General features: G+C 28.2%; 2 protein-coding genes and 1 non-coding gene across 3 annotated transcripts; 2 read left to right on the top strand and 1 right to left on the bottom strand.

Moving 5' to 3' along the window:
- Window positions 1-21,455: 21,455 nt before the first annotated feature.
- trnaw-cca (transfer RNA tryptophan (anticodon CCA)) lies at window positions 21,456-21,527 on the bottom strand. The gene has a single exon. It is a non-coding gene; the product is annotated as a tRNA-Trp (tRNA).
- A 16,766-nt stretch (window positions 21,528-38,293) lies between these two features.
- LOC105843391 (protein-cysteine N-palmitoyltransferase HHAT) lies at window positions 38,294-40,096 on the top strand. Its single transcript, XM_065807076.1, has one exon. It carries the CDS (start codon window positions 38,551-38,553, stop codon window positions 40,039-40,041), a length of 1,491 nt encoding a protein of 496 aa, XP_065663148.1. The 5' UTR covers window positions 38,294-38,550; the 3' UTR covers window positions 40,042-40,096.
- A 1,453-nt stretch (window positions 40,097-41,549) lies between these two features.
- On the top strand, window positions 41,550-69,104 carry LOC100203792 (probable cadmium-transporting ATPase). The gene is made up of 8 exons (XM_065807075.1): window positions 41,550-42,260; window positions 42,344-42,591; window positions 54,397-54,582; window positions 55,834-55,987; window positions 66,655-66,772; window positions 66,908-67,229; window positions 67,585-67,791; window positions 68,536-69,104. The coding sequence occupies exons 1-8, from the start codon at window positions 41,606-41,608 to the stop codon at window positions 68,935-68,937; spliced, it is 2,292 nt and encodes a 763-aa protein (XP_065663147.1). The 5' UTR covers window positions 41,550-41,605; the 3' UTR covers window positions 68,938-69,104.
- The last annotated feature ends 2,985 nt before the right edge of the window (window positions 69,105-72,089 follow it).

The raw sequence follows: 72,089 nt of genomic DNA, 5'->3' as shown, positions 1-72,089 counted from the left end.
TTTCAACTCGCTTAAGAGATCTATCTCCGATGACCGCGTGCATTTTGCGAACGCGTTCTTTCAAAGCATAACTAATAAACGACATTAAACATTAAACGTTTCTGTAGTATTAATATTAAGATTCATGTAAAATGTATCAATATAATTTACCTTTATCTAAACCATTTAAAATTTTTTCTAAAATTATTAGGCTGGGCATGCCAATGCCGTATCCAGTAATTTATATAACTATGGTTTCTTTTGTTAAATCAATTTTGTCGAGTATTGTAGATGCAGTTATTTGTAGTAAAGGTATAAATTGTTTGCTTATTTAATTAATGTTATTGCAACTAATTAATACAGTAATTTTTGTTGTAATGCTTTTAACATATTATTTTACATTCATAAAGGGTTCTTTAAAAATGTATAGCTAATTTAATTTAGGAAATGCTATACAAGACAATTTTGAAGATCAAGTTTGTCTTGAAGACGTAATTAATGAAAACGAGATGGAAATGTCCTCTCCAACTACAAGTATGTTAATCCAAGTATCCTCCATTAATACAGAAGATAATAGCAGGTATCACTTAAAATATTTAAACAATTTAATTTTTAAAGTTATGATTTTTTTTTATCAAACAGTATATTTTAAAAACATACTAGTAACTTTTCAGCTAAAACATCTCTAGATAACATATATTTGTCAAGTCAATTTGAGGTGTAAATTGATATCATCAAAGATCAGAAACTGAATCAGTTGAGGGTAAATTAATACACGAGTAACATTTATATATATATATATATATATATATATATATATATATATATATATATATATATATATATATATATATATATATATATATATATACAGACACACACACACACACACACACGCACGCACGCACGCACGCAAGTTAATAATATATACTCAAATATATGTTTATTATATATTTGTTTACAGAAAAAATATCAGTTAGTATAAGCATTTATTACACTTATTTATTTGATATTTAAAAACTAAAAAACTCTACTTTAGTAGGAGGAAAAGAAGAAGATTTAAAAAGCGAATATTTAGGTTTAATTTTTTAAAGCTTGCAATTAATTAAGTAATTGTGAGATTAACATATAAATTTATATTCATACATTTGATATATGTTTATCTTTTATTTTAAGAGGTTAAAAGTCCAACAGTTATGGGAAAGATTACTAGATATAAAAAAAACAGTTATTCAGATAATGAGTCAAAGTGCGAGTAGATGATTGATAAAAATGCGAATACATGATTGATAAAAATGTGGATAGATGGTTAGGAAAATTAGTGTCAAAATTGTTATTACTACTCAGTAGTATTAACGATTTAGATACTATTGAGAATAAGAAACTTTTTCTTGGTATATTTTGTTAAATTTTAAGTACGATTAAGGTTGATTTTAAAACTATATTCTATTTTTTAAATTTAATAAATTACAATGGGGATTTTTATTTTATATATAACGAAGATAAAACATGTAAAGTTGACTAGTATCTAGCCAAGCGATTGATTATTGACACCATTTCGATAACGTCTAAAGAATGAAGGCTATTTTTAATCGAACATGGAGAAAAGATTAAAGTTATTAGTTTGGTCGAAAAGATGATTTGGGACGAGAAACGGACTGTGTTAAAGACATACAGGCAAAATACAAAAAGAAGGGTTGTCACAAAAGCTTCAAGAGCCATTTATTGAGAAAACCAGGCAAAAGTACTGTTGGCTCAAAAGTAATATCCTTTTTAATTTTTAATATGTAATGCTGGTAGGGTAAAAAAGAAGGCTGTGAATTTTTATTTATAAATGTTTGTAGTTCTTGAGTTATGGTCAGTTAAACTTTTTAACACTTGGAAAATCTTTTAACACTTGGAAAGTCATTATTGAGGTTTTGTGATTTTTAAACTAAAGTTAAAGGCAATGAAACAACTGTATCGTAAGTTTCCTTTTTAAATTAAGTGGAACTTTCAAAAAAAAAACAGAGGAAAACTCTTTCTTAATTTAAAAATCACAAGCTGAAATCATACATTTTTTAATTTTTGGGCCTACTTTAAGTACATTCAAATTCTCAAAACATAATAGGTTCTCGCAGGGTATCTTATCGTATTTGAAAAGGGTATCTCATAATTTGAATGGTTTAAAAAAATTGGGGTATATAACTTACAAAAGTATTTATGAGTCATCAAACTGTCAAAAAATGTTTTAAGTAGCGTTCAAAAATTAGCCATTATGAGAAATGAGTCTCAAGAATAAATGTAGAGATTTTATATTACTTCATAATAGCATTACGCAAACTCCAAACTTAAAGTGCTACCCAGTTAAAATTGGCCAAAAAAAAATTATTTTATTTTTTTTCTTTTTTAAATCCTAACTGTTTAAATATCCTAAATCATAAAAAATACTTGACTTTTCTTCAAAAAATAATAGAAAGTCTCAAAATTTGTATTCAAAGGCAACAAGGCTGTTTCCGTTAGCAACGGTCTTAGCAACCATGTCTGTTTTTGTTTTTACCCTTTTTTTTAAAAAAGTTTTCATTGATATTGTAGTAAGGTTATTTTGACTGAGAGCAAGAGATTAAAGGTGGTCAATCATTTAATTGTTAATCAATTTAATTGTTAAGTATGGCAGTTACCATTAAGAAATATGTTTAGGGAAAGAAATTTAAGAAAGACATAGAGCTACAAATAAAACAACAAGAAGAAAACGTTTGAACAATGGAACGGTGGAACAATGAAACTCATTAGTGCAAATGCAAAGATAACGAGTGACAGACAACAAAGAGCAGAATTAAATATTATCGACAGTATGGAAAAAATTAAAAGACTCGAAAAGGATGTATTTGATATAAAAGCTCAACTTTTCACGAAGAACTCATTGAAAAAAGATTTATAATAATATTGAATCTATCGAGAAAAAAAAAGTTTCAAAAAATGTAGCACCTAAAAATAGAGCTTACCGACCTTAAAAAAAAACTAAGATAAATTGAAGATCGGTCACGAAGAAATAATCTGGAATGAAAACGAAAATGAAACAACGGTGATCAAACTATTTGAAAATTCGAAACACTAGAAAGCGAAAACACTAAAAAAACTTGGGATGTAATCAAAGAAGTAATTGGCAAGAATAACTATGCGAGAACCACTCTGGCAAAAAAAATAACAATTGATAAAAAAAATATTTATGATAAATCAATTATTGCTGAAAAAATAATGGTCCAAATTTGGCATCAAAAATTCCTCTGAACTCAAAAAAAATGTTCCACTGAACATGCAGTGGTTGAAACAGTCAGCCAAATAACAAACGCGTTATGTACTAACTACTTTACATTAGGAGTTTTCATTGATCTGTCAAAGGCTTTTGATACTGTAAACCATAACATACTAATAAAAAAAACTTGAATCAATAAAAAGCAATTCATCCAATATGAGCAAAAACAAACAATTCCATATGCTGTAACTTGTGGTGTCCCCCAGGGCTCTATTTTAGGAACCTTATTATTCCTAGTATATATAAATAATTTAAATTTAGCAACAGACTTCTTAAATTGTACTCCAATCTTTTTTATTCCCACAGAAATATTACGGTTTTTCTAAATTAAGTACTCTTTAATTTTTGATCGTTCTTTATTAAAATATTACTTTATTACAATTTGTTATATATTTTAATTTCATATTTTTCAATAAATACTTTGTATTATACGCATTTATAGCGTGAGCCTCGTAAGGACTCCTTTAATTCCTTCTACATTAAAAGAACGTTTCGACTCTTAGCCATCTTCATTTCTTTTTATATACAACCTAAAATTTTTGAAGTTAAATTATGACATGAAACCGTTAACTGCAATTTAGGAATGTTTTCTCTATTTCTACTTGTATTATGCAGGATAACTGTAATTTACAATTGCTTTCTTTATTTATTCTTATAGAATTAGAATGTAGAATATTTATATGTACAGAAACAAAAACATAATTTAAAAGTTGGAGAGACCACGAAAAAATAAATTTTAATTTCGGAATTTGCTGGAAAAATTTCCAGAATTCGAAACTATATTATAAAAATGAATTTTCGAATTTCGAGGTATATTACCCAGACCACATGATAATATGAGCGCTTTAAATTAGCTCCAAAAATGACATTAATTAAGTAAAAAAATGTTTATTCTCATTAAAATATGTTTATTATTTTCTACTAATACTATTATGAATGATATGAAAATATCATTCATAATAGTATTAGTAGAAAAGAGAAAAATATTAACCATTTTTTTGTTAGAAGGAGTTTAGTTTGAATTCTTCAGTAGGCTGTCAAATTTTTTTTTTTTTTTTTTTGCTGAGATTGATTTGAATAAACAGATAAACTTTTTTTTCTGCTTTGATTTTTATCAAACAACACTCAAAGAATTTTATTTATCAAACATGACATTAGTTAATTTTAACTTTTACTTTCAACTTTTTCTTTAATTATAACATTGCTATTATTATTATTCTTATTATTATTATTATTATTATTATTATTATTATTATTGTTATTATTATTATTGTTATTATTATTATTATTATTATTATTGTTATTATTATTATAACAAAATAGAAAATAATAATAATAAAAATAGTAATATAAACAATAATAATTAAAATTTAATTAATAAGAAACTCTGTAATTAATTTATTTGTTTTTTGTTTTTCTTTTTACCTTTTTTTCAGTTTTTCTTGTTTACTTGATTATTACTCTCAACGTGAATATTGTTTTTGAAGTATTTCTTAACCTAATTGTTATTTATTCTTACATTTATAATTTTCAATAAAGAATTTGTAAAGTATAAATATATTATACGGTTATTGTAAATACGTACGATTGGGGCTCGGTAATAAGACAAAATGATGTCTTCTACTTGCCTCGCCAGTGTTTTTATTTATAAAATTTTAAATTGTAAAAGTTATTAAACGGCAAAACAAATAAACAAGCAAAAAAAAATCATATTGTTCTGGCCAGTTTTGACGTTTTTAATAAAAGATTTTTTAAGTCTATGATATTTTTTATTGAATAATGTTTTTCGAATATTTTTAAACTAGAATATTAGTGCCTCAGAAACTATTTACTCTTTTTATTTGAAATTTTTACAGTTTGTTTATTGATATCGTAAAAAGGGCTGCTCGGTGTAGTTAAGGCAATTTTAAAATATTATAGCGTCTGTATGATATTTTGTTGACTATGACATGTTTCCGATATATGATCAGGTCTGTGAAATACAACGCCGTTAATGTAAGTTCTTAAACTTTTTTGTCATGTTTATTCTCGGTGATAACAAACATACTTTTTTTCCGGTCTGCAACATATGTTTAAATATTGTTTAAAACAACATATCTTTTGCGATGTGGTAAAAAAATATGTTGTAAAGAAACGCAATATTTTGTTGAATATATATATATTTTTTGTTAAACTTTATTAAATTATTAGAAGTAATATATTTTTGTATATCATGAATAAAAATTCATTTTTGATAACAATAATAAATCTTAATATAATATAATAATCCTAATACAATATAATATTAATAATGTTATTAAATAATGCTATATATCATATATACATATGTATATACTATATATCATAACATATACATAATAATACTATATATATATATATATATATATATATATATATATATATATATATATATATATATATATATATATATATATATGTATATATATATATATATATATATATATATATATATATATATATATATATATATATATATATATATATATATATATATATATATATATGTAAATTATGTTAGTGTATTTTACAAATAGAGTGCTCAATGTTCTTAAAGAACAGAGCAATAATTAATTAGTAAACAGAGTATAATTAATTAGTACTCTTCCTGATGATCCAGCAATGGTGAAACTCCAAGTCGAAGATAAAAGTTAGATAAGTGTTTTTTACTAATTATATATATATATATATATATATATATGTATATATATGTATATATATGTATATATACGTATATATATATATATATATATATATATATATATATATATATATATATATATATATATATATATATACAAATATTATATGTGTAGTTATAACTACAAATATTATATATGTAGTTATAACAACTTAATATGTAGTGTTACAACTATTTAATATGTAGTATATATATATATATATATATATATATATATATATATATATATATATATATATATATATATGTAGTTATAATTATATATGCACATAATCATCATGTAGTGCATAACCATTGAATGTACAGTTAAGTACACAATCATTAAGCCATAATTTTTGCAGTATGCATACCATATTTTGCATAATAACCTTGTTATATATATAAATATATATATATATATATATATATATATATATATATATATATATATATATATATATATATATATATAATAACGTTATTATACATAATATGGTATGCATACTGCTAAAATTATGGCACAATTATTGTGTACTTGACTGTACGTACAATGGTTATGTACTACATAATGATAATGTTGTAAACACATTATAAACATATTTTTTATAATAATTAAGTTCTTTTATAATAAAATAATAATAACATTAGATGTTGTCATTAAGAATAATTGTATTATTTATATAACTGTTTTTAATACTAATTTGAAAAACTTTGATATTATTAAATCAAAACTATATCTAGTGGTATAATACTATTTCTAGATATATTTTCAGTGTTAAAAATTTGAAAATATTGAAGCGTGTCTAAATAAAACACATTTGCATTAACTGTGATTTTATAAGCAGGAATTTTGTGTTTGTTTTCCAAACAATGTTTCCAGCATTTTTCTAAGTACTCTGACTGTTGTTGCATTGAGGAGGAACGAAAATGGGAAAATATTTTTTTCGAATTATTGGGGTAGTTTATATCAAAGAATACTACTCCATCTTCAACTTCTTTCCACCATACATTAATGCCTTCTACTAAATAGTCATGCTATTCTTTTCAATCCAAGTAAATTGTATTTTTGTGTCATTAAATAGACTATGTAATGGTTGGTAGAATTTGTGAAGTATTGAAACGCCATCACATAACTTTTTTCCTTCATTTAAATATTTTTTTGCTTGGTTGCAGATTATTGCATTAAAAATAACATTATCTGAATGATGATTAGAAGATGTTTTTGTAGACAGTTTCAAATTTTGAAACATTGCTTCTTCTTTTTCCACATTAGATGTACGACCTGCAAACAATCTATACTGTAGTGGGGCAAGGGATGTAATTGAGTGATAGTATGCACCAAAGAATTTTCGCTTGCTATTTTTTAAATTTGCTTCTAAATCTTCTTTTATAATTATTGCATGTACAAATGTGGTAATTATTAAACGAAGAATACTGTGTGTTGATCTAGATTCTTCTGGCATATAAAGGATGTTTTGTATTTCGCACAGAGTTAGTAAAAATTTAAAAACAAAGTGACCAACCTTGTAATGTTCTAGGAACCAGTTAGTAACTATTAATAAACTTTACTACCAAGTATGTATAAATAAGGCTTTTCGACCTTTGATTGAACATTTATATCCTCTCCATACTTTTGTTTATATTCAAAGCTACTTAAAAATATGGCTGTATCATAGATTACGCTAACAGTAACAAGAAAGTGAGTGTGATTAGATATACTGGAGCAATCATGCCAAAACATTAAATTCCTTGTTCTTTCATAAGTTTTAAGTATATTTATCAGCTTTTTTTTAGTTAAGGTGCCATATTCATCTTTATATTCCTTAATATTATCAAGAGCATCAACAATTTGCCTTTGAGAAAGTGCTTCTAGTTCATTATCGTTTCGAACTTTCATAAAAATCTCATGGTCATATGAACATATTTCGTCTTATATCTTTCAAGGAAATTTTTCTGACTTCAATATGAACTTTTTTTTTTGTAACTATTTGATTTTCAGATGATATAAATACTTTTTCATATCTTTGGGGTACAATCTTTTCCCCTGAATTATATGTTCCATCGTCTATTTTTTTTTTGAGTTGCTGCTTTATTTTTTTATTAGTTGGCTCGCATGGCAAAGATATATTTCTGATGTATGGCATGTTTAACCTATAAATGAGTTTAAACATGAATGATTAATAAAATTTGAAAAGTTTAACTTATTAATGATTAGTGAAGGAAAGGTAATAAATACCTCCGTTTTTTTTTTTCTATACTGTATATTATTAATATTATTGCCATCAAAGTATGTATTATCTGACATTTTTCTTTTTAGACTTAGTCTTTTTAGATCACAGTTCATAGATTCTTAAAGTCTTTTCAGGACTTGGCCTCCATTTGCGGGTGTAATACCTAAAAATTATTTTGTTTAAAATTCTTGTTTTTTATTGGTACTTATTACTGTTAAAATGGTAAAACTAATTTATTAGCATAATACATTTATTATTAGTTTATTATTTTTGTAAATATACTAAACCGCAGACATTTAAAACTATTACCTTTTTTTTTTGTCACAGAAAAGTTTATTTTAAAACCATTAGGGTAGGATGAAATTTCATCCAAACACTCAACTTGTTTCCAAGAATATTTCTCAATAGAACCAACAGGGTTTTTTGCTTTTTTCTCTCCCTAAATTAGTGGTAGAAAAAAAAAACTTTGTGTAAGCCTCACTATATGCACCTTTCAATCCTTAATCCTTCTCTGTAGTATGCTAGAAGGTATATAACATAACTACATAAGGAGTGGCTAGTACTTCTCTGTACTTAGAACACATTTGTCATATGGATTGTTAAACGAGCCCTGTGAGTGTTTCCACATCTCGTAGGTTCCTTCTAGATGTGAATAGAGTTTTAAAGTAAGTGTGTATGAATATATATATATATATATATATATATATATATATATATATATATATATATATATATATATATATATATATATATATGTATATATTTATATATATAATTATATATATATGTATTGAAATATACAACTTGAAATTATAATACCTAGGCTATCTGTTGTAATTAATTAGTGTATATTGTCCAAATAATAAAAAATGCATACATCATTTATAATTTATGATCCTTTGAGCTGGTAAGAACAAAAAGTGTAAGTTAAATTTTCCTCTATTTGATATTTATTAGGTTTTATTAGATTCTTTATTTGGTTTATGTACAAAAATCCCTACATACTACTTCACCCAGGGGTCACTGGATGAACTAATGACTTATGCCAGTTCTAAATTTAACATAATGACACATTGTAATTATAAATATTGACTTAACTCAAATCTGTTTTGAAGATATACTATTCTTATTTTAACCAACTCATTTGTTTGTACTTGACTTACATTTATTATAGCTGATAGTTCAAATATCCTTCTTTTTTTCGCATTTTTTTGTGTTTCAAAACTATGGGTTAGGCGGAGCTTATCTCTATTGCTTAATGATACAGGAACACCAAATGCCCTAAAAAAGTTAATTTTTTATTATACTTTGTGTTATATACATATATTATATATGTAAAACAAAGTGAGAGAGAGAGTACATTCTCTTTCTCTCTCTCTCTCTCTCTCTCTCTCTCTCTCTCTCTCTCTCTCTCTCTCTCTCTCTCTCTCTGGCGCAGCAAGCACACGCACACTTGTGTAGTATATACAGTATGTACAAACAATATTTAGTATGTATAGATCTAAATACTCAGGTGTTTATGAATACTTATCTGCTGAGCTTTCGTATATAAATACCTATCTGTTGAGGTTTCTTTCCATTGATTTTCAATATCATTTTTTTTTTTATTTGCATCATATCTGAGTTTCTTTTTTTTATTTTGTGGATTAGGTATATTGATTTTCATAGAATGTGGTGGAAAATGTTTTATTAAAATCCTGATCTAGTTTGTTCAGTGCATTTATGAGTTGCAATTGAAAGTTTCTTCTGCCTATACATTCCTCTTTTTTCTGCTTTATATTTGAACCTTTTACATTTGACAGGAAATTTTTTTAACACTAATTTTAATCTTTTGTTAGCTATGCATCCTTGACAGTTAAAAAGGCTATGAAGCATTTTTGAGCTTCCTAAATTATTAAATCTTTCTTTGGAAAGGTAAGCAAAATATCTTTCAAAGACAATTTTGACCTGGTCTTCCCTAAGTTTTTTAAATGTTTAACAATAACCGGGCCTTTTTTTATTATTTGTTCATAACTAAAGTGAAATGTAGGATTTTTTTCAATATAAATTTTGTATTGATGATTTAGCACTCTTGATCTAAAAACTTTATAATTTTCATTTACTAAATGTTTGATTCTATGTTTTACAGTTAAAGCTATATATACTGCAACTTTAGAGAAACCGCAAGTTAAAGGATCAGCAATAGACAGCTCTGACATAACAAAAAATTAAGTTAATTTTATTATAAATCTGTTGTTTACTGGTACTGTGGTTTATCCTCCTCCGGCTAATTGCCATATAGAGGCCACATTACCAAGGACCGCAAAGACAAGTTCGGCTCCAAAAAAAGCGTCATAACCCGCTCTACGGACCAAGAGTAAAGTGATTTTAGGAAGAACGAAGATATGTTAGAGTGAAAGATAGAAGTAGTCAATTTAGAAAGATAGCATAAAGACAGCGGACAGGATTGCACGCGATGTTAGAAGATGCAATTAAACTTAGTTCTCGAATTAATTTTTAATTAATACGGAACCTAAATCTGTTGTTTACTTGTATTCTAAATTTGGTTAATTAAATTTATATTCTGCCCGCTATTTTACATGTTTACATTAATCTATGGTAATTTAAAGACCGGAATTTTAGTAAAATAGTTTTATGGCATTATAAAATAGGGGTGGTTCATATCACAGTAATGTTTAAATTTTGAGCTTAGACTTTTAAATAAACATTAATAGGTTCAACTTTAAAAGTCTAACTGGTCGTATGTCAATTTGTGTGTTCTTCACACTCAAATTAATAAAAACTTTCATATAAAATGGAAAAAACAGATTTTAAACTTGAAATAACTAATTTTTTTCGACCTTTAATATATTGGCAGACATATGACTGGTTAGAAATTAAACATATAACTTAAAACTTGTTTGAAAAAGTTGTTTTCTAAATTTAATGTTTTATCTTCATTGAGAGCAGCACCATTTTATACCAAAATATGGTTCATCAACTATAAAGCAAAATTTTATATCTAAACTTTAGTAATTTAAAAAAAAGTTAACTTTGTTTGATTTTAGACAAATGCAGTCAAACATAACCTTTTTATAAAAACGCAAAATTCGTGTATTTTCCAGAACATGCATTAACGGCGTTGAGTATGCAAAGACGAGAAAAATTAAAATGATAAATTTTGTGGTATCATAGAATATTAACGTTTGTAGCGAAAAAACCCAGGTTGAAGGTTCATTTTTTAAAAATAATTTTTTCTTAAAATCACAATCGCTTGTCCAAATTAGAATAAGTTTTTAAATAAATACGTTACTTAGGTGAAATGAACATCATAGTCTAATAATATGATCTGTTCTGATCATTTAATGGCAGTTTTTCTAAAATATAAGCTCTTTCTTGGTCGGAATTCTAGTATTTGTTGTGAAAAACAAATACTAGAATACTAGTTAATTTCAAATAACAAATACTAGAATACTAGTTAATTTCAAATAAAAGAATCCGAATAGTTTGTAAACTGCCTTAACTACACCGAGTGGTAGAAGGATAAATAAATTTTTTTTTTCTATGACTAGAATTTAAAATTTTATCTACCCCGTGGACCATTTTTTATGATTATTACTGGTTAGTATTTGTCATTTTACTTTGGCTCAGTTTTTTTGAAAAACTCTAATAGGGCCCTCCACCAACCGATTAGCTATTTGTTTGTAAAATTTAAAGTTTTTATCTCAAATATTACTCAAGTTATTGTAACTGCATTTCTTTCTGCTTTTTTTTTAATGTACGAAAATATAGAAAAATTATTTTAATGGCTAGAGGAAGAAGAAGACATATATTAGCCTTATTACAGAGTTAGAAACGCTTAGAGCCTGGAAACAAAAATACATCTAAACGATCATTTAAGATGTGAGGGCATTAAGTTAATTAAACACTTTTCTTTTATCTTATGCTAAATTTGAATTCATCGATATATTCATCGACAAGTTTTAAATTTCATTTAATAATCTTTTAGTGTTCGGAAGTTATAACCATGTAACGTTTCCATTCTTCCCAAAATGGTTGGTTTTAAATATTACATGGTCATAACTTTCGAACACTAAATGGTTATCAGATGAATCTTTGAAATAAATCAAAACTCTTTAGTAATTAATGATAGCAATCTTCGAAAATTGCTTCGCTCTCAAGTTAGCGCTGGGGACAATATTTTAAAAAACCATTTAAATAACTGTAATTTTAAAGCAACATACATAAGTAAAAGTACTCAAAATGAAATAATTGAACTATGCGCTCAACAAATTCAGGACTCGGTTAAAACAAGAACTTTTAAAGGAAAATTTTGTAGCGTTATATTTGATGAAACAACGTATACCAGTTATAGTTCTCAAATGACAGTCGTATTAAGATATATTGATGTTAATAACAGTGAAATCCGTGAAAATTTTATTGGTTTTGTTAACGCCCCACTGAAAATTATTCTGATTTTACTTATGAGCCTGTATTAACTAGAGAATTGCTAGCAAATACAGTTGCAAACACAAAATTTGGCTTCAATTTAAAGGATTGTGTTAATAAAGGTACTGATAGATGTAACCTTAAGTTAGGTAAAAACAACGGAGCAGTGACAAAATTACAGAAGATCCTACCAAACGCAATAAAAAGTCCATGTTACAACCATTCTTTAAACTTATCGATTTCCGAATGTTCGTCTGTGCGAGCTGCAAGAAATACAATTAGCTCAATGAAAGAAGTAATATTATTTTTTAAAGATTTGCCATTTAAATAAGGGAATGCTTATAAGCTTATTTGAAACGAGATGGATTGAACGGCATGATTCTGTGTTAAGTTTTAAATGTTGTTTCATAAATATAGTAGAAACACTTGATTTGATATCTCAGTGGAATGAACGGGATTCTTCAACAAAAGCCGCATTACTAAAAAATGCATTATCTGAGCCCTTATTTGTAATAACACTTTGTTCATTAGCCAATGTGTTAAATACCACAGTCTTTTTAAATAAGGCTCTTCAAAAAAAATTATTGGATAAGGAATATGCCAAAACTATTCTTAAACATACCATAAAGAAATTAAATAAAAGACGACAGATTGAAGAAAACTTTAATGCTATATTTATGACTGCGTCAAAGTTACTCGAAGACTTAGGTTTAAAAATTAAGATTTCACAAACTGCAGGAAAACAAACTAATCGCGCAAACCTCAATACCATTGATCTTCTAACTTACTCTAGAGTCAATGTTTATTTACCGTTACTTGATAGCATACTTCTAGATTTACAGTTCAGATTTTCTGATTATAATTCTTTTCAATTAAATGTAGCAATACCTAGAAATTTATTAAATAAAACAAAGAGAGAGTTAACAGCATCCATAACTAATATACTAAGTTTTATGAAAGGGCTGCCCAACATAAATACTGTTGATAAAAATGTCCAATTAACGAAAGCTTTTTCAAAATTTTGGAGCTAAAATGGAAAGACGCAATCAAAAAGCATTAAGACCTATCTGAATGTGCGCTGGAAGCATACAAACAATGTGATAATAATGTCTTCCCTTTAATTAAATTTATTTTGCAATTGCTTTGCACCCTTCCTGTTAGCGTTGCTTTGAGAGAACGGAGTTTCTTGGTTTTAAAAAGCCTTAAAACTTGGTTAAGATCTAATATAGGACAAGAACAATTAAATGGCTTAGCTATGATGCATATCCATAGAGATTGCATCATAAATGTTGAAAAGATTATTGATAGTTTTGCATCTTAAAAAATGACAAAGCTCAATTTAATATTGTAGTTTGTTAAATTTATAGAAGTTATTATTATTACGAATTTGTAAGGATTAAAGAACAAAAAAATTAAATAAAAAAAATAATAAAAAAAAAAAATAAAAAAACTATTTAATAAATAATGAAAACAAACATTAATTTTATTCCTTTGTCAAACAAAAGAAACACGAAAGGTGTGAAAACCTACTTTAAAAGTTTTATACTAGAAAATGATAGAAAAAAAAGAATATACTAAAGATATTATTTTGTTTTTTATTGCCCATTACAGACAAGGCTAGATTTACCTATAAGCAGACAAGACTGCAGCCTATGAACCAGGATTTTTAAATGAGGTATCGTGGGAAAAAAATTTTAGTATTAAGAAGTGTTTAGGGCCCCCAAAATCTTGTTTAACTAGGGCCCTCGAGTATATAAATCCGTCCCTTATTACAGACTAAATATTTATTTTTAACGTTTGATTATTTCTAGATATTTATTAGGGATGGCTCTTTTACTTACTTTTTTTTACTTACACTTATCAAAAAGTTTTTTATCAAAAAGTAAATTACATAAGTAATTTTAAACGTTTTATGTAAGAGATCGTTCAAAAAGTACGTACGCTTTTTTTTCGTTTACCCTCCCCCCCCCCCTCCCTCTCCGCATTTTGCAATACGTTTTTTTTGAGTACACTCCACCTCCCTAAAAGTACCTACGCCTTTAACCTATTTATTTAACCTTTTATGATATTTTTTTAATTTAGAGTTTCCTTTTATATATAATCAACCCACTGCCCTCCCATCTCATTTACACCATCTGCAGACCCCCCCCCCTTCCCCTCCGAGCGTACGTATTTTATGAACGATCCTTAAATTTACATTTCCGTAAATAATTAAGTAAATAACTTTTTAGAAACGACTTTTACTTTATAATGTAAGTTTTTTTACTTTCAAAAGTAAATTATGTAAATGAAGATTACATCAAAAAGTAATTTACTTTAAAAGTAAGTCACATGAAAAAGCAGTTTTCCTTTACATTCAAAAGTTAATAACTTTTGAAAATTACATTACATAATATAAAAGTTCCTCAAACTGTAATTTACATTTACCTATATAAGTAACTAATTAAAAAAAACTATATTAAAAAGTAACTTGAATACGAAAGTAAATTGCATAAAAGTAATAAGCTACCAAATGTAAATTAAATTTACAAATAAAATAATATTTTTAAGTAGGAATTTTTTATTTTATAAGTAATAACAAATCTATATTAAAAATAAATTATATAAAATAAATTTAAACTACATAAGCTTACATTTTATATAATTTGTAAAGTAAACAAAAAGTAGTTTAGATAAAGTAAGTAAATAAATTTACTTATATTTTACAAAAGCTTTGACAGGATCTTGTACAAAAGTAATGCAAAATAGTAAAACTTAGTAAAGTAATGCACTAACATTTAGTTTGCCGTGACATTTGATTTGTGCGGTTTTGGGTATTTTTTTCTCTGTAATGTTTGAAAATATCAATAATAGGTTTCTGCCCATGGTTAAAAACCTCTCTAGTTCTGGTCTATGGTTAAGCTATAATAACCATTCTCGGAATAAAACCGTCTCAAAAATATTCACTCTCTGGCCAGCCATTTGAAAGGACAGGAATTTAGACAAAGCTGAAACAGGGCAGTTAGCAGAAGGCGCATACACCCATGGGAGACTCAGAAAGGGCAGTTTATTTGAAAGGGAGATAATTGGCATAATGGCTAGTTCTTTTTAACAAGTTTTTTGGGTAAATGTATTTATTATTTAAAAACTAAGGAGAGAAAGTTTAAACCTGTCCTGAATTATGGGGACTATAACACTATGCCTTGAAGATAAAGAGCCCATAACTTTTTAAGAGGACGGAAATTTTACTTTTATGCCATTGGCGAATCTTTTTGACAAAAAAAAAATAATAATAATAATAATAAGTAAATAAATTGATTGATTTTGGTTTAAGTTTTTTAGAACAAGTCGACATGCTAAAATTTTTATCTATTTTATCATTTGCCATAACGTTAAATACTTATTTTTAATAATTGGATATTGTAAAAGTTGTTGAAAAGATATCTGCTAATTTTTATTAAAAATTTGCGACCACTCTGTATTACGCTAATAGTTTTGGCAAATTACAACAACAACAACAACAAAAATTATAAATTTTAAAACACTGCCAGTTATTCCATAGCATTTTAATTTGTTAACAAGAATTTCATCATCAATTGTATTAAAAGCTTTTGCTAAATCTATGAAAACTCCTAAAGTGAATTGAAATTCTTAAAGGATTTAGTAATACTTCTTGTAAACTGAATAACTGCATGTTCAGTAGAGTCATTTTTTTTTTAACCCCTATTGGTGGTTATATATTTGATTATTTTTAGTTAGATGACTATAGGTTCTGTTATAAATAATTCTTTCTGAAATTTTTGAAAATACAGAGAGAATGAATATGGGACGATAATTACTTACATTAGTTAAATCTCCTTGCTTATATATTGGTATAATCTTTGATATTTTTAGTTGATTGGGAAAAACGCCTTGTTTGATCGAACAAGAAAATATCTTAAAAAGTATGTGTTTTAGGATATTATATGAGTTGATGACAATCCAATCACTTTGTTTAGTTTTAGCATTTTAAAGGCACAATTGAATTCTTCAAAAGTTCAAAAAAATTAAGATGAGAAGTGAGAGGGAAGATCTTTTTTTAAATTGTTGGCTGAAGGAACTTTTTTGGTTAGATTAGGGCCAACTGACACAAAATATATCTTCTTGATTAAATAAATGCTAATGATTTATTTTAATGGTATTAGGTAGAGTTTTTAATTTTATGTTGCTGGTAATTTCTCTAATGATTTCCCAAGTGGATTCAAAAGTTTAGAATTCAAGTTTTTCGAGTAAGTTATTTTATACTTATTTTTGAGATTTTTTTTTTTTTTTTGTCGTTCAAAAGTTTAAACGTAATTTTTACTTTCCCTTGATTTTGATTTTAAATATTTGGTATGTAACTTCTGTTTGATTTTCGAAGATTTTTGAAGATTCCGAGTAATTCATAGTGATTTATTGCTTTTTTCATTGATAATAATTTTAACTTTTGGGAAATTTGTGTCATATTTCAAAGAAAGTTTTAAAAAAGATGTTGTAAACTAAATTTGCATTGTTTGAATTATCAATATGACTCCAATAATCTTGTATAAGAACTCACTTAATTAAAAAACTACTTTTATACTAAAGTCACTTCGATCCTAACCAGTACAAACGGGTAAGGATCCCTGAGATGTCTGGGGGCGAAATGATATAAACTTCTTTTAAGGACAAATATACAAATATATAAATAAAAATATAAATTCAAACATATTGCACCATTTAATTCATAATAAAAAATGCTATCAGATTGATATATAAAAAAAATAAATTTGGAATTCGGACATAAACGGAAGAAACCTCAATTTTTTGTTTGTTTTTTTATTAAAAATTTACAAATATGCGTTCGTAAATACAAACTGATTTATTTATAATGTATAAAATAAAATATCGTACATATAAGAATTTATTTTAGTACAAATAATAAGCTTAGCACAAAGAAAAAATATAAAAAAGTAGAAAAATATATAAAAGCTGTTAAAAGAACGCGGGAAACTTGCAGAAGACCATGTGGTCTTGTAATCAAAAAACCTTACTTTAGTTGCGATATTTTTGTATGCCTAATTTATCAAAATATTTCAGTTTAGCTAAGTTTCATGTTGGTATTAGACACTCATATAAAAAACCATTCGATAATCAAAAACAGATAAGAACTGTATTTGATACAGATAAATATATAATTACATGGTTTGTTTTACTTAGTACATTGACAGACATGTACAAAATATAAATAAAATCTAATATTTACTTTGCTTTGAAGTTAATTTTTAGGATTTTTTTGGTTGTTTGCATTAATATACGTTCGTAAAGGTTGTTTATGTTTAGAACAAGTTTTTTTAATAGCATTTTCAGAGAATTCGGGTTATGTAATTTTATAATTGTAGTATTTTTTGGAGATTAGTTTGTTGTAGAGGTAAGGGCCGCGATATGAAATAGAGAAGTGCGATAGTTTCTTTTTTTTTATAGTACATTAAAATTTCCTATTTCTCGAAATAGCTATTTCTATTAAATTTCAAAACTCTTTTGAAAAATGTGGTGGGACAAGTCCAAGTTTATATTCAAGTATGAACAACAAATTTTGATAGACGTTAAGTGCAATAAAAAGTTTTAGCAAAGGTTCAGCATGAGTAAATTTATCTTTATTAAATACTATTCTTGCGGAATATTTTTGATTTCAATAGAGTGCGACTAGGTTGGATTTATGGGTACTTGCCCATGCTATATTACCATACGCATAATAAGTTTGTATGAAAGAGAAATAAAGATGATTTAAATTTTGGGGGTTAACATCGGTCTAGCTTCGTAAAGCATACAAATATTGTTTCTAATTTTAGTATTTTAAAAAACTATGTGGGCTTTCCTTAAAATATTCTTACCGATAAGTATCCTTGAAAATTTTGTTGTTTCAGTTCATTTGATAATTTTATTTTCTATTTTTAGAAACGGTAATATAATTTGTATAGATTATTTTTTTCGAGTTGAATGGAATAGAATGTAGTTGGTTTTTTCTGTATTCAATGATAATTTGTTATATTTAAACCAAGTATTAAGTTTTTCAAGTTCAATACTTGCAGTTTTCAAAGAGTTCTATGATAGAAATAGGTGAATAAAATAAACTAGCATCACCCGCAAACATATGGCACCGAGTTTGTTTGAAACTTTTGGAATATCATTGATGTATAACAAGAAGAGTAAGGGAACTAAATTAGAACATTAGGAACCTCCGCATTTAATTTTGATTAATTCTGAAAGGATATTTTCATCCGTAATAACAGATCACTGTCTGTTTATAAAAAAAGCTCTCAAAACAGTGTAAGGCAACGTTTTTAATGCCATACTTTTTCATTTTTTTAAGTAGTATAGCATGATCAACAGTATCGAATGTTTTTGATTGGTCAATTATGATTCCAAGAACAAATTTATTATTATCAAAACACTCATTTATTTTATTTACGAGATCTATTATCGCTTGTTCGGTTGAATGTTGCTTATGAAATCCGAATTGTTTTTTATTCAAAAGTATTTATTAGTTTAGGTATTTATATAGTTTATTGTTAACTATTCGTTCAAGAAGTTTAGAAAAGACAGGAAGGATTGAGATGGTTGTGCAGTTATTAAGTGAAAATGGCATTCCGGTTTTAAATATTGGTACGACTTTTGCAAATTTGAATTTGTCTGGAACAGTTCCTGTTGTAATTAAAGATTTAAAAATTTCAAATATTGGTTTGCGTATCACCGAGAAGAGTCTTACTACATTCCTACAAATCTCATCGATTCCTGGTTAGAGAGTTTTTTGTAACTTCGAGCTCATGATAACTTATTCCATTTAACTTTAGTTCGCTATGTAGATCTCTAAGGTAGGTTTCAAAATAGGTATTTGGGCATTGTATTTTGGACGCCATGTTAGGGCCGATATTTGCAAAGAATCTGTTGCAATGTTCGACAATAGAACTTTTATCGTTGTATTCAGTTTCATCCACAACAATTTTATCAGGTAAGGTATTTGTTTTGGTCCCAATTATTTCTTTCATGATGTTCCATGTTTTTTTAATATGACCACTGGTAATTTGAAGTAGTTTTAAATAGCATATTTTTTCAAGAGTTTTTTCTTATTTTTTTTAAAAGATTTTTGTATTGCTTGTAAATAATATGTTGTCATTTATGTTTTTAAAATACTTTATGTAGAGTCTTTGTTTTAAACAGTTCAAATATTTTTTTTAACTGTTATTTTTCTGATCGGGAAACGATTATTGTAATGTTTTAGGAATATTATTATAAATATATTATATGCGGAGCTTCTGTCCTCGAGGTATAAATGTTGGTTTTAAAATAGTTATTTATTCTTGTATCTTGATTTATTGAAAAGTAAATTGGGAAGTGATCCGAAATATCGGTTTTAACTAAACCTGTTTTTAAAGTAGAATCTAGAAATGCGTTTGTCAAGATGTTATTTATAGCGAAAATTGAATATGGTGCTTTTCGCATAAGCTTGTTGACAATCTTGACAAACGCATTTCAGGTTGTTTAAACTACAAAAAGAATGCCACTTTATGATTGTATTACAGTGTTGAAACAAAGTGGTCACATTCTTTAAACAATCTATGTTTAAATCACCTATGCAAAATAGTTTTTTTTTGTTGTTGTTTCTATTAATATAATAATAATTAATTGTTTCCTATTAGGAAAAATATCTTACAAATAGCTTCATCAACTTCAGGCGGTATATAACAAGTGGAAACTAAACTTTTCAATTTTGGTGTTGATAATTTCTATTGTACCAGAAATCAAAATATCTTTTCTCACTTTTTATTTCTTGATCATTCAGAATATAAGTTGCAATCCCTCCGCCTCGAACCCCCTTCCTTCCCGATCTCTCCCCTCCCTTCCCCCCTCATCCCACCTTTTGTCTGCTTTTCTTTCAGAAGATAATGATTCATAGTTTTGAATTAGAAAGTTTTTTTGAATCAATTCAAAATCAAAATCAAAAAAAAGTTTTTTTTGAATTGATTCGTCAGAGCACATAGTTTCTGTCAGGCAAATCATACTGAAAGAGTAATTGCAATCGATTAAGAAATCTTTTAGCTTATCAAAATTTCTATTTATACTTCTTATAATTATTTGTATTGCCATAAAACTATTAAGCATTTGTTAATTTGCTATGTTAGAATTATATTATTCTATCGCCATTTTTTTTTTAAATTTAGTTATAAATAGTACTTCAGAATAATGTTTTCCTACTGTATTGAAACCTAAGTTAAAAGTAAAAATGTTACGAAGAAAATATAAGTTATAAAAATGTTTTATATGCCGTTTCCTAAAGTTTTTAAGTCGTTATTTTTTAAATTGTTTTATCTTGAAATCGATAAAACCACGTCAACAATAACGACGTTAGAACCTTGTTATAACTTCACATCAACAATAGCGAGGTTAAAATTATTTTGTTCAATTTTCAATCAACAACATCGCGCGATACATTAGTTGCAGGCATAACTAGGAAAACCTTGGTCAAAATAACTTGGAGCATCCTTCAACCAGTTTTAGAAAAATGAAAACTAATTCGTTTTGCAATTATTACTGGATTCGTGCAGAACCTTAGATTTTGCAATTGAGCAATCATATCGTCTTATGTAAAATCATTTTCAAATACTTTAAAAACGACATCCGGTTTAATTACGGTCATGAAATGTTATTATATGCGGAAACTTAATTAATAAAAAATCTTTTAAATTAAACTTTATTTTCCTTGAATCAAGTTAAAAGACTTTTTGTTTCAAGTTTTTTATTTTTCAAATTAAATTTAACACTAATGAGTTTTTACGAAAAAAAACTGTGACCCCGACGTGAATTGAACACGCAACCTTCTGATCTGGAGTCAGACGCGCTACCATTGCGCCACGGAGCCATGTGTAGAAAGGTTTTATAAACTATTATATACAAAGCAACTTTTTATGTTTGTTACTATTGAGATAATATATAAAAAAAATTTTTTGTATGTTTTTTAAAGTTACTTCAAATGTAAGTTACTTACTAACTTACATTTTTTTATTGCGGTGTTTCTATTAGGATACATTTATAAATTATTCGTTATTTAACATTAAATTAATTTTACATTAAAGTTCGAAAACTAACTTTTTTCTTAACCGTTTAGATAAATGTTTTAAGTTCACGGTAGTAAAATGATGTGTTTTGAGTTTACAATTTACGTTACTTTAGTAATAAAAAAAAAAATTTGAGAACTTCAAAAACGTTTAAAGAAAAAAAATTTTATTATTATTATTTTTTATTATTATAAGACACCATCTGATCTTTAAATACACATGATGTTTTTTAAATTTAGTTTTAAACATATTTAAGTCATTCGCTGAGTACTTTCGGAAATGGTTGAAAATTCATTTTCTACAATAATTGTAAAATATGAGTTATATAATTTTAATTTTTTAACCTGCTGATCAATTGTAAAACGTAAGTAAAATCTCTGATGAAATAGATTTTTATTTTAATTTATAAGTTTGACAGTCTACTAGCTCAAAGTTCTTTAAGCAATAGTTTTTGTCTGTGTCATATTTCAAACCAGATCCGTGGCTGGGCTACCCCTCACACCCCAATTGGAGGGCTGTTAGGTATTTTTGCTTTATGCGTAGGTACTTTCAAAAAGAGGGGGAGGGGATTAAAAGTGCTCAAAACATTGTCGATTACTTGTTTAAAGGAAATTATAAAAATAAGTATGTAAATTTTGTTAGTAAGGAATGAAAAATCAAAATTTGTATTAATGCTATCCCAAGTACAAACCAATGTTATAAACTTACCCTAGTTATAAACTTACCCATTGTTATAAACTTAACTTAGAGGTGGCGGTGAACCTAGTTCCCGGATCTCTAGTTTCTGAGACTAATGCGCTAATCACTGCACTACGGCTGCTCAAGTTAATAAAAGATTTTAAAAAGAAATGGAATGAAATAGATCGACAAAAAGGGAAGTTTATAAATTGTTTCGAGAAATCTTAAAAATGAAAATTGATTGTAAATTAACTTCAGCAAGATAAATTAAACAATTGTGCACCATCGAAATCATTTAAAGATACCTCAATGATGTCTAAGAAAAGAAGATTGTCAGAAATGACTAAAAAATTAGGAGTTACCACTAAAAGCCTGTTTCATGCAGTTATTCTTAAACTTAACATAGAAGGGCGAATAAATAATACCCATCAAAAAATTCTTTGAAAAAAAACTTGCGCCAACTTACCCCGTGGCGGGGTAAGTTGGCGCAAGTTTTTTTTTTTTTTGAGGGCTCGGAAAGACCCAAAGAATTTTTTTTTGTAAATGAATGAAATTTTATAAGTTACCCTAATCCATACTCTTTAAGACTACACTTTAATATTTTTAAAAAAATGTACTGTTAGGGCAACAGAGCTCATAGAGTAAAAACCGAGTCAATTAGCCCCGGTCTCCCCTATATAAAAAAAATTATACTTCGACGTACTTTGAATTTTTTTTTTACTTTTTCAAACCTTATCAATAACGTTGTTGAGGCAAAGCAAAGGTTTGAACTCCGTTGCTTCGGATTGCATTTTTATTGATATTTATTAAAGATTAATTTTATATTTACTTGTATTTGCTTCATATTTATTAATTTTTAATTAAAAAATTGATTTTATTCATTAACTAATTTTTTAAATAATTGTAACTTATATTATGCATAATTTTCACTTTGTTGTTTATAATTATTAATAATAATTTGTTATTTATAATTTAGTAGAATCTAGAAATGCGTTTGTCAAGATTGCATCGTGACAAACGCATTTCTAGATTCTACTTTAAAAACAGGTTTAGTTAAAACCGATATTTCGGATCACTTCCCAATAATTCAAATGATTAGTTGTTATTAGTCTTTAATTAAAATTACTATTTTTTATATAAAATTAAATTTTACTAAGTTTTAAACTATTTTTATTGTTATTCTCTAGGTAACATTATTAAAAAATGACTTGTTCTTTATTTTGAATACATTATGTCAATAACAAATCAATCTGTTTGTCAAACGAAAAAAGGAACAAAAAAATTAAGTTTTGTTCGGAAATATATTGCAAATGACCGAAAGTCCCAAGCAAAGTGCAACTTGTGTTGTAAGTTTTACCTTATAACAGTTCAACCAGTTCAATGCAACCATTTATCAACTGACCATTGCATCACTTCTAAATGTTAATGATATATCCGATGTCGATAGCTGTAATGAGAACGAATTTGATGCGACTAGTCATAAAAAATTAAACAAGTTATTAGTGAGCTTCATCGTTGGAACTAGTCAGCCGATTTTGATTGTACGGCATCCGAATTATATAGACTTAGGTAATGAGCTTAACAAAAGCTACAAAATACCACGCATAAATACAGCGAACAAGAAATTATTTCCATCAATTGCATACAAGGCAATTCCATGTTGGACAAAAAGTTTAATATAAATTTCAAATCCTAGAAAATAAAAAACTAAATGTGTCATTCAAAAGTTAAAGGTTTGTAGTTTCAAAAAACATGTAATATGTACAACTGGTTTTCGAAGGATTTTTTTGATGCTTAAACTTTAAACAAAATTTTTTAAACTTTAAATTTAAATAATTTTTTTAGTAAATCATTTTGAAACCTTTTTTTTCGAAACTTTTTTAAATAGCTATGTAGATTTGTCTCACGCTAAATATAGGTGGGGCTCTTGCTTTTCAAATTGAAAATTTATTATAATAATTAAATAGTCTTTCATTGAGAAATTTCTATTTGGTCTTCTTTAAGTTTGTCACGCTGTTACATGTCACGCCGTGACACTAATAGCAACATTTTTCATTCTAGTGTAAGAATATTTATTTATTTTAAATAAATATTTATAAATTACTTGTAACTAAAATAGGGCAATAAATATCAATAGATACTTAAATTTGAATATTTTCAGTTTTTGTGTTATATGTCTTAAGTTTATGTCACATTGTGACGACACGGCGTGACATTTTTTTAAATTAAATTTTTTAAAGACTAATTTTTATAAAAATGTTACGCAAAGACATGTTGGTTTAACATTTGTAGTATTTTTATTGTTTTAGATTTGTGGATAAGTTTTGAAACCTCTTTTAATATAACTAACATTGTTTTTCTTTATTATACTTGTAGGTGTACCAGTAAATATGTAGACATATTTTACTAACACCTTTGTTATTTAGTTTTTCTTAAATTTTGTCGCGCCATTGCTGAGGTTATTCTGAATGTTTATTGTTTATACAACTTTTATAAAAAGTAAGCTTTCACAAACAAATTGTTTGTTTCTTCGTTGAAAGTAATGAAAATGCCTCTGACACATGCTGAACACCAGATAAAGTATAGAGAAAGACAAATGCCAAAATTCGGACCGGATTTTATAAAGGAAAAGGACTCGATACGCAAAAAAACAACGAAAATTCTAATGCTGAATTAGCACGTTTAAAGGACAAGTTAAGAAAAAAAAAGATTAGAGTTTCTTCATCTAAAATAACATCTAACATCTCTCCTGCTTACAAATCATCTTGTACACTTAGTAAAGCTGTTAAAAAACAATACGTGCTCTTCCAACTTCGACTCTTAAAAAAGCAACTGTTGTTAAACAACTTGCAATTCAGTTTAACAAAGATTTACCAGATATGCAACCAACACATGGACCTAATACTCTTAATGATGAAATGAAGCTTTGCGTCATTAGTTTTTTTGAACAAGATGGTATATCCTTTCAGGCACCTTGAGTAAGAACCTTGAGATACAATTGTTTTAAGAAGTAATAAAGAAAAAAACAAAATGCAAAAAAGGTATTTAACAATGAGTATAAGTGAAGCATATCAAATATTTAAAAACGAACACACTGATTTTTCAATCAGTAAATCCAAGTTTTGTAGTTTGAGACCAGGCCATATACTTTTATCAAGCTTAATGCCTAGAAATGTTTGTTCATGTCAAAAGTATGAAAACATTATCTTGTCACTCTAAGCATTACACTTCATCGATTTGAAAATTTCCCTTTATTCGCATGCTTTACCAAATACTTTAGTGTGTGACGAGAAAAATGATAATTGTTGGAATAATCTTTGTGAAGCTTGTAAGGACGGAAAGTTATTTCTTAAAACATACCAGTTAGTTGAAAAAAACCACGATAAAGAAATTACCTGGTACCTTTGGGAGAAAGTTACGCAACTTAATGGGACTAAGTACCTCGAAAAAGCAATAAAAAAAGACAAAGCCATAATTTTGTGTAACAATGTTTGCAAAACGCTCCCCAAATTTCTTTTGCATTATTTTATAAAAGGAAAACAATCAATGAGTTATGAAAACCGAAAAAATGTTTTAAAAAGCAATCTAGATTCAGTTTTGTTACAAGTTGACTTTGCAGAAAATTTCTCAACTTTCTGGCAGGATGAAGTTCAGTCAGCACATTGGAACAAAAAATAAATAACATTATTTACTGCTGTTAGCTGGCATGGTGACTCTTAAAATCTGCCGTTATTATTTCTGATGATTTGAATCATTCAAGAAGTTCAGTTTTATTATTTTATTGATTTGTTAATAATTAACCTTATTAAAGATTATTAAATTATTATTTTTCGCGTCACGGTAAGGAAGGAGGCGTGAACTTCCCGGTTAAATGCACTTCCGCGGGCTCTGTGACAAGACCGTAAGGACTTCTTGGGGCACCTAAAAAAAATAAATAAGTAAAAAGGATGTAAAATACTTGCAAGTTTGGTCTGATGTTCCTAGCAGTCAATTTAAAAGTTTTTACATAGTAGCGTCAATTCCATGGTTTGAAAGCAAGCACAAAATTAAAATTTGCTGGAATTACTTTGCAACCTCTCATGGTAAAGGACCATGCGATGGTATAGGAGCAACCATAAAAAGATTAGCAACACAAAAAATTGTTCGAAGAGAAACTCTGATTAATGACGCAACAGCATTTTATAAAGCCGTCAGATAGGAAAGTCAAGTAAACGTTTTCATGGTTGCTGCTGAAAAAATTAAAACTGTTTTAATGGCACAGAACTTGGAAACATAATTAATAATTCTTGTAAAACGCCTGGAATATTTAGTGCCCATTGCTTAAAACAGTTTAATGATAAAATGGAAATGAAACCTTATTCAAGTGCATCGTACTTAGTTAACTAAATAAAACTTAATAAAAAAACGTAGTTGAATTTTACAAGACTTTTTATGAAATTATTGTAAATAAACTGTTTTGTTAAACGTTATTGTTATACCAATCTTATAAAAATCCGAATAAATTGGTTTCTTTTGTTTCAACTTTCATTTTGATGATTTTATTGTCTTAATATTCAAAGATTTTGTACTGGTCACACCGTGACGCCACGGTGTGACTTAAACTCCGTTGATATATTTATGTGGTGTCTCCATTTAAATTTATAAAACATTTAAAAAATGTTATGAAACTATTATAACACCTTTTAAGTATCCAAGGCATAACAAAAAAATATTTCAAAATATCCACAAGAGCTGAACTACTGTCATTTCTTCTAAAGATGGAAAATGCTAGATAATTTTTGTCACGTCGTGACGCAACCTTTTAATACGTATACCTAAAATCTAGAGTCTATTAAATATTAAAACTAAATAATTTTGTTTTTGTAATGTATATTTTTGTAAACTGTAATGTATATGAAAATTTTTTAGTATCTTTAATTTTTAAATGCGCTAAAATCTGATGTTTTTCCCCCCAAAAAAGTTAAATATCACGCCGTGAAAACGTGGAATAGCCCTTCATCATATTGATTGTAGTTTTAGCGGCAAGCAAACGTATTTTATTCGGAGGAAATATTTATTTTTTGTAACTTTTTTTTTTTTTTTAACAAAAAAAAAACAAACAAACTATAAAATGGATAAAAAAGTATTGATGTTCGAAAGAAATCTAACGAAACGGGGAATACAGATGAAACACAAATATCAACAAATGAAAATGAAATGTTTTCAAAACAGCAGAAAGATATCTTTAAGCTTATCAGTGGTAACCTAAAAATAACTAAATAAAATAAAATAAAAAATAACTAAAAAAAACGATAAAATAAATAAGATACTTATTGAAATACATGAATCAAAACAAATTTGCGACTCTTCAAAAAAGAAAACGAAAAGGTAAACACTAAACTTAAAGAAATTACCGAAAGAGTAACAATCCTAGAAAAGACAAAGATATCGAAGAAAGCCTAACAGTAACTCAAGACATCAAAGAAAAAAAGGTATGCGAATTAGAAAAGAAAATTAAAAACAAAAACAGTATAGGTGAAGAGGAAAAGAATAAATTACGACAGATAGAAGATAGAATCAGAAGGAATAATCTTTGCATCGATGGGCTTCCCGAAAACGATCAAGAAACCTGGGATAAAACTGAAAGAAAATTATTAATTTTATTTGAAAACGAATTAAATATTAAGAACGTTGATAGCGAGAGGGCTCACAGAGTTGGAAAAAAAGAAGAAAATAAAACAAGAACAATTGATGTTAAAATTCTACATTACAAAGACAAAATAAAAGTAATACATTCATCTAATCGACTTAAAGGATCAGGAATATACATCGACGAAGACTTCTCTTTTGAAACAATGGTCATACGGAAAAAACTCATAGAAGAAATGAAGATACATAGAAAAAAAAGATAAACATTTTTGTATAAAATATAATAAACTTATTGTTAGAGAATTTAGGAAAAATAAAGCGGGTGCTTAATTTATCATTTATATTTAGAATTTTTTTTTTTTTTCTTTTTTTTTCTTATCATTCTTTTTTTCCTTATTATTTTTTTTTCTTTTTTTTCAGAAAAATAATAATTTAACAGTTTATAAAAAACACCCTACTCATGAATGAAGATAATGTTACACTTAACTCAGAATTTAATTCATTACAAATTAAAAATAGAATACTTCTAGATAAGCATTCTGACCCGGGTATTAATACTTTATATTATGACCCTAAAACTGAAAACATAATGCAAGAACTAGATCCAAACTCATTTTCAATTTTGCATTTAAATATTAGGAGTTTTTCAAAAAATTTTGAATTATTTAAACAATTTTTATGCGAGGTTAAATTTAATTTTAAAATTATTAGTCTCAGCGAGACATGGTGTACATATGAATATATCGAGACAAATACAAATTTTCAGCTACCAAATTATAAAGTGATTCATCAGTTTAGAGGATATGGGAAGAAAGGAGGGGGTTTGTGTGTATTTATAAGTAATGCTTTATCATACAAGCTAAAAAAAGATGTGTGCTCAACCACTTATGATTGTGAATTTTTGTGTGTGGAAATGATAAATAAAATCACAAAAAACATTATCACCCACGTTTTATACAGACCACCTTCCGACTTAATAAAACAATTCAAAAATCATATTAAAAACATAATTAAAAATAAATTAAGCAAAAATATGCTTATTATGTACTTTGCTACTTTTCTTTTTTTATATATAAGCTGACGATTTTTTTTCAATGTAAATGGGGCTCGATGATAAGACAGTTTATGTCTTCTGTTTGCTCCAGCTCTCTTATTTATTAACACGATTTATTTCATTGTAAATTTTAATATACGGCAAATATATATTAAAAAAAAAAATAAAAAAAAAAAAAAATAAAATAAAAGCATTTATTTTGTAGGTGATTTTAACCTTGACCTGAACATGAGTCATTTAAATACAAATATATATAATTTCTTTAACGTCATATATCAGAAAGGCTATATTCCACTAATTAATAAACTCACAAGAATAACTAGAGAAAGCGCAACAATTATAGATCAAATAATCACTAATGAATTCAAATCAAAAATCAAAACAGAAATATTTAAATGCGATATTTCAGATGACTTCCCTGCATTTCTTATCTCACAAAAATGTGATAACATCTATGCACAAAAAGTTAAAAAAAAAATACGCGAAATATAAATGAAAAATCCATGAAAAATTTTAATACTCTTTTATCAGATTTTAATTGGGATGACCTCATTGATATTGAACACACAGATAAGGCATAAGATAAGTTTATTGATAAATTACAACAACTTTACAATGCGGCTTTTCCTGTTGTTACAAAATGTGTGAAGGAAAAAACATTATTAAATCCATGGATAACGCGTGGAATTTTAAATTCGTCAAAAAAAAAAAAGCAACGATTATATAACAAGTTTCTTAAAAAAAAAACTTTCAAGAATGAAACCAATTACAAAAATTATAAACGTGTTTTTGAGATGGTTATTAAAAAGTCAATGAAATATTACTATACCGAGCATTTAATAAAACATAAAAATGATCCAAAAAATACTTGGAACATAATTAAGGAAGTAATTGGCACAAAGCAAACTAATGGAAATAGTCTTCCTATAAATCTAAACATTGAAAATAAAACTATTACAAATAAATCTTTAATTGCTGAAACACTTAATCAATATTTTGTCAGTGTAGGTTCCACTTAAGCGTCGAAAATAGAAACTACTGAAGTAAACTTTGAGTCATATTTTACTCCTGATAAGACCTCTAAGATGGATAATTTAAAATTACTGAAAAGGAACTCTTAGATGCAGTATATCTTTTAAGATTTAACAAAAGTGTGGGGTATGATAATATTAGTAGTAATGTAATTAAAAATCGATAAAATACGTAACAACCCCTCTTTTACATATTTTTAATCTATTTTTAAAACTAGGTATTTATCCAGAGAAACTTAAAATTGCGAGTCATACCTATTTTCAAATCAGGAGACATTTCTAATCCTGAAAATTACAGACCAATTTCAATTCTTCTCGAAAATCTTAGAGCGAATTATGTATAACCGAATTTTAATTTTTCTAAATATAAATAATATTCTATATAATAAACAGCTTGGATTTCAGCCAGGGTATTTAACTGACCATGCTGTTATTAATATTGTTCACGATATATTTAAAGTATTTGACGAAAGTAAGTTTACCCTCGGAGCTTTTATAGATCTTAGCAAAGCTTTTGATACAGTAGACCATAGCATTTTTATAAAAAAACTTGAAAGTTATGGAATTAAAAGCATATATTTAGTATGGCTTAAAAGTTATCTAAGCAATAGAAAACAATACATAGCACACGAAGAAGGAAAAACTGATTACTTGACTATAACTTGCGGTGTTCCCCAAGGCTCAATTCTAGGTCCACTGTTATTCCTTATTTATGTAAACGACTTCCATAAGTTTTCAAACATTTTAAATTCAGTTTTATTTACAGATGACATGAATTTATTTTATTCTAATGGAGATGTCAACCTTTTATTTAAAATAGTAAACAAGGAATTTTTAAATCTAGCGGAATGGCTTTAGACAAACAAATTGTCATTAAATTTAAATAAAACTAAGTATACTTTTTTTCATAGAATTCACAATAAAGAAAATATTCTATTAAAAATTCCTGATCTTTATATTGGTAACTCTAAAATAATTAGAGAGTCATCATTAAAGTTTTTAGGAGTGATACTTTACGAAAACCTGACTTGGAGAGAACACATAAGAACGTTAGAAGATAAAATTTCAAAAAATGTTGGCATTCTATACAAAGCTAAGCAATTATTAAACCAAAACTGTTTAAAAATCTTATATTTCTCCCTCATACATTGTTATATAAACTATGCAAGTATTGTGGTGCAGCTCTAATGTAAGTAAAGTTAAATTGCTTAGTAGACAAAAACACGCTATCAGAATTATTTCAGGTGCAGGTTGTTTTACACATTCTAAAGAACTATTTAAAAATCATCACATACCTTATGTTTTTCAGTTGAATCTTTATTAAATTCTTATATTTATGTACAAATTTCATAATAAAGTAACTCGTATAATATTTAATACACCTAAATTCTCCTATTAACTTATTTTAATTTTTAGGTGGAATTATTATTATTATTATTACTATTTTTTTTTATCTTTTTTTTACGATTTTCTTTTGATTTTAGATTAGTTACTAGTCTTAACATACTTGTAAAATTTGTATTTACTTTGTATATGGTACAAAGTAATTTTATATTTTAATGGCTGTACACGCTTGCTGATGAAAGCACGTCGGGGCGTAGTGATAAAGGCAAATATTGTCTTCTTTTTTGCCCCGGTCAAATAAATTTTATTTATATAAAACGGCATTGTATTCTTTTTTTAATGACGAAATTAAATAAAATGAATAAATATAATAAATTGCAGAAAACCTAAAATTAACAAAAGAATGCAACGATTGAAGGTATAAAATTTCATTTCAACGGATGGTCATCATTGAGTTAAAACAACTATTTTAATGTGTCATTTTAATATTCATAATACGGTTCTAGTTGACCAAAGCTTAGATCTAAAGTTTATGTTTGTAGTAAAAACAGCTGAATATTTATTTGGTATCTTAAATGAATTCTGTAAATTTTCAATAAGTAATAAAATTTTCGCACTCCTTATTGACTCAGCAATTTTCTCTGCAGTGAATAAAGTTGATGAAAATGTTCATAAGATTCCTTGTGCTGCTCATCGTTTGAATCTTGTGGTTAATGATCTTCTACATGTAACATAATTAAAACTTTCATTTAAAATTAAAAAATGGGTCAAGGCGTTACGAAGTAAAAGATTACGACAGTAATGGAAGATTAATTAATCGAGAAATTATAGAAAGTGAAGTTGAAGAAATTAAAAACTTAACGAAGGCAAATCGGAAATCGCCTAAGTAATTGCATCATGCAGGCATATAGTTGGTTTATCTAAGCATTCGGAGACGTTATAAAAAATGTTAAAAAAAGTTCAAAAAACACTTCCATACAAAATAAAAATTAAATTATTACAAGATATAGCTACTCGTTGGAATAGCCAATTTGATATGATTGAATCTATATTGACAAATAAAACTGCATTGGATATAATAACAAAGTATAAAAGATTTTCTTCAGTACGTTAATGAATTTCAGGTCCTGGAGGATTTGTGTGACTGGTTACATCTAATAAAAGAGCTAACAAAACTTTTTAGCGAAAAAAAGTTTGTTACAGTAACATTCTTGTTTACAACCTTGTATTCTCTGCTAAATGGAATACTTGAATCGGTTTCCATTTTACAGAACTAATTAAGACTTTCCAAAGTAAATTATTAAGGTCTTTAATAGGGCATTTTAAATACATTTTTTCTAATGATTTTTCCTTAGCAGCAACTTTACTCGCAATCAAATTTCGTAAATTTGAATTTATTAAAAGTTATATAAATAGATGTGAACTACAAAAGCAAAAACGTTTATAAAAGTAACTGAAGAAACCGATGTAACAAGTGAGACATTTTGTTTCACGCTTTAAACTTATCTAACAGTTTTTCAACTCATAATACCGTAAAATTACTTCAGCAACTATCAACGCCATTATTAGCAAATAATAATACAAAAACAAAATATTGCAACAAAAGATGAAAACAATTAATAATAATATTAAAACGAAAGTTAACAACAAAAGATGAAAACTAATGAATTTAATTAAAATAGTAACAGATTAATCATGCTGTAATGTAATTGAAACCAATGGTATGGAGCGACGAAATCGGCTCGCAACAAATTTATTAAAGCAAATAATTTTCATTAAAGAAAACAAACAATAAAAAACATTTTTTTAATTAATTTTTTTTAGTAAACCAATTTAAATTGAACTAGAATTATTGTCATTTAGTTTCTCATAAAATCTTATAAGCTTACAAACACTTGTATTATATATATATATATATATATATATATATATATATATATATATATATATATATATATATATATATATATATATATATATATATATATATATATATATATATATATATATATATATTATCATTTTTAACAACTCAGTAATATTAAAATGGATATCACCATTTTAATTTTTACCAATAGGCTTCGCGTAAATGAAGCTCACAAGGGAATTCAGTAAAACATTCAGTAAATCTATTCCATATAAGTCACTAAAAGAATGATGAAGCCTTTCTAGTATGACGAAAAAAATGAACTTTTGAAATCATTTTTGTTGGAACTAGCACAAAGCTCTTGAAAAGTATCCAAAGCAAAAGTAAACTTTTTCCACCCAACCTGTTCTGCAAAAAAGTTTTAACTGTTTTTTTAACAGCCAATGGAACAGTAATTTCAATATGCTCCTCTAATATTTGTTGCCTGGTAAGTAAAAGTTTAAAAAAATTTAATACCTCGTTAAGTGACATATAGCACTTTGTATGAGGCACAAATAGCTAAATTAAGTCTATGAGGCACAAATCGCTAAATTAAGTCTATGACTGTTGCAATAAGCGTATGCAGCTTTTTTTTTAGATTTAAAATAGAAGAGGGCATTCCTTTAGTGTGACCATCGATTGCTCCGGCACAATCATATCAATGCCCTCGGCAATTTATGATATATAAAAAGAATCTGAAACACTTTTTAACAAAAGATAAAAAAAATCCTTAACTAATAATACCACTTGTGCAATCTAAAAAGCTGATAAACTCTCTTATTGAAATTTGAATCAACAAACCATATAATAAAAGTTGTTCTTTACATATAATAATAGTTGTAACTTTAACTAGGTACACGAAAATCACAAGATCTGAACCCGAAAAATACGCCAAAAAACTTAAGACACGTTTTTTGAACTTTTTTTTAGTAGTATCAAGGAAACGTGTTTTTGTTGTATATTTTTTAGAAACATATATACACTTAGATTGTTTTTAAAAAAAGAAGAGTTTACCTTAATTTATAGTTGACTTTTATGTATGGTTACTAGACTTATTTATTAACTTTATTGCTCGTGAAAATTTTTTTGATGTTCTAATTGTAAGATGTTGTCAAATAAAAGTTCGGTTATTTTTTAAAACTATTTGTTAAATTTTCTACACTAATTTTCTTTGAAAAATAAAAATAGGTTGTCGCAGATAGCCTACAAAGTATTGCACTTTTGGTACATAAATTCTGTTTTCCTGAATTCTGTAACTGGATAATGGGTTAAGAGATGGGTGAGGGTGGGGTGGGGGATGGGTTAATAGGTAATAATTGTTAAAGCAATTATATTTGATTTGTATTTTTAGCATTTAGATGGAAAAAGTTTGTTTATTTGATCTTTATTTAAAAATTTATTGTTAAGTATAAGATTTAGAATTCACAAACAAAAATGGCCACTGAGGACAATATCACTAAAAACTATCCAACAGGCTGTTGAATAGTTATTTGTGTGACAAATACTATTTGAAATAAAGATTTAAAGTATATTACACAGTCAGGAAGTTTGTACTATATGATACCATACTTTGTACCTTAATATTGTACATAGTACCATAATATTTGTGAGTAATTTCACATTATTTAATATTGAAGCAAATTTGAACTTTACCTATAATGATAATAATGTTTAAAGTAAATACTTTTAGATTCTCAAAGTCTCCAGAATACCAATAAAGTAAATAATATTAGATAGGTTCTCAAAGTCTCCAGAAGTTATTCCAAGTATTATTACTATTCTTTTTTTTTACCTTCATAAATTCTTTTTTTTTTTTTTGTTAAGATTACCATTACCAACCGGTCTGGTCAAACAGCCACCACGCCAGCAGCTCAAGCTTTATTTATTTCACCCACCACTTACCCACTACCCAACACCCAACTTTAAGATAGACCTGTAATGTTGCCTAGTGATGTGGAATAAAATAATTACAACTTGTTGTATATAAATACCAATTTTATTAAAAAAACACTCTTTTATGAAAAAAAGTGTATTTTTGTGAGGTGTAGGTGGTGGATTAACACCCCTCTGGATCCATCAACGCGCTCTTTACCTAGAAACTAGTTTGAAATTATAGTCCGTTTTTATATCTATCTTTTGATACCAAGTAATTGATATTTAAATAAGAATTGGCTCACAGTGCCTATTGATTCAGTTTTATCAAGAAACCCATACACCAAAATTTGCTATTAAAAGCATTGTAATACTTTATAGAATTGTCCAATTTTTATAATTTTTTCAGCTTTAAAATACTGTGTTTGAGGGCTTTCTAATAATATATAACATTTTAGTATTTGATCAATTACGAAAAATTAGTCCACGTACCTACTTTATCGCGGAAATGTTACAAACATGATGCTTTCAATGATGCTTTCAACTTTATGATTAAGCGACATCTTAGAATTATATATGACGTATCTGACTATGTTTACTTATTGTATACAATTCTCAAAAGAAGACGTTAATTTTAAATTAAATAAAACATCTTAAATTTTTGCGACAACATACAGAGAGCTATAACAGTGATTATAATATAGTAAATAAAAATTATAGTTAATCGACAAATATTATTAAAGTTAATGGCAACGACTGTTTTAGCTGCTATTTTTAGATTTCTAAATTTCTTATATTAATGCAAAATTAAATGATGTTACAAATCTATTTATTGCAGAATTAAGTTCTAGCCTGACATAATACTTTATGCATTAGGAAGATTATATTGCATTAGTAATTTTTTTATAAACTCGTTGGTTTGTTAACATCTTGGTATCAATTCACTCATGAGTTTGTAACAGTCTTCAATGAATTAAGCCGTAGTAAATAGTATGTTTATTTTACCAATTTTTGTCTGAGTTACAAAATGTTGTAAGTTTAAAATAAAAATATAACTTATAAGTAACATATACATGTGTAATTATAATATATAATAATTAAAATTAGTTATTTAATATATGTTAATTTATAATGTATGTTATTAATTTATTATATATGTTACAATCAAATATGTTACAATCAAATGGTATAGATATACGTTTGCTGTTTTTCGTTGTTGCTTTTTTTAAAGAGGGAGAAAGCTTAAGGTTTATTTTTTTCGATGAGTGCAAACAGATTATAACTTTTAACATTAAATCCCAAAATAGTTCTAAAATTTTTTCTCCCTGTTTAGTCTGGCATCAGTTGCATTACTTCCTTTCTGTAACTAACATTGCATTTTTATGATATTTTGTATTGCTTACCACAACATTCCTCGTCATTCTTTTCGAGTAAATATTAGCAGCCGTAGCGCAATGGCTAGGTGACTTTAAATAAAAGTTCCCATGAAAGCAATCTCTGGAGATTTCTCAGATTTTTCTACAAATTACGTAAGCAAACTTTTACAATAAACAAAACAAAAAAATCAAAAGTTTTCCCTCGTAGAGTCTTAATTTAAATAAAAAATCAAAATAGCCTATTAAGTGAAATGAAGATCGCCACGTAAAAGAGCTTAATATCTCCTACTTCTGTTTTTAAAATCTATTTTGATTTGCGTAATTTATGGACGACCCCTTAAGATAAAAAATACAACATTCTAAATGAATGCAATGTAATTTTGTTTACCATAATCAATTATGTAAATTTAAGAATTAAGTTCAAATTTAATATATGACTGTTAAGCCAAAACCCATATATTCTTTAAATGTGATATGAAAGGTACTTAAGGTATGTACGGTACATACTGTGCTGCTCACTCACAGCTTTTACTCACTGCACTCAATAGACTCGCAGCGCAGTCACTGAAGAACAAAGATTTATATAACTAAAAAATTTATATAATATTTGCATAATAGAATCTTATATTCTAGGTAAGAATTTCTGAAAATTTATGAATATTATGGTGTAAATATCTGAGTTGCTCTCCTGTTTTGGGCTACAACCCAGGCTCTTTTTTCATTTAAAACATTACCTGCACCCAAAATATTCTCTCTGAATAAGTAGATGAAACAGGAACAGATAGCAGTTTTCTTGCTATACACTATAGTGTATAATGGGGGTTAATAATTAAGTCATATATATATATATATATATATATATATATATATATATATATATATATATATATATATATATATATATATATATATATATATATATATATATATATATATATATATATATATATATATATATATATATATATATATATATATATATATGACTTAATTATTAGCCCCTATTTGAATATAAGTAAGAAAACTTTTTGCAATTTTCATTCTTGAACTTGATGCCAATGAAGCTGATTTAGATGGTTGACAACCTTTATTGGTTGTAAGGAATTAGTATTATTGGAGAAAGATAAACCAAGTTTCTGTAATATTAGTAGGGTCATGAGTCTCTTTTTATAACTTAATTTAACTTTATATTTCGTATAAAAGCCAACTTTTAGTCTCATATTTTTGCTGGTTAGGAAAAAATAACAGATTATAATTTAGATAAATAGCTGTGAAAAAAACATGTAATCATGGATTCCCGCAGGGTATTTTGATGTTTTGAATGAAAGTTTCAGATGTGAAATTTTCACGCGTCGTGCAAAGTCTAAACTTAAGTATGTTCATGTCAATGCCAAATCGTCGCTTTGGTTTGACAAAGTTCTAACTGGAATTTTTTATATAAGGAGAATTTAGAAAAAAATTTTCAACTTTTTTTTAATGTTTAATTAAAATTATTGTTTTTTATATTTGTTTATGTATGCTTTTTTATTTGATGTATAAAAATACATAAATATATAAAAAACAATTGTATAAATATTTTAATTAAGACAATAAAAAAAAACAAAGAAAAAACGATGTATTTACTATTCTCCTAATATAAAAAAAATCAATTAGAACCTTGTCAATCCAATGCAAAGAAATGTTGATGCTTTGCAAGAAATCGCGATGACGGAGGCTTGAAAAAAGAAAAAAGTTAAAATGTTGTCTTAATCAAACATAAGATTTATTATTTACAATTAAGAGGACTTCTTGCAAAATAATATTATAATAAAATGTTTGAATAGTAGCTTAGGTGCTCAAACGGTATTTTAATGTGTTTATTCAGAGTGGTTAAACATAAGCTTATATTTGTTATTTTATAAGCATAAAATTATTCGTTATTTAAGTTTGAATAATAGAATGTCTAATGCGATTATTAAAAAACGCTCGGATTCTTATTATAAGCATCCATCGTTTGGACTTATTGAATCAATGATTTCTTGGTGGTTGTGGCCATGCTTAGCGCTGTATCCAATATATTATTCATTTCAGTTGTCTAAAAAGTTTGAGCATCATCTTGTTGATGGTTGCCTTGACACGGGTTGGTTTTCTTTAAGAAGAGATGTAACAGATTATGAGTGGACTGATTTTCGAGATAATTCGACATTGATTGTTATTGTCAATCTTTTATACTCTATTTTAGGAAGACTTGTTGCCCTTAATTTCCCTAAAGTCAAGAAGTTTTATTATTCAGTCGCTGGTGCATTTTTGGTTTTAATAATTATGTCTTTTCAAGGGTTTTTGTTACTATGTATAATAATTTTTATATTCTATTTTGTTATTGAATATTTCAATCGAAAAACAATGTGGCTGTTTGTATTGATATTTATAGTTAGTTTTCACAAAGATACTTGTCGGCAGTACTTATTTTTATTATTTTGTATTAAAGCTGCAAAAAGTGGTGTTGTTTATATTTCTGTTTTGATGACTATTTTACGCATTATTAGTTATGGAACAGAAAGAAATCTAGAGACTTTTTCATTTACATTCACTGATTTTCTAAGCTATATGTTCTATATACCATTATTTTTTCGAGGTCCTTTGCTAACATTTGACTTGTTTGTGAAAGATTTTAATCAACCATTATTGCAAAGCAGCATTGCTACCTTAAAAGAATTTTGTATTGGATTTCTGCGATGTGTCACTATTGGGTTTATTATTGACATTTATTATCACTACTCATCAGTAAATGCTTTATCAAGCCATCACCATGTGTTACAAAATTTAAATGAAATAGAAACAATTGCTGTAGGATGGTCGCTTATCATTATGTTTTATGTTAAATATAAAGTTTTCTATGGATTAGCATATGTTTTTACAAAAATTGATCAAATTGAATCACCTTCTCCACCAAGGTGTGTTTGTACATTGTACACATTTGTTGATATGTGGCGCTATTTTGATCAAGGTCTGTATAGACTACTTCAGAGATCGATTTATTTTCAAATTGGAGGATTACATCGGACATTTTCAAAAACATTATTTGCAGCATTTTGTTGCTTTGGTTTTGTATCTATTTGGCATGGCAATAACAAACAATATTGGTATTGGGGGTTTTTTAATTTCTTCGGAATTTGCATTGAGCACTTTATTTCAAAAGTAATCAGAAGTAAAAGAGGAAATACTTTTTGCACCATGATTGGGTTATTAAATTTTCGAAGAGTTGTTGGTTTCAGTGGGTCTTTATCCATTTTGTCTTTGATATATTCAAACTTAGTTTTTGTTGCAAGCATTGAGTCTGCAAACATTATATACCAAAAAATGTTGTTAAATTGGTACATGCCTGCTATTTTAATTTTTATATTTTACTTTTCTACTCAAGTTTCTATCGATCTGCATTACACCAGCTAATTTTAGCTGTGATTAATTAACTGCATTTTAACAGTGTCTGTAATGAGAGTAGATATTAAAGAGTATATATATATATATATATATATATATATATATATATATATATATATATATATATATATATATATATATATATATATATATATATATATATATGTATATATATGTGTATGTATGTATATGTATATATATATATATATGTATATATATGTATGTATATATCTAAATATATATATGTATGTATATATATATATATATATATATATATATATATATATATATACATATATATATATGTATATATATATATATATATATATATATATATATATATATATATATATATATATATATATATATATATATATATATATATATATATATACATGTATTAGATTTTAAAAATTATTGTTAAAAAAGCCTGATGGATTACTAGCTTTTTATTCAGTTCAGTCTGCTGCTTTTCTGGCTGTCTTGTAGAGTTTGCTAAGTAATGCAACTCTAAAATGAAATCTTTCCCTGTATTTAAGCTATTGGTTTATGAAAGTTGACTTTTACCAACATTCATAAGATTGTAAATTTTACAGGGTTATAACTTTTGAAAACTGAAAGATTATTAAAATCTCTAGATGAAATTAAGTTTAGTATAATATGCTAAAAAAGTATATTTTATTTATTTGTTACATTTTAGGGGGGAGGGGGAGGGTTCAGATCAGTTAAGATATTAGTTCATTAATAAAAGTTTTCAAAGTTAGTAATTAGAGTATTTCATTCAACCTGTGTTTTAATCCCTATAGCTCTGGAGTATGACAAGCTTGTTCATGCCTGTGCTGTTGCTGAAGTGAGAATCGTTTTTTATATATGTATGTATGTTTATATATATATATAAAGTATAATATAAACTTTAATTTTTAAAATAGATAATTTAATTTAAAAACAACTGAAGTGAGCCAACTTAGTCCAAATACTATTTCAGAAAAAGAGAAAAATTTTTTTTTTTGCCTCAAGATTATTCAATGTATATTGTGCCTGCCCAATCCCTAACCCTCAGTCAATGTATGCATTTATACATATATTTCAAACTCATTTTAATTTCTTAACTCTTCTAAAAGTTAACTGAGGTATGTAGGGACAGGCGCAATGAGTGTACATATATTGACTATTTAGCTAAAGACACATTGGAGCAAACTTATATTGATTGATTCATTTAGCTACAAGCACAGTGAGTGTATATACATATATAAAGCTGAAGATTTTGTTGTCAAATTTCAAAAATTTTCCTTTTATTTTGGCTGCTCAGGCTTCTTGTTCCCTTAATAAAAAAAACTCAATTTTGTATAACTCTTTACTCAGCAACTTTTTACTGTAACTATTCTATTATGCAAAAAAATCTTTTGTTATTCTGTTTGTAATGTTACTCTCACCTTTTTTAAAGTGAAAAGTTAAACTCTTACATTTTTTATATATCTTAATATGCATATTAATAAAGGTTTTATTATAAAAAATAAAGTTTTCAAATTTCATTTAGTTAACTTAATTTTTCAATTAAAATTATTTAATTAAAATGAGTGTCCTTAATGAAGAAACTCCTCTTATTTTATCTAATATAAAGTCATATAATGGAGATAATGAGTTTTGCAATGTGCAAACAATAAAACTTCGTATTCAAAATATTTGTTGTGGAAAAGAAGCAGTAGTTATAAAAGAGAAACTAATAAATTTAAATGGTATAGAGTCAGTAAATGTTAATATTGTTAGTCGTTTGGCTTATGTTACTCATAATGCTTCAGTCATTCAATCATCAGCTATTCTTAAAATACTAAATGATCTTCAATTAGGTGCAAGTTTGTTAGAAAGTGGAACTTTGGATCATCAAGAAAATAAATTTTTTAAAAGTACTTTTTTATTTCAGTGGTTTAATTTAATCATAATGACTAGTTTATTTATTGCAGTTGTAGTTACATCTTTTAAAAAGCCATTATATACAAAATGGATTTCAATACCGCTTTTAACGATTGGTGGTTTACCAATGCTGCATATGTTGTTTTTAAACTTAAGACGCAAGGTTTTTGCAAACATTAACTTACTTATGCTGATTGCGATAGTTGGAGCAGTTGTTTTATATGAATGGTTGGATGCTTGCATTATTGTATATGTGTTTATAATTGCAGAGCTTATTGAGAGGATTTGCAAGTATAAAGTTGAAAAGTCTATTGCAGGTAAATTTAATTGTGTATATACTAATATATATATATTTTGCTCTCAAAAGTTTTAAGCATTTTTTATTTATTTTTTCATTAAGCACTTATGGTAAAAAGGCCTAATGTAGCTGTTTTAGCAGAAAATAATAAAACTGTTCCAATTGAACAAGTACAAATAGGAAGCTTAATAATTGTTTGTGCGGGAGAACAAATACCTTTGGATGGAGAAGTTGTTAGTGGAAAAGCTGCTGTTGATGAAAGCACTATAACTGGAGAATCTGTACCTGTTAAAAAAGTTGTGTCTTCAAAAGTTTTTAGTGGAACTATTTTGCAGACTGGATTTTTAAAGGTAATCAGTTTCATTTATTCTGTTCATTGAAATATGTTCTGTAAAAATAAAAAATGTTGTAAAACTTGAAAAATAATCTTTTTCATTTTTAGATGCTTTTAAAAAAAAAAATTTTTAACTTTGTTTTTTTTAATATAAAAATTTTAAAAGATTATTTGATTAAAACTTTTTGTTATTTTAAAAATGGTTACTGTTTCCCTATCTTGAAATATCTAATTTCAAACAAAATTCAAAATAAAAAGTTTAATTCTTCAAAAGTGATTTGTGTAAAAATTTATGGATTTATGCAAAAACATAAGCAATCAAATTTTTATGTTGTATCAGCTCTTATTAAAAGTGTTTTTAAAAAAAAGATGTGAAGTGATGTGAAAAATATAAGTGATGTGAAAATGTCAACAATTCTAATTACATTAGATTTATATTATTTTATATTGCATAATATTTCAAGCAGAAAATTTAATCAGTAGACAATTATTATTGACATTTGGAAAAAAATTAAACAATTGAAGCCTTTTGAAACTAGGGTTGCCAGATGTCCGGTCTTACGGAGGAGAATACAGTACCAAACCTAAAAAAATAAATTTTTTTTACAATGTTTTCCTTCATAAAAGCCACATGTCTGGCAACCCCACCCCCAATTCCATATTGCTCAAATTTTATTATTGTCATGTCAATGTTATTAATAACAACATATTTCATTTACTATAACTATTATGTGTATTTACACATCCTCATGTATATAATATCATCTTATATATTTGCTTTTAAGTGAGTTTAGATATTGAGATATATGCATAAATGCATACATTGATCAAAGGTTAGGAATTGGGTAGGCAAAAAAAGATAAAACTTTTAAGTTTTCATATAGTATACAAAAAACTAATAATTACAAATAAAAATAATAATTCTGAAAATTACACATTACCATGGTCAATTTTTCCTGCCAGTTAATAGAAACACTGTGCTTAGTGCTGTTATTTTTAGCATGTAGTTATAATTTGTTCGCTCTTTAACTGATTTACTTTTAAGAATAATGCATCATTTGTATATAGGTAAGCATAAATGATGCATAAATTCTCAAAAATAAATCAGGCTCATTCTATTTCAAATCATCTAATGGTCCCCAGGGTACCATCTCAGGTTTGTTTCAAATTTTGATCACTCACATATTATATGAAGAAAAAAAACACAATCCTTGACTGACCATTCAAAAGTTCATCTAATCAATATTGACCGAAATTGGAAAAATATAAGTATTTGGAGCTTATAGTGCAGATTTTTTTTTGATTTTTGACAGACCATAACTTTTAATATAAAGTAGCCGATCACTTGAAATTTTGTACAGCAATAGTTTTTCTCTCAAATAATCTATTTTTGCAGGTGTTTTTAACTGATCTTAAAAAGTTTTTGAGTTATTGTACCCTATAGTTACTTTAATGTGCTGCAGTTCAATACCTATAGATAGGCAATGCAAATTTTTTGTTATTTTTGTGTACTTAGGGTAACCATCTGTGGTTACCCTAAGTACACAAAAAGCAAAATTATACATTTAAAATTAGTTTAACACTTGCAGCAGCCTGTTAAAATCATTTTTTTTGAAAAATATGATAAATAACATTAACTTTGCAGGCCTAGAAAATAGCATAAATAACTGAAATAAATCATGAAACCTTTTACTGTAGAGGTTCTAAACATAGGAAATTAATAAAAAATATATAAAAATCAATAAATAAGACCTATATTCTATCTTATGGCATAGTTGTAGCCCTATGACTTAAGGGTTTTTTAACTTTTTCCTGAATGAATAGTTTCAGTTTTCCTTTAAATGATATAATCAGTGTCTTAATTCATATCAATTTATTTGATATGATTTTGGAATTTATTTTTATTTAATTTTATGCATATAATATAATTTACACACGGTTATAGTTTGAGTGTGAATAAAACACTTCAATTGCATTTAGAGTTGACTTTAAAATCTAAAGTTTGAGGACTTATTGGAAATATCTCCATTCAAAAATGTAAGTAAATGCGACAAATTAGGATTTAGAAAGCAAAATGTTAAAAAACTGGGTACAAGTTTGAAAAACCTAGTAGCTTCAGTATTGGATAGACCCAAAAAGTAAAATATTGGAAAAAGAGCAAAAGTGAATAACATATTATAATTTAGACAAATTTTTAGATGCAATAAAAAAGTAAAAATAAGATGTTCTTAAACATTTCAGTTTAAGAACATCTTGTTAAGAAAGCCCAAAAGTTGAAAAATGAAAAAAGGATACTTGCTAAACCTAGGCTAGAAAAGGTAACCTTTGAAAAATATTGTTGAACATGTCATTGAAATTTATGAATCTGAAGAGTTCACCAGACAATGTCCAAGAAAAAGATTTTTTTTCTGTGCATATAAATAATATAAAAATTCATTAGCAAAAATGTTTAATATTAGTTCGTTTAAAGAAACTTCAAACCTCGGCGGTAGTAAAAGAGTGCAGAGAAAATCTCTCCTAAAACAAACATGGCAAGCCATGCAAACTGCTCCTCCAAACAGCTTTTTACAAAAGCTTTCGGTTTCGGCGCGATCCATTTGTTTATTCATTTAAAAAAATGCTTATTAAATACAAAATTTGATTTTATACTCGTTACAAGCATATGCTTGTAATGGTAATATTACAAGAATATATACATAACATGAGTTGTTTATAGCAACATGAAAAACTTTTTTTGCAATGACCATGCCTTTAGAATAGCATTTTAGTTTATAATGAAATTGTTGGTTTATTTTAAAAATGACTTTTTTGTTTTTCTTCTTTGCCTTTTTTATTTAATGTAGTTTGGACAAGAATTTTTAATTTTTCTAACCATTATCAAAAAATAGAAGAAAAAAAGGCTTAATTTTATTAAAAATTATACTTTTGTGAGAGACATAAACTGCTTCCATAACCACTTTAGCGGAGTTTAGGTGAGAGCAAGAGCTATAGCTCTCACTATCCACCAATGCCTCGAACTTTACCTGAAGTTTCTAAACACAAAGTTGGATTCAATATTGCATCACAGTTGGTATTAGTAAAAGTCACTTAGTTTTTGTATGTTCTTATCATCAAAATGCTAAAATGATGTGTGGTGCTTTACTTAAGGGTTTTTAATATATTAAAAAGGTTTGATGAAAGTATGTGTTTGTAATATAGATAGTTGAAGCTGCATGTTTAATTTATGCTCCAAGTAACAATCAGATCACATACAAACAATGGGTGTCAACTGACTAAACTGCACTTGTCTCAGTCCAAACAAGCATAATTGAGTTTATTGAAGCTCTAAGTGAAACTATGACTTTGTCAAAGAAGCACAATCTTCCTATTTATCAGAGGCAAAAATTCCATTAAATATTAAACTTAATGTACTGCCTTGAAGATTACAATATAAAACATTTCAAAAAAATTTCATAAAATAAAATATTTCAGTGATGTGTGCATCACAGTACAAAGATGACAAACATTTATTAAACTTAATGTACTACCATCAAGATCACAAATAAATGCTGAGCATCACCTCTTTACTATATTCCATGCCAAAAGCCTATGTAGTGGAATAAGAGGAGCTATAAAAAAAGAAACAGCAAAAACGAGTCTATGATTAGCAATTACAAATCAGTGTTAGAAGGTGTTGGCATGTTTTATTAAGTGGTGATATTAATAACCATAAAACTTATTTTAATCTCCAAAAACAATATATGATATATAGATATAAGCACAGAAATATTTATTACGGAGAATCTCTAGCAATCCTGTTTATGATACCTGTTGCTGAATAATGTTAACTTGGTACAAAAAGATCCTTCAAATTTTAAATCCAGTAAATGCATTGCATGTTTTTACGATGATGAATGGTACATAGTGTTTGTGCTTAAAATTTCTAATGAAAACCATGTTTATGTGAAGTAATGTGCACAATTGTGTCAGTTTTTGTCTGTTTGATAAAGAATTATGTCAAATTAGTGCTATATTCCTTAAGGGTAGAAGTGCTTGTGACTACAATCTTGCAAATAATAATTATGATAGTATTATGAGTTATGTAAATCAGAGATAAAGAAATTAGTGTAATTGTGTTTCATGTGTATATACTAGGGATATGACTTTTTTGCAACCTACTAGGCCTGTATCGTAATTCAATGAACTTTTATGTAAAAAGAACGAATAGATGTTTCATTTTGACATATTTTGAAAAAAGGTCACCCCAAAACCAAAAAATCGAATTTTCAATAGGTACACTTTTGTACAGTAAATGAATATTAAAGGCTGAAGATGTTGTAAGAGTCATACTCCTGTTGTTATTTTATTTATTTATGCAACATGTACTGTGATATAACAAAAAACATTATGTGATATATAATTATACAAGTATTACAAAATTAACAGTATCAAAGCGTCTAGTACAACAATATACATAACTGTCTGTGTCTATAGGCCTACTGTGTTTAGTACATGGGTCACATGATGCTCACTCATAAAGAGTCTAGCGCTTATTACTTAGAATGAATCGAAGTTGCAGTTTGTCTTTCTTTCTGCAGGAAGCATACAGGTCTTGCATCACCTTGATTGCACGTTCAGCTATCTGATTACTTCGTGGTATGTCGATGACGGATGGCTCTTTCTTCCAGTGATTTTTGAATGACTGCAATGCCTTTTTGTAAAGCTTCAATACATCAGATAAATTCTTGAAGTCATTGTCATTGTACTTTTGACTACTAAACCAATGTTCTGCCCACTCATATGAAATGAACCTGCAAACCTTCTCCAAATTCTTTCTCGCTTCAGGCATAAGAATGAACGCCAGAATGGCGAGAATGGCTCTTGAGTTCCATCTGGCATTGCTCATATTAGGAATGTTCTGAAAGTGAATCAGAGGGAAGTTTCTTTGTTCTTCATAGAACCTAAACACTCTTGTTAAATGGTACAAAAACTTCATATCGTCTCTCCACCCTGATTTATCAAGAATTTCTACAGTTCCATTCACAAACTTATCCTTCAGTTCATCATACTTATTCAACAGTTCAGACACAAATGGGTATTCAATGTTTGGAGATTTGGTATCACCCCCAAGTTCTTCGTCCATCACCAGACGGAGAATCCTGTCTAGTACGTGATGCTGACAACCGATAAATTGTGGTATTGTGACACCCTTTAATTTAAACATACGTTGCAACTTCACAACAACTCCATTTCTCTTCCCAGTATTGACGTTTGTTGTATCAGTAATGATCATCTTAATTGAATTCCACAAATTGTATTCATCAATAAGTTTGGCAATTTTTTCAGCAACAGTTTCAGCTTTGCCATCTTTTAAACGCAGTGCATCAAGTTTCACGTCAGTTCTTTCATTCTGAAGTACAACTACCTGATATTCCTTATCATCTATTCGTTTGCCGTCAAAGTGTAAGGACCACTGTTCCATTTTAAGTTGTTGTATCATTTCTTTTTTTAATTTACCTGCCTCTTTGAATATGGACTTGTAAATTGCTGATTGACTTGGAGTTGGAAAATCAATACCTTGTTGTGATAATACATTGCATATTTTAGCAGCTTTCTTTGTGGAAACTCCACTTGATGTAACCATACTTACAGCAAATTTACTTTTGTAGTGCTTTCTAGTTTTTTTCTGAGTGTCCTCATCATCGTCTTTATCACCGTCGTCGTCTTCATCATCTTCACTCTTACTTTTGCAGTTTTCAGATTCAGTACCACTGTCTGTGGTAGACAGGACTTGTGATGTGGAAGGTATTGCTGTTCCAGACTGGACTTTCCTTCTCTTGGAAGGGTGAATGGTTTCTTTACTTGCCACTTGTCCTGTTGAGTACCCCACCTGTCCTTTACTTTCTTTTTGTAGGTGGTATAGACGTTTATCTTCCGAGGATAACCACTGGCCATCCACTTTCGTGATGTCAAATAATGCATTGAGAACATCATATTTTCCACGCTTGACACATTCATCATAGACCTTCAGCACCTTCATAAGCTTTGCTCTTATCACTTGATCAGACACACGTGGAAAATTCAGTTTATTGTCCCACAATTTTGTAATTTCCTTAGAAATTTGGTCTATTCGTTCTTTTCTTCCTTTAACATATGCTCCGAGAAACTGGTATCTTCCTACGATCTGCAATTGAAGTGGTATTCTGGATTTTTCATCGAGTGAATGTTCTTCTACAGCCACGCTTCCTCTTCTTCTGTGTGACTCTTGAAATCTCACCAAATTTTTAGTCCAAGTCTTCTTGTTCTTTGTTACTGTGGTATGACTTTTCTTGTGAGACATCATATAATATTGTTACGACTTTACGGATAGCTGAGCGTAAATATCCGTTTAATAAAGTCGTTTAATTAATAAAATACTTTAACTGTATAGTAATCCAATTATAGTTCGATAATCCAGTCAATGTTGATAACAGTTCGATAATCCAGTCCGTATCCTAACGATAATGCTACAACTACTTATACTTCGTACACTTACAGCGTCTTTAGTTCGCTACAGTAGTTCCTTATTAGCTCAGTTACACGCAGAGTACTTCATAGAACTATTCACATTATCAACACTGAGCTCTGACAGCAGCTCGCTTATATAATTATTTAGAGCTTCCAGAATGTTCTACTAAGTTCTATAATCTTCTACAGTCTGTTACAGTCGTCTATATCACCGTGGTAACACAATGACGTCATCACATAACAATTCCAAGTATTTGCCGGCACACGGCCGTTTCGTTGCCATGGTAACGTGTGGCGTTATATTTATAAATTCATAACAAAATAATGAAATAAATAGAATTAAGCTGAGAATTAAGCTTAAGATTAAAACATCGGTCAAAAATGAATGTATAAAAATGGTAAATCAAATTTTTATTTTGGGGTGACCTTTTTTTGTTGCAGAAAGCTATTTGGGCCTTTTTTCATGATTTTAGGTAAAAGTTCATCGATTTATGATACAGGAAACATTTTATTTGAAAAAAAATTAAAAAGTCATATCCCTAGTATATACACTTCTTTTATCAGCATTATTTTATTTTTTATTTCAACTTTTTTGCAATATAATAAGCTTTATTTTTTAGGTCTCCTTTTAAATTAAAAAGCAACACTCAAAAGGCTAAAATTATGCCATGAAAGAGAGTCTTTAAATTTTTAAATTTCTCATTTTATATTTTTTTCTTAAAAAATAAAGTTATTAGCTTTCCAAAGGACTTAAAATTTTGAAGTTAACAATTTTTATCATTCTTAAATGGGGGGAGGGGGTGTACATTATGAAGACTTGAACAAATTTATGAATCTCACAAACACAAAAATAGATTGGATGTGTGATAGTAAGTGACCAGGGCCCTGGCTCCGGCTAAAAATGAGACTTTTTGCAAATCCGGCCCTGGCAAAGTTATAAAATTTAGCAGGGGTTGATAGCCGGGGCTAGAAAAAAATTTATAATTAATTTATATATTATACAGTGGTTTTCATAAATTTAGACGCACTCATTTTTTTTACATATATGTAAGAAAATACTTAAAATAAAATAAAAGTGCTACCGCTATGTTTGATATATAATTTAATAGAGGAAGTGAAACTCTATTATAGTGTACCTTAATTTTTTTTACAGGATGTTTATTACTCATTCTATAACAATTAACACAAAAAAGTTAATTGATAAGCTTGATTTTATTTTATTCATAAATTTAGATGCACAATCAAAAAAGTCTTATATTTTGTTAATTGATAGTTAATTAGTAGTTTTTTTCCCATATTTCTCATTAATAGGCCTAAATTAATTGGTTCTGTCAAAAAATCTTATATAAATATGATTTATCTGGAATTAGTTGATCATTATTTAATAAATTAACAACAGTTAAGTTAGTTTTGCACTAAAAAGATGCAAAAATTGGACAAAAGATGTATCACTTAAGGTGAAAGATGGAAAATTATTGCTCACATCAAAGAAGGAACCGAAAGTAATAGAGAAATCGCCAGGTTAATTGGAGTTTCTAAGAAATGCGTTCGGACAACGAAGCAAAACTTTCTTTACAGGTGGTGTCAGCGAGAAAACGAGGCCAGGTATACCCTTGTCAACCACCAGAAAGGACGATAGTGCCCTTTTTAGAGCTGTCAGAGCTAATCCAAGAATTAGTTACAAAGAATTGACCACAGAATTCAATACAACGCGAAATACATCTATTTCTCAAAGCACAATCCGCCAAACACCTATCAAATACAAGATTGGAGTTTACTCTGCTTTGAAGAAACCGCTCCTGCGTCCATATGATAAACAAAGGAGACTAAAATGGTGTCGTGAAAGAAGTTATTTGACAAAAGAACGATGGAAAAACATTATGTGGAGTGATGAGAGTAACTTTGAGCTTATCAATTGGAAATCTAACATAACAAAAGAATGGCTCACGAAAAGTATTACGCTAAGTACATTAGTCCAACTGTACAAAGTGGAGGAGGCTCGATAGGAATCTGGTCATGCTTCAATTACAAAGGTGTTGGACGTCCTTAAGGAGACCTGGTTTAGGCTCCCAAAAGCGATGTGCAAAAATCTTGTTTAGTCTATGCCTAGAAGAGTTCTTAGTTGTATTAAAGCAAAAAGTGGATACATAAAATATTGATTGGTTCATAAATTACGCCTCCTAATGTATCGTGCGTCTAAATTTATGAATAATTTTTTTTGTCTTATTTTTTTAATACCATGTAGTTGTACCTAATTATTACTTAGTATTTGTATTTTTTTTTGTAAATTTTTTTTAAATTTTGTATTCTGTATGTATTTATCTAATAAATAGAAAAAAAACTAAACCGAAATCTTTTTTCATTATTGTTTTATAATCTTATACTTATATTTGCTATTTATTAAATTCTGGCATATATTTATGCCAGTATTTAATAAAAAGAGACAGATACAGTAAAAAGATGCAACTTGTTGAATAAGAAGCCAAGCAAGAATGAGTTTTGGTTTATTGTAATAGAGAAGATAGCTTGTTTGAGCATTGACCATGATTAGAGAAACAGCATAAAAGAGGAAGGCTAAAGCCTGCTGCTGCTGCTGCTGATGATGATGATGATGATGATGATGATGATGATGATGATGATGATGATGATGATGATGATGATGATGATGATGATGATGATGATGATGATGATGATGATGGTAATGATGATTATGATCATGTTGATCATAATGATGTTTATATATGTATATATATACAAAATATAACATGAATTTAAAAAAAAATTGTACTTAAGGATGTATAAATGTGTTTATGCTGACCTGGTCACAAATCCGGCCTTTAGAGAATGCAAGAGCAGATATAGTAGAAGAATGTGACTTAGCTGAATGACAAGTCAATCAAGAATGAGTTTTGGTTGATGGAACTAGAGATGATAGCTCCTTTGAGCAGCAACCATGATAGTATTTAAAGAAAAAGGAAAGAGATGCAACTTTACAATGATGGGAGAGAGGCTCAAGCTTGGAGTAAGATACACACTTTGGCTTAAGGTTGTATCTTTTAAAGATACAAACATTAGCTCAAGCAAGCTAAATCCTATATCTTTATAAGATACAAAGTTTAGTTAACTAGGAATAATGGAGCTTAGCATCGGACATCAATTTTTTATTTTGATTTCCTGTAATAATAAAGGAGTTTGTTCTCAAGAGTGTTGTTCTTTTGAAAAAGATGAAAAAATAAATGATGAAATTTCAATTAGATATAGCAGCTGCACAAGAAGGTAAAAAACTCGGATTAAAATGAGGCTTGACTTAACCAAAGCGAAGGAATAAAAACTTCTGTACCTGCCTGGATCCAGGAAGTTACGTAGGAGGCACATATATCAGCAGAGAGAGAAAAGACATCAGCCCAAGTACCATCACAAAGAAAATCACAAAAAAAATTTGTAAACTTTAGGGTAGTAGTAAGTAGTGTGATGATAGGTTGAGTCTAAAGAAAATGTACGAGATAAAAGATGTATAGAGATTGTTGTATGGTCAGAATTACCTAAAGGAGAACTAGAAAAAAATGAAAAAAGCTAGAATCAGAGACTTTTTGCTAATGACTCAACTTTATACTCCTGTCTTGTTAAAAAGTCTTCTATTTTCAATCGCTAAGAACAGGCAGTCAATCTTGAATCTGATATCGCCTCTGTAACCTGTTACAGCTCACAGTGGCTTGTAAATTTTAACTCCAACAAAACTCAGTTATTTACTGCAAATAACTATCGCAATACTAATCATAGAACCTTTGACTTTTTAAGTCTTCTGTCATTCCACCATTCTTGCTCTAATACTCAATTCTTTTTTTCTAGTAGTTCCACACTTGATAGTGGTTGCTTGCTGTTGTTATAGTTCCACACTTGATTGGTTGCTTGCTGTTGGGAGTGAATCGAAATAAAAATAACAACAACAACAAAAAAATCGAGAAGTAAACATAAGTGATTATGGTTGTCTGGAAGCCAAAAGCATTTAAGCAAGAAATTGAGAAAAACAAGTTATAAGTTTAAGTGCCAGCAGGGTCAGTGGTGTTAGAGCTTAGCCGCACAGTGTGATGGGCATTAAATTCCCCAATAACAACAATATTGGCAGAGGGATAAAGAGAAAGGGCATGATCAAATTAGTCAGAAATTATCTAAAAAAGTTCAGTCTTGAGAAGAAGTCTTGATAAAGAACAAAGAGAAAGGTAATAGAGTGAAGAGGTGCTAAGCATTAAAATAATGTACATAAAACATAAAATAGTACATAAAATAATGATCAGATGATTCAAATCTGATTTCTCGACTAATAGGTGAATTGATGGTTAAGTAAACATTTACTGAAACAGTTAGGTGGTGATGATGGTTTTTATGTTTAGTATTATTGGTTACTTTGAACATGGTTCAAGTTGAAGAAAACTTGACTTATTCCTAAATAGAGCATGACATCTCAAGCAATGAACTATGCAGTTGTCTCGACATCTCAAGCAATGAACTATGCAGTTGTCTCAGTCCTGCTAATTAACTTAAAGTCAGAACTTAGAGCTTCTTTTGTGATCTCAACAATACACACCAAAAGCACTAACAGGACACTATCCATGTGCAACATGGCACTGTTAATACTCTGATACTTTACAGATGTTGATGGAATTAGCCTCTCTGAAAGAAGATAGCAGGAAGAGTTGCATAGCCACTATCAAGGTGGCACAAGAAAAATGTATGCATTCATCATCCTCTGTAGGAAAAAATGTAATACAGGTTTACATCTACGCCAGTCCAGTATGATAATATTAGGCTGGCATAGCCTAATATAATACAGGTCAGCCTATTATAATACAGGTGTCAGCTTAGTATAATACAAGTGAGTGAACACTGTGTCAGAGGTCAGGCAGAACACAAACATGTATATATATGTATACAAAATATATATATAGTAAATTTTGGGTGAGCTAACACAGTAACTTAGGCACCTCCAATTAATAAGCTGACAAAAAAAAGCAGGACATGGAACAGGTTGCACTGTTCCATGTCCTGCTGCTATGAGCTGAAACTACAAGCATACTTTTTTATAAGGTCTTTTAAACCAAGTTTAGAAGGAAAAACGATGTTTAATACAAATTATTTCATTAAGCAATATGCATAAAATAATGACCTAGTTTCACTAGATATCTAGTTTTTATAATATTTTTAAGTTTAATTTTTATAGCACTTTTTTTTTTAATTTTATAAATATTAAAACATTTTTAGCATAATATACATTATTTATATATTGTATAATATGTATAATGCTAGATATTTATAATTGATTTTCATTTTTTTGTAGATAAAAACTGTTTGTGATTATCATTCATCGACATTATTTCAAATTTCACAACTTACTGAGTTAGCTCTGGCAAAAGAATCCCATACTGTAAAGCTGATGAACAAATTTGCACAGTATTATATCCCTATAATTCTGTTTGGATCATTTCTGTGTTTCATGATACCTTACATTATTCACAAAGTTAAGGTATGTACATAATGTTTAAATTTAGTAGTTTAATGTAAAGTTTACTAAAGATATGCAGTTCTAGATTTCATCACTATATTTAAATATAAATTTAAAAATAAAGTTGACATATCTACACAAAACAACCCTTAAAATAATTACACAAAATGTTTAAATAACTTCACTATAAATTAGCGAAAACACAATAAATAAAATATCATGAGAACAATCTGACAAATGAACTACTAGAAGTAATGATGACCTTGGTTTGCAAACTACATAATGACCTACACATTTTTCCTAGATGCACACTGCTGTAGGGACAAAATTATTCAAAAAATGACCTACTCAATAGAATAATAGTGTAATGAATAGTAATAAACAGTGTAGTGAAAGTAAAAATAACAATAATAATTAAATCCCAGTAAGCAAAATACGAATTTAGCGCATCTAATTTTTTGACAGTTTTAAACCTTTTCCCTAGTAAAAAATCTTCAGGCTTTACTGCCCCCTTCTTTCCCCCATCACCACCACCATAAAATTATGCAACGTAAAATTTGTAACTCCACCCCTAAAAATGCTGCTTAACATAAAAATACCCTTAGAAGATATTTAATTTAAACTCTATTGACAACATGTTAGTGTAGTGTCACCGACATCAATATTAATAGGAATACAGATATGCAGGTTTAAATTGCTTTGCAGGGTTTGTGCAATATAGTTTATATTTTATGTTTAACTACAATATATTTTATGTTTTTTTGGGAAGTATATATTTTTTGCTTGTTTACTATTGTTGTTAAATAATTGTTGTATTATTATTTTTGTTTAATAATTATATTAATTATTATTTTTGTTTAATAGTTATTAATTATTTTTTCATTGATGATATAGCTGCAAACTGTGACTGTGGCTATATCATTGACTGGTATAGTTGTAAACAGCATAGTCTACATTATTTTTTTGTTTAAGTTCGGCTAGGCACTCTTTTAATCAAAAGAAAGGTTTTTGTGGATTTATAAAAATAAAAAAAAATGTTGTGTCACAAAAATGATTACCCCACCCATTTCCCCTGCTATAAATTGTAACAAAATTGGTAACACCTAACACCCACCTACCCTTGTTGCATGGCCTAATTTGTGGACAACCACTATGTATTAAAACAATTTTTAGATGTGTTAAATATGTCTTGTACTTATATAAAAAAAATTATATCATGTTAGTTTATTAGTAATTTTAAGATATATATATTTTTTTCTTTCTTTTTTGCAGCCAAGTATTATAAATAACATCAGTATTCATTTGTGGGGTGTTCGTGCATTGACAATTCTTGTTGCTGGTTGTCCATGTTCACTTGTTATGGCAACTCCCTTAGCTATTGTTTCTGGTATAACTACTGCTGCAAAAAATGGATTCCTAATTAAAGGTTTGTTTTGTGTTTAAATGGTTTGTAATTATTGCAGTTTTTTTTAGCTTTTTTGTTTTAAGTATATGTGATATATGTTATTTTTAAGTTGGTGTTTTATTTTTTTTGGTAAATTTTTTACTTCAAAAATTCAAAAGCACTTTTTTTTTTCTTCTAGTTGCTATGATTTTTTTATTTTAAAGAAATAAAATAGTTTTCAAAAGATATAAATTGAATCTTATTATTTACAAAAACAATTGAATTGGTCATGCTAAAAAGAGTCCAGACAATATAACTGGAAAAAAAAAATAACACCTGTTTAACTTAACGAAACAAACGAAATTTTTTTCATATATTCTTTTCCAACTAAAGAGACAAACAGGGCCATATTTAGCTTCATGTAAACAAAAATAAAAATATATAAGTTCTTTAAAAAAATTTATTTCAAAAAAATTAAATTTTTTTACTTCTTTGAAATAAAATTTATTTTAATTTATATTTTAAAAAATTAAAGAGCCTTTTTAAAGAATTTTAAAAAATATTTTTTTTTAAGGAATTGAAGAGTTAGTTTTTAGCAAAAAAGGGTAAAAAAAATCATTTGTGCTTTAATAACTAAGTATTACTTTTATTTATTATAAAATGTTCAAGCTATTTTTTTTTTTTAAAACATCTTCACTTCCAACAAGGTTGCAAGCAACCACTAATTAAAGTTGGAAGAAAAAAGATGGAGATTGGAAGATAAAAGTTGAAGATTTTAGAGCAAGTTGACAGGCGACTTAAAGGATTGCAAATTATATGAATCAGGAAAGCAAAATGAAGGAAGCAAATTCCAAGGAACTGATGTTCGAGGAAAAATACTAGACGAATAAGGGTTTTGGGAGCACTTAGGAGCAGTCACAGAAAAAGGATAAGACTTAATTGAATGACGAGTAATACGAGAATGAATTCTAGTAGATGGCACAAGAGATGCTAGCTCTTTAGAGCAGCGCCCATTATAGTATTTGTAGAAAAGAGAAAGAGAAGCAACATTACGGTGATGTAATAATTGTTGGAGGTTGGCTGCAAGAGCAGGTCTAACTATGTTTACAATGCGTTTTTGCACCTTGTCTCAAAGACAAGGCGCATCATTAGATGATCTGCTCCAGATATGGCAACAGTATCCCATATAAGGCCGGGTTTGAGATTTATAAAGATAATAGAATCCGAAGTAAGAAAGTGTCGAGCTTGATAAAGAGATGCAACCTTAGCAGATGCTAATTTTGCAACTGATTTGATATATGGTTTCCAAGAAAGATCGAAAGTAAGAATTAATCCTAGAAGATGAAGAGTAGATGACTCATTGAGTATATCACCATTCATAAATAAAGGAAGATCTAACTTATTGCGATAACGACTGGCTGAAAAATATTGAGTTTTATCTGAATTAAAGTTTACCAGTGCCATGCTGTAGCAGAAGTGAAATCCTATTCAAGCTCAAATGCTCCTTCCAAACAATCAGAGAGTGTTGGCTTCTTATCATGATAAGAATAAATGGTAGTATCATCAGCAAACAATGCCACCTTAGATGTGAGAATATCTGAAAGATCGTTAATGTAAATTAAAAAGAGTATAGGGCCAAGGATAGGCTGGCTAACACCCTGATATATATATTTCTGCAAATGTATCTCTCTGTTATTTCACTTTTAATCTGACTATATTTTTATTTAAGTTCCTATAAGTAACTTTTAAGTTATAAGTAACTTTTGTTTTGGAAAAGATTTTTATTTTAATTAAGTTTTTGTACAACTTTTGAATTATAAAAAACATTGAAGTTTTATTTTCATGCTGAAACAATTCTTTATTTAAATTTACTCATAGCCATAACTTGGTACCACAAATGTTTTACATTTTTACTTTTACATGACCCCATAAGCACTAATAAAAATAAGAGGGTGGTTTACAGTTTTTGTATGATCATTTTTGTTTAAAAATTTAAAAAAATTTGTGACCTATCAAAATGCCAAGGGAATTTAGGAAAAAAACTCATTAAAGATAAGGAAATAGCAAATCTAAAGTTCTAAAAATTAATATAAGTTAGTAAAGGAATTTAACGAGAGTTCACTCATGCATTGAGTTTAAGAGATTCTGGACAAAAGTGTGTTGTAACAAGATTTCATTTTCCATCCGAAGTATTGAGCTTTTGTTAATATCTAAAATGTAAACTGAAACTTGAATATACTTATTAACTTACTGACTAACACTTATTTTACATTCTTTACTGAGCAACAGTTTAGATTATGGATTGTTGATAAAAGCTGGTCAGGTTGCTGCTGCGATAAGAAAAAATTTGCAGATTGTAGCTTGAAAATATTTTCCAAAATCTATCCAAATCACAGTCACTAACCTAATAAGTATTGTATTGTTTCTATTTTTTTTTTTTTTTTTCTATTTTTTTTTTATTCACCTCCTCAAGGCCGAGAAGGCCACTACAGATGAGGAGGCTACTTAATAGTGGTTATAACCCTCTTTCAACTCTATAACTTAGAAACACAAACAACAAACTTGACGAACAAGACCGCTGCACGGAGAAACAAGTTAAGCGCGGTACTACCAGGGACGTGGTGGGGATCAAACTCGGAACCTTTCGCTTATGAAGCGAGCGCTTTACCACTACACAACTACCGCACATTGTTGCTGTTAAATTGCTAGTAGGGCTGATGTTACATGATAGTATATATAGAGAAACATTAAGACATGGAAACTAGGGAACTCCTAAACCTGCTTCTTTTGCTTCAGATCTCTGTAATTTTTCTGTTTAGATCTCTGTATTTTTCTTTTTAATAATCATCCCCAGTGATCAAATAAGATTTGATAAAGGTTTTTTTTATCTGGTTATTAAGGTGCTCTATGAAGTCATTACAGTCTTGTAATAGAGTAGAGAGCATTTAACTAGAAAGTTCCTCCTCACTTACTTATATAGCAAACATAGCCTAAGCTAGCATTAAGTCTCGGGCCTTCTAAAGTATGTGCTCTAATCATTGTTCTATGCCTGCTACCTAAAAACCATTGTTCTATGCCTGCTATCTAAAAACCATTGCTCAATGCCTGCTACCTAAAAACCATTGTTCTATGCCTGCTACCTAAAAACCATTGTTCTATGCCTGCTACCTAAAAACCATTGTTCTATGCCTGCTATCTAAAAACCATTGCTCAATGCCTGCTACCTAAAAACCATTGTTCTATGCCTGCTACCTAAAAACCATTGTTCTATGCCTGCTATCTAAAAACCATTGCTCAATGCCTGCTACCTAAAAACTATTGTTCTATGCCTGCTACCTAAAAACCATTGTTCTATGCCTGCTATCTAAAAACCATTGTTCTATGCCTGCTATCTAAAAACCATTGCTCAATGCCTGCTACCTAAAAACCATTGTTCTATGCCTGCTACCTAAAAACCATTGTTCTATGCCTGCTACCTAAAAACCATTGTTCTATGCCTGCTATCTAAAAACCATTGTTCTATGCTACCTAAAAGATGATTTGAAAGATCTGCAAATAGAATAATCAGCAGGAAAAAATTTTTTGTAAAGTTTTTGTATTTTTTAAATGTAGGATATGTTTTTAAATCTTAAAAATTGTTTGTCTTAGATAAGATTTAATTAAAACATCTGTTTATGATAAACTAAGTATGACTATGATCTAAAGTTTGTATGATTAACTATGATTCATCTCCTTCATAAGGTTCAGAAAATTTTAAGAAATTTAAAAATAAAGTTTACAAAAAATAGATATATATATCTATTTTCCCAAATGACCCTAACCCATAACCATAACTGTAATTCATAACCCTTAACTTCAACACAATCTTTTAATAGAACTTCTGTGTGAGCTTTACAAGTTGAAAATAAAATATTGTTGAAAAAACAACTCCCTTATAATACAAAGCCTTCATAAGACATACAATAAATAAGAAATGTATAATATATAATGACAAAGGCTTTATAATATATACAATTTGTTATAATTTTTCATAATAATATAAAATATAAGTTCATGTTATATAGAACTTTCATAAAATGTACAATAAATTACAAACTAATAAAATAAAAGCTTTTTTAACCCTGTACAATAAATTAATAAAAGCATAAGAAGACAAACAAATATAAAAAATTAGGATACGGAGTTTAATGACGATTTCAGGTCAAGCCTCACTCTTCTCCATGGTTTTCCTCACATGTGGTGCTGCAATTTTCAATCGAAACAATTACTTCCATATCTATCAGCAAAACCATTCTCCAGAAAAAAAACGTCTGTTTATTACTGCTAGAAACAGTTGTAAAAAGGTTTTGTCTAACGCCGAAACCCGCTATTCTCAGGTCATGAAATCTCATTGTTCATGACAAAAATAAGGCTCTTGTGACTTCTGGAGAATCTTTATTAGTATCGATAATAATAGCAAATCTGTAATTCTACCTCTCTTGTATGGTTCAGACTTTGTCACCTCGCCTAAAGACAAAGCTAAAGTGTTTGCTAAGAACTTTTCATCAATATCATCTCTTGATTCGACTAGTTGTGCTCTGCCTGATATAGCTGTCAAACAGGTTGATCCATTGCTTGATATTTGTACCATTCCAGCTTCTGTATTTAAAATGTATTCTTGCTTAGACTCTCCTACAGCTTTTGGCCCGGACAACATACCTGTTATAGTCTTGCAGAAGTGTCCTCCGGAGCTGTCGTCTATACTTTCAAAACTATTCAACAAGTGCTTATCAAAGTCTTGTTTTCCAGCCTGCTGGAAAGTGGCATTTGTTATCCCAATTTCCAAAAATTCTAAAGAGCGATCTGATTCGTCTAATTACCGTCCAATTAGTCTTCTTCCTATCATAAGAAAGGTTTTTGAATCTTTAATTAGCAAACACTTAATTTCTTATCTTGAATCTAATAACTTACTTTCTGATCATCAATATGGATTTCAATCTTCTTGTTCTACAGCTGATTAGCTCACAGTAATAACCGATAGATTTTTTGTGCATTAGATAAAGGTGAAGAGGTTAAAGCCATCGCTCTTGATATTTCTAAAGCTTTTGATAAAACTTGACATACTGGTCTTCTCCATAAGCTTTCTTCTTACAGTGCATCTGGTAACATCTTTAAGATTATTGAATCCTTCCTTTCCAATCATAGTTTAAAAGTTGTCCTCGATGGACAGCACTCTTCTTATTCTGGAACTTCAGGGGTTCCTCAAGGTTCAATCCTTGGCCCTATACTCTTTTTAATTTAAATAAACGATCTTCCAGATATTCTCACATCTAAGGTGGCATTGTTTGCTGATAATACTATCATTTATTCTTGTCATGATAAGAAGCCAACACTCTCTGATTGCTTGGAGGGAGCATTTGAGCTTGTAAAGGATCTCATTTCTAGTACAGCATGGAGCTTACAGTGCCTGGTGAACTTTAATTCAGATAAAACTCAATATTTTTCAGCCAATCGTTATCACAATAATTTAGATCTTCCTATATTTATGAATGTTAATGTACTCGATAAGTTATCTACCCTTTATCTTCTAGGATTAACTCTTACTTCCGATCTTTCTAGGAAACTGTATCCAAATCTGTTGCAAAATTAGCATCTGCTAAGGTTGCATCTCTTTTTCGAGCTTGACACTTTTTTACTCCGGATTCTATTCTCTATCTATAAATCTCAAATCCGGCCTTATATGGAATACTTTGGCCATATCTGGGGCGTATCTTCTAATGATGCCCTTTGTTTTTTACACAAGGTGCCAAAATGCATTGCAAACTTAGTTGGACCTGCTCTTGCAGCCAACCTCTAACCATTATCACATCAGTGTGATGTTGCTTCTCTTTCTATATTCTACAAATACTATAATTGGCACTGCTTTAAAGAGCTAGTGTCTCTTGTGCCATCTACTAAAATTCATTCTCGTGTTACTTGTCATTTAATTAAGTCTCATCTTTTTTCTCTGACTGTTCCAAATTGCTTCAAAAATTCTTATTTATCTAGTTTTTCCCTCAAACATCAGTTCTTTGGAATTTGCTTCCTTCATCTTGCTTTCCTAATTCATATAATTTGCTATCTTTTAAGTTGTCTGTCAATCTTTATCTTGCTCTACAATCTTCATCTTTTTTCTTCCAGTAACTTCCAACTGTAATTAGTGGTTGCTAGCAGCCTTGTTGGAAGGGAAGATTTTAAAAAAAGAATTAATTTTTTATATAGTTTAAATAGTTCATTTTTTTATTACAAACTTAAAAGAATTTTACATTTATTTTTTATTTTAAACTTCGCTTTTAACAAGGCTGCAAGCAACCACTAATTAAAGTTGGAAGTTACTGGAAGAGAAAAGATGAAGATTGTAGAGCAAGATAACGATTGACAGACGACTTAAAGGATTGCAAATTATATGAATCAGGAAAGCAACTTAAGAACAGTCGCAGAAAAAGGATAAGACCTAATTAAATGATGGGTAATATGAGAATGAATTCTAGTAGATGGCACAAGAGACGCTAGCTCTTTAGAGCAGCACCCATTATAGTATTTGTAGAAAAGAGAAAGAGAAGCAACGTTACAACGATGTGATAATGGTTGGAGGTTGGCTGCAAGAGCAGTCAAGAGTCAGAGTCCAACTATGTTTACAATGCGTTTTTGCACCTTGTATAAAAGAGAAAGGGCATTATTAGAAGATCCGTCCCAGATATGGCAACAGTATTCCATACAAGACCAGATTTGAGATTTATAGAGATAGAGAATTGAATCCGAAGGAAGAAAGTGTCGCGCTCGATAAAGAGATGCAACCTTAGCAGATGCTAATTTTGCAACTGATTTGATATATGGTTTCCAAGAAAGATCGGAAGTAAGACCTACTCCTAGAAGATGAAGAGTAGATGACTCATCAAGTACATCACCGTTCATAAATATAAACCTTGCTTATGATAGGAAAAAGACTAATCGGATGATAGTTAGACGAATCAGATCGATCTCCAGATTTTTTGAAAATAGGGATAACAGATGCCACTTTCCAGCAGGCTGGAAAACAAGACTCTGATAAACACTTGTTAAATAGTATAGACAACAGCTCCAGAGAACACTTCTGCAAGACAATAACAGGTATGTTGTTTGGGCCACAAGCTGTAGAAGAGTCTAAGCAGGAAATCACTTTAGATACAGAATCTGGAGTGATATGAATGTCAAGCAATGGATCAACCTGTTTGTTGGCAATATCAGGTAGAATGCAACTAGTGGAATCAAGAGATGATATTGATGAAAAGTTTTTAGCAAACAATTCAGCTTTGTCTTTAGGTGAGGTGACAAAGTCTGAACCATACAAGAGAGGTGGAATTAAAGATTTTCTCTTATTATTAATACTATTAAAGATTCTCCGGAAGTCACGAGAGCCTAATTTTTGAGATGAGATACAAGATTTCATGACCTGAGAATAACGAACTTTGGCATTAGACAAAACCTTTTTTCAATGGTTTTTAGCAGTAATAAACTGATGTCTGTTTTCTGGAGAATTTTTCTGCTGATAGATACAGAAGTAATGGTTTCGATTGGCAATTGCAGCAGCACAGTGTGAGGAAAACCATGGAGGAAAGTGAGGCTTGACCTAGAATCGTCAAAAGGGAACAAAAGATTCCATTCCAGCCTGAATCCAGGAATTTATTTAATAAGCGCATTTGTCGACAGGAAGACGAAAGATTTCTACCCAAGGGCCATCACAAAGAAAATCATGGAAAGAATCTCAGTCAGCTTTACTGTAGTTGTAAGAGGTTCGATTGGGGGATTCAGTTGTGAAGAAGAATGAGATATTAGTTTTAGAGAGATTAAACCGTGATCACAAGCACCTATGGGTGAATGTCGAGAAACTGAGCACTGACTAGGATCAGAAACAAGACATAAGTCCAGTAGAGAAGGTAAATGATTCGAGTTGTTTTGAAAGCGTGTTGGAAAGTTGGTTATTTGAGTTAGGGATTGAGAAAGGCAAAAGTTGTGGGCTTTAATGCCTGCACAATCACTGACACTAGAGCCAAGCCATTCAGAGTGGTGAGCATTAAAGTCGCTGACAACAAATATATTAGCTGATGGATTAAGAGAGAGGGCTTGGTCAATATAATCAGAAATAACATCAATAAGAGTGCAGTCTTGAGTAGAAGGAGAGCGATATAGAACAAAGAGAAAGACGATAAAGTGAAGCGGTGCTAAACGAAAGCACATGAAAGAATAGTCTGTTGATTCAAACCTAGTTTTGCACAAATAAGTGAATTCTTAGGAATGTAAATGCCCAGGCCAAGTATGTGACTATTGGAGTCTTTGCGAATTAAAGGAAGATAACCATTAACACTAAGATCGCAAGATGAGACAGCTGAACTCAAATTAGTCTCACAAAGAGCAAATAGGTATGGTGAACTTTTACCATATGCTATTCCATATTCAGAATACTTGCTATTTATTCTAGACAGTTTACAAGTATTCTATTGGTTTATTCTTAACAAGTAATTTTTGTTAATATTTTTTATAAATTTATCATTAAAGGTTTTTGGAATCAAGCCATTATTGTTTTTATACATAAAAATGAAATTCTGGTAAATATTGATTTTATATATATTCATCATTTGTCTCATTAATGGTTTGGTGTGATCATATTTGTTTTTCTTTTTTTAATATTTTGCAATGACATCACAAATGGTGGAGGTGTTGATTTAACTGCAAAAAAAAAAAAAAAAAAAAGGTCAGATAAATGTAGAAAAAGAGATGAATGACAGAAGTGATGCTCACCATTTATACTCTGATCTTCAAGGTAGTGCATTAAGTTTAATAGATACTTATCAGAGGCAAAAATCTCATTAAATCAGCACATCTGTCTTATTTTTATGGATTTTGCAGAGAAGTATGTTTTCTTGTGCAAGATGCTGTACAAATAATTTACTGGCAAGCAGATCAAGCTACCTTACATTCACTTGCTGTTTTTTACAAAGATAAAAAAAAATCAACTCAAATGTGAATGCTATTGCATAATTTTTGACAATCTTTGCCATGAACAAACGTCAGTTTATTGTTTTCTCACAAAGTTACTTCCTATGGTCAAATTCAGACTAGCTACAATCAATAAAATAAAATATTTCAGTGATTGTGTGCATCACAGTACAAAAATGACAAATATTTATTAAACTTAATGTACTACCTTCAAGATCACAAATAAATGCTGAGCATCACTTCTTTACTATGTCCCATGGCAATGGGATAGAAGAAGTGATGCTCTAGTGGAATAGAAAGAACTATAAAAAAAGAAGCAGCAAAAGCGAGTCTAAGAGCAGCAATTACAAATCAGATTCTTGCACCACACAAACTGTTAACATCTTCACATACATGTGAAGATGTCAGCATATTTTATAAAGTGATGATATTAATAACCATAAAACTTATTTTAACCTCCAAAGGCAATAAATGAAGATATTAGCACAGAAATATTTTTTACAGAGAACCTCTAGCAATCCTGTTTATAATACCTGTTGCTGAATAATGTTAACTTGGTACAAAAAGATCCTTCAAATTTTAAGTCCAATAAATGCATTGCATGTTTTTATGATGATGAATAGTACATAGTTTTTGTGCTTGAGATTGGTAATGAAAACCATGTTTATGTGAAGTAATGTGCACAATTGTGTCAGTTTTTGTCTATTGTACAAAGTAATATATCAAATTAGTGCTACATCCATTAAGGGTAGAAGTGCTTGTGACTACAATCTTGCAAATAATGATTATGATAGTATTATGAGTTATGTAAATCAGAGATAAAGAAATTAGTGTAATTGTGTTTCATGTGTATATACACTTCTTCTTTCAAGATTATTTTATTTTAACTTTTTTGCATTTTAATTGACTTGTTTTATTTTTTAGGTCTCCTTTTAAACTAAAAAGCGTCAAACTCAAGAGGCTAGAATTATGTCATGAAAGAGAGTCTTTAAATTTTTAAATTTCTCCTTTAAATTTTTTTCTTAAAAAATAAAGTTGTTAGCTTTCCAAAGGACTTAATATTTGAGCCAAGCAAAAATATCTAGTTTACAAAAATAATTATCAAAAAGTTTACTAAGTTTAAAAATACCTGAATTTACTTGGGTGATTTTAAAGAATTACTTGGGTAAATGGTAAAAAAAAAAGTGTAAATTACCCAGGTCACATTTAAAGTAATACCTGGGTAAGAAACACTAATTACATAGTCGTTTTTTGCTTGGGGCCTCCAAGCCCTAAGGGAAATTATTAATTTTGGTATGTCACAAGCACAAGTTACAGAAAACAAAAAAATATTAAAAATATTCTATTAATTATTAATGAGGGAATTTTCTTTTTTCAATGCATTTATAGGACTTATGTTATTTATTGTCATTGGTTTGTTTTTTTCTAGTTTATATTTCAGTTTTTTTTTTAGTTATATGTTATAGTTTTTTTAAATTAATTTTCTTGAGTTTAATGATATACTTAAAAAATATTTATAAATCAATTACCAATAAAACATAGTTTGTTAAGAGATAACATTTTAAGCTGTTTTGAATTCTTGTCTGTTGCATAGTTCTACCTGTTATATATTATCCTGTAGCATACATTTAATCATAAATTAGCTAACAATACAATTTCTTTTAAATATAATTATGTATATAATTTTTTTACATAATTATGCATACAATTTTTAGGTGGCGAATATTTAGAGCTACTTGCAAGAACAAAAACAATTGCCTTTGATAAAACTGCAACACTTACTGAAGGCAGATTTCAAGTTATTAATGAAGTCTTCTTTAATAGTACGAATGGGTTTGTTATTATTTTCTCAATTCTTAATTAATTATGTGAACATAACTTCGTCTTATAATACATAGCACTTGCCTTTGCCATGGGGGTTAGCTTAACAGAATCCATTTTCAACTAGTTTTTTTCTTTTTAAACAAGTGATGATGTTATAAAAGTTGCTGCTGCATTAGAATTAAAATCAAGTCATCCATTGGCTGCCCCCATTGTCAGTCGATACTTAGGTTGTCTTACAGATATCCTGTTAAAAGAAGGTTCACAGTTTGGCTTACCTGAGGTTTCAGATTTTGAAGTTGAAAATGGTATGGGTTTACAAGGAAAGATTGAAGGTGTGAATGTGGCTATTGGAAACATTGAGCTCATGAAAAAACTAAATATTCTCGTTCACCAAAAGTCTCAGGAATATTTAAAAGATTGGTCCAACCAAGGTTTTACTGTTGTGTTCATAGCAATAGATGGAACAGTAAGATCTTTTTATTTCATTAAATTTTTTCTTTTTTCTATTATACTGTATTTGCATAAAATATATGTGTTAGCCCGATATATTTATTATTTATTAATAAATATAAGTTTTTAGACATTACCATCATCTCCAGTCATCATGACAAAGTCTCATTTTTTAACATTTTTACACTCAAAGTACACAATTTTAGGTGTAATATATATTTTTTAAATGGCTTTTATGTGAATATTTTTATTGGATAGTTTTTATGTGAATGTTTTTATTGGATAGTTTTTATGTGAATGTTTTCATTGGATAGTTTTTATGTGAATGTTTTTATTGAATAGTTTGCATAGTTTTATTTCTTTTTTTTCAGCTAAAAGGAATTTATGGTATGGCAGATAAGCTCCGTGTTTCTGCTCCATTAGTTGTTGAACAACTTCAAATGATGGAAATAGAGGTAACTATGCTCACTGGAGATAATGAAGGTTCTGCTATGATGGTGATGAGAAATATTGGACTGAAGAGCTGTAGATTTAGTATGACACCTACCAATAAATTTGAATGGATTGAACAAAAAAAGGTATTCAATTTTTATGTCAATCTAAAGTTGCATTACTTGATATTGATATTCGAGACTTATTATTCGTCTTCTTTTTCATATATTAATATCCATTCCCAAACTTATGCTACTACTTAACTGCTTAACAATTTCAGTTTTTTAATATTTTAAGCTCATATTCAAATTTTGCAAACAGCTACATTTTTTATAAAAACGCAACTATTATAAATGCAACTACTAAACTCGTTAAATTTTTACCACTACTACTCTTTTAACTACGACTGCTGCTGCTGCTGCTGTTACTACTCCAAACGATACTACTACTGTTTCTACTACTGCATAAGAATAAAAATAATTTTTTAGTGTATAATATATATATATATATATATATATATATATATATATATATATATATATATATTTATATCAACCCTCGGAATTAGGGTCGGCATTCGGCAATGCCGACCTAACTGCCGACCTGAAAGTATTTGAGGTCGGTAAAAAATAGCCGACCTCGTTTCTATGTTTTATGGTTAGACCTTTGTATCAAATAATTTTTGCCGACCTGATGCCGACCTCTAAAAGATTGAGGTCGGCAAATTATTGCCGACCTCATTTTTCCTAAATCCGAGGGTTGATATATATATATATATATATATATATATATATATATATATATATATATATATATATATATATATATATATATATATATATATATATATATATATATATATATATATATATATAATTGGTTTTAAAAAGAACGAATGTCACAAAGTGGGTTTCACAGTTGCAATGATTGGCGATGGAATTAATGATAGTCCTGCTCTTGCTGCTGCTGATGTTGGAATTGCTATTGGTTCTTCAGCAGCAGCACTCACTTTTCAATCAGCAGGCATTTTACAAATGTCAGATAATTTGTTGAAAATCGTTGAGTTGTTACAGCTAGCAAAATACTGCCGAATAATTGTGTTTCAAAATATTATTGGAGCTGTATTAATAAAATTAGTTTTTGTATTAATTGCTTTATCTGGACATTCAATGTTGTGGTTTGCTGTTTTGTCAGATGCTTTTGGTTTGTTATACGTTATGTTAAACGGAATGAGACCTTTATATTGGAAACCTAAAGTTGGTAATGCAGACGTGACCCAAAAGGATGCATAAAATTATATTGATAATATATATAAAAACTCATATATATTATGTTGAAAAGTTAGTAGAATACATGTAGTAGTATATATGTGCGAGTTTGTTACAGGAAATCTACAGAATTTGTTAATCTAGAGGAAAAAGCATCCTTTGAAAGAATGTAAACTTATTTAATGCCTTAATTATTTTTGTTTTAAATGCATTTTCAGGACAAGTTTTTTTATTAATAATATTTTTAAAATTATTATTAATAATATTTAAAAAATAATAACCCTAAAGTTAGATTATTTCTTAAATATACTTATGCTTTATTGTGAATAATACAGAATATAAGTAATTACTTAATCAACAACAAATAGAATTATAGCTCATTAAAAATGTCACCTTTTAACAATCTTCAATTTTGAGTTCTTGCGAAATTCATATAATTTCATATGAATCAAGATTTAGCAATTTTTACTTAACAGACCATTAACAAATTTGTTTATATGATTGCTTTTTTAACTTAATTTTACTTTTTTTATTACTTTTTTAAAATTTTACTTACGGTGATTATTTTTAATAATTTTATACTTTTTTGATTATTTGTCTTATGTTATTTTTATCTAGTTATGAGTCCTGACTTTTACTTTTTATCTTTTTGTAAAATGTTTTTATATTGCTTTTATAATACTTAAGTTCCTCAATTTTAAAAGGTATATTCTTTTTCAATTTGGGACCTATTAACATTAATTAAGATTATAATCAAGTCTCGATCGGTTAGGATCGAATTTAAAATCATTCTTATTTTTTATTTTTACCATAAAGATATTGTGATTTGTCATATTGACGTTACATTTTTTGCCAACAATATAGATTGGTTACTCTCATTTTTTAGATGTACATATATTTTTTTTTTAATTTAAAATAAATCTGTAATAAGAATTTCGTCTCTGAATATTTTAAGAAGTTTATATTACTTATATTACGTAAAAAAAACTTTAGAATACGAAGAAATACATTAAAGTACGTTGATTATTCAAGTATAAAATGCTGCCCGGTTCTATTATCCGTCATCCGGCAATTAACCGGGAAAATTCGAATAGCAGGGATTATCTTTTTCTGGATATTTCCGAAATTCCGGATATTCCTTCATTTTTCAAGTTTCACTTTTTCCGGATACCCAAATTGTTTTTTGGAAATACAAGTTTAAAATATTTATTTTATACCTTGATGTTTTTTCTATAAGACTTAAAAATAAATACATGATAAACAACAATAATAAATACATGATAAACAACAATAAAAAATACATGATAACAATAAAAGTTTATTTATTCTTATTATTCAAAAGCTCTTTATTTACATTTTTACTAGTAATTTTAAGTTAGAAATATAAAAATCTAATATACTTATAATAAATAATATACTTTAAAAAAGTTATTAACATTTTATATTAAAGTATAATAATACTCTCTGAAAACTATATTTGCTGGTAAAGTACGCCGCTAAAAACAAAAAAATTAAAAATGGAACTTACATTGAAACGTATCATTTATGTAATTTTGACGTAAACATAAATAAAGATAATTAGATATAAATAAATTTTTCTAATATTTTTCTATATTATTTACAAATGCAAAAATTTAATTTACAAAACAATATTTAACTAACATTTTAATCGACCGAAATTAGCCAATTAAAGTATATACTAAAGTAACTTAAATATTCAAAAAAATTTCATATCATATATCGACAGCGCCAATTAAAATGTCGTTTCGGCTATTTAAAAAGTTACAAGAGGATCGTGCAACGCACGGTCAATCCACTCATATAATCTAGCTGAACAAAAGTCAATTCAAGGAATCAATTAGTAAATATTCATCATATTACTGAATACTCACTACAAAAAAATTCAAAATATTAAATAGTGCACGCGTTTTAAGTCATTAGCGCTCAAGTGTCACTTCAAGATAAACAGATTTTTGTAAAAAAAATAGCTGCAATTTTGCTGTGTAACAATAACGTATTTCTGATTTGTTATAAATAATATTTAACTCTGCTGTGATGAATTTTACATTAGAGGGTATGTACTTTGTATTTTATCGAAAACTTATTTAAAATAATTGGCATAAATGGTATTCTAAAGATTTAAAAAAACTATGTTAAAATTGTAACTTCTTTTTCGTTTTTTAATTTTCAAAGCGTTTAACTAATTTTATCCAAATATATCTAGGCTGATTTTTTTTTTTAATATTATAACCACAACAAGGCGTTAAATATAAAAATTTGGCTGCAACACGTCCGTCCGTTTCATTTTTATCTAATTTTTTTCAGACTGAGTGTGTTCTATTATAAAATTGGAGTTATTTGAAGAATGGCAAAAACATACAAAGGAAGAATAAAATTCTCTCTTGCGTGACTTTATTCTGAAAGACTATACTACGGAAGATGTTACTAGTGATTCGAAAAAAAAAATAGAGTTAAAAATGGCAAACATATCCGTTAAATTTTTTAAAGAACAATTATCTTTAATTGATTGGAGCTTTATTAACGCCTCTGATAATACAAACTTAGTTTATAACTCCTTTTTTAAAACTTTCTATGATATTTACGGCACTAATTTCCCTGAAGTTAATTTAAATCTCAAAGCTAAAAGTATTAAGTCGCCTTGGATTACTAAGGGTTTGCGTAAGTCTTCAAAAGTTAAACAAAATTTATACATTAATTACTTAAAATGTAAAACAAATGAAAATAAAATTATATATAAAAACTACGCTAAACTTTTTGAAAGCCTCAAAAAAATATATTATTCAAATTTACTAGATAAATATAAATTAAATTTTAAGCGCATTGGTTTATAATAAGAGAAGTTATTGGCAGCAAAAAAAGTACATCTCAGCCTTTGCCAAACATGGTTAAACATAATGAATTTTTATATGATAAAAGACAAACTACGGAAGAGTTTAATAAATATTTTGTGTCTGTATGACCAAGTCTTGCAAAAAACATTCCTATAGCAAACAGCTTAATGATTGATCTATGTTTCCCTCTAAACTCTTACTTGAACTCTTTTGAATTATCTTTTGAAGAGTTTGAAATTGCATTTAAAATGTTGAAATCTAACAAAGCATTAGGCCCTGATGGTATTAACGGCAACATTATTATAAGTTCATTTGATGTTTTAA

This window comes from Hydra vulgaris, chromosome 10 (genome assembly GCF_038396675.1).
Source record: "Hydra vulgaris chromosome 10, alternate assembly HydraT2T_AEP".
NCBI lineage: Eukaryota > Metazoa > Cnidaria > Hydrozoa > Anthoathecata > Hydridae > Hydra > Hydra vulgaris.
The sequence above is the reverse complement of the archived record's forward strand: the minus strand, read 5'-3'. Positions and strand labels throughout refer to the sequence as shown.

Excerpts from the sequence above, each read along its gene's own strand:
- LOC105843391 (XM_065807076.1), top strand. The coding sequence starts at position 38,551 with ATGTCTAATGCGATTATTAAAAAACGCTCGGATTCTTATTATAAGCAT.
- LOC100203792 (XM_065807075.1), top strand. The coding sequence starts at position 41,606 with ATGAGTGTCCTTAATGAAGAAACTCCTCTTATTTTATCTAATATAAAG. Across the intron at positions 42,261-42,343 it reads AGTTGAAAAGTCTATTGCAG|CACTTATGGTAAAAAGGCCT; the intron begins GTAAATTTAATT and ends TTTTTCATTAAG. Across the intron at positions 54,583-55,833 it reads ACATTATTCACAAAGTTAAG|CCAAGTATTATAAATAACAT; the intron begins GTATGTACATAA and ends TCTTTTTTGCAG.